The sequence below is a fragment of the Amblyomma maculatum genome, chromosome 7 (genome assembly GCF_055883805.1).
Source record: "Amblyomma maculatum isolate TAMU_Amacu chromosome 7, ASM5588380v1, whole genome shotgun sequence".
Lineage (NCBI taxonomy): Eukaryota > Metazoa > Arthropoda > Arachnida > Ixodida > Ixodidae > Amblyomma > Amblyomma maculatum.
In genome coordinates, this window is record NC_139350.1 from 77082454 (window position 1) to 77148706 (window position 66253).

Sequence of the window (66253 nt, forward strand, 5' to 3'; positions counted from 1 at the left end):
AGGCGAAACACCCGTGGAACAGAGCTCTCTCCGCGCCAGCGAGCGCATCTGTTGGGATACATCTACCCTCATCCTCCTTTCTGCAGGGAGTGCAGAACCAAAACACCTGTGAAACAGTGCTCTCTCCGCGCCAGCGAGCGCATCTGCTTGTATATACATCTACCCTCTTGTTCCTCTCTGCAGCGTGTGCAGAGGCGAAACACCTGTGAAACATTGCTCTCTCCGCGCCAACGAGCACATCTGGTTGGTTACATTTACCCTCCTCTTCCTCTCTGTAGCGAGTGCAGAGGCGAAACACCCGTGGAACAGTGCTCCCTCCGCTACAGCGAGCGCATCTGCAGGGATACATTCACCCTCCTCTTCCTCTCTGGAGCGAGTGCAGAGGCGAAACACCCGTGGAACAGTGCTCTCACCGCGCCAGCGAGCACATCTGCTTGTACACATCTACCCTCCTCTTCCTCTCTGCAGCGTGTGCAAAGGCAACACACCCGAGGAACAGTGCTCTCTCCGCGCCGGTGAGCGCATCTTCTGGGTTACATTTACCCTCCTCTACCTCTGCAGCGCGTGCAGAGGCGAAAAACCCGTGGAACAGTGCTCTCTTCGCGCCAGAAAGCGCAGCTGCTGGGATATGTCTACCCTCCTCTTCCTCTCTGCAGCGAGTGAAGAGGCAACACACCCGTGGAACAGTGCTCTATCCGCGCCGGCGAGCGCATCTTCTGGGTTACATTTACCCAACTCTCCCTCTCTGTAGCAAGTGCAGAGGCTAAACACCTGTGGAACAGGGCTCTCTCCGCACCAGCGAGCGCATCTGCTTGTATATATCTACCCTCCTCTTCCTCTCTGCAGCGTGTGCAGATGCGAAACACCTGTGAAACATTGCTCTCTCCGCGCCAGCGAGCTCATCTGCTTGGTTACATTTACCCTCCTCTTCCTCTCTGCAGCGAGTGGAGAGGCGACACACCCGTGGAACAGTGCTCTCTCCGCGCCAACGAGCAGATCTGCTGGGAAACATCTACCCTCGTCTTCCTCTGCAGCAAGTGCAGAGGCGAAACACCCGTAAAACAGTGCTCTCTGCGTGTCAGCAAGCGCATCTGCTTGGTTACACTTACCCTCCTCGTTCTCCCTGCAGCGAGTGCAGAGGCGAAACACCCGTGGAACAGTGCTTCCTCCGCTCCAGCGAGCGCATCTGCTGGGATACATTTACCCTCCTCTTCCTCCCTGCAGCGCGTGCAGAGGCGAAACACCCGAGGAACAGTGCTCTCTCCGCGCCAGCAAGCGCATCTGCTTGGATACATTTACCCTCCTCTACCTCTCTGCAGCGCGTGCAGAGGCGAAACACCCGTGGAACAATGCTCTCTCCGCGCCAGCGAGCGCGTTCTGCTGGAATACATCTACCCTCATCCTTCTCTCTGCAGGGAGTGCTGAGGCGAAACACCCGTGGAACAGTGCTCTCTCCGCGCCAGCGAGCGCATCTGCTTGGTTAAACTTACCCTCCTCGTTCTCTCTGTAGCGCATGCAGAGGCGAAACACCCGTGGAACAGTGCTCCCTCTGCTCCAGAGAGTGCATCTGCTGGGATACAATTACCCTCTTCTTCCTCTCTGCAGCGAGCGCAGAGGCGAAACACCCGTGGAACAGTGCTCTCTCCGCGCCAGCGAACGCATCTGCTGGGATACATCTACCCTCCTCTTCCTCTCTGTAGTTAGTGCAGAGGCGAAACACCCGTGGAACAGTGCTCTTTCCGTGCCAGCGAGCGCATCTGCTTGGTTACACTTACCCTCCTCGTTCTCTCTGTAGCACGCGCAGAGGCGAAACACCCGTGGAACCCTGCTCTCCCCGCGCCAGCGAGCGCATCTGCTGGGATACATTTACCCTCATCCTCCTCTCTGCAGGGAGTGCAGAGGCGAAACGCCTGTGGAACAGTGCTCTCTCCGCGCCAGCGACCGCATCTGCTTGTATATATCTACCCTCCTCTTCCTCTCTGCAGCGTGTGCAGAGGCAAAACACCTGTGAAACATTGCTCTCTCCGCGCCATACAGATCTATACAGATCTCTACAGTAGCCAAAATAGTCTGGACCGTAATGAGATTCCACCAGTGACAAAGGACGAGGTCAAGAAAGCACTAGAAACTATGAAAAGGGGGAAATCAGCTGGAGAGGATCAGATAACTACAGATTTGCTGAAGGACGGGGGTGATATCGTGCTAGAAAAACTGGCCACCCTGTATACGCAGTGCCTGGTGTCATCGACGGTACCGTAACCATGAAACAATGCAAACATTATTCTCATTCACAAGAAAGGGGACTCTAAGGACCTTAAAAATTACAGACCAATCAGCTTACTGTCTGTTACGTATAAGGTATTTACTCAGGTAATCGCTAATAGAATGAGGAGAACCTTAGACTGCAATCAAGCAAAGGATCAAGCAGGGTTTCGGAAACGGTACTCTACTATCGATCATATCCATACCATCAATCAGGTGATAGAAAAATGCTCGAAATATAACCAGCCCTTATACATAGCATTCATTGATCACGAAAAAGCATTTGACTCAGTTGAAACCTCGGCGGTGATGCAGGCATTGCGAAATCAGGAGGTAGACGAACCGTACGTGAAAGTGCTGGAAGATATATATATATAGTGGCTGCACAGCAACCATAGTTCTGCATAAAGAAAAGTAACAAACTTCCCATAAAGAAAAGTGTTAGGCAAGGAGACACAATCTCCCCAGTACTATTCACAGCTTGTTTAGAGGAAGTATTCAGCGACTTGGAATGGGAGAAGTTAGGGATAAGAGTAGATAGAGAATACCTCAGTAATCTGCGATTTGCTGATGACATTGCCTTGCTAAGCAACTCGGGGATGAACTGCAAATAATGATTGATGACCTAGACAGGAAAAGAAGAAAGGTAGGCTTGAAAATCAATATGCAGAAGACTAAGGCAATGTTCAACAGCCTCGGGAAGGAACAGCAGTTTACATTAGGTAGTGAAATACTGGAAGTAGTAGGCGAATATCTCTACTTAGGACAGGTAGTAACCGCAGATCAGGACCACGAAAAGGAAATAACAAGAAGAATAAGATTGGGATGGAGCGCATTTGTCAAGCACTCGCAGATTATGACTAGCAGCTTACCGGTATCGCTCAAGAGGAAAGTATACAACAATTGCATCTTGCCTGTACTCACCTATGGGGCTGAAACGTGGAGTCTAACCAAGAGATTTCTACTTAAGTTGAGGACAACCCAGAGGGATATGGAACGAAAAATGGTAGGGGTAACATTAAGAGATAAAAAGCGTGCAGAGTGGGTCAGAGAAATAACTCAAGTTACCGACATTCTAGTAGAAATTAAGAAGAAATGGACATGGGCAGGACATGTAGGTCGAAGAGAGGATAACCGATGGTCGCTGAGGGTGACAAACTGGATTCCAATAGAAGGAAAGCGTAGAAGGGGGCGGCAGAAAGTTAGGTGGGCGGATGAGATTAAGAAGTTCGCAGGGGACAAGTGGATACAGCTAGCACAGAACCGGGTTAAGTGGAGAAATATGGGAGAGGCCTTCGCGCTGCAGTGGGTATAATCAGGCTGATGATGATGATGATGAGGCTTGCGCTGGGCGAGGACGGCGCCGAGGCCGGCACCACTGGCATCGGTGTGAAGTTCTGAAGCTGCAGTAGGGTCGTAATGGCGAAGGATTGGTGGTGACGTCAGAACATTGCGCAGTGTTGAGAATGCATCATCACATGCTGGCGACCAAGAGGAGAGGTTAGGAGTGCCTTTCAAGAGCTGTGTAAGGGGGCTATGATGGTTGCGAAATTCCTAAGAAAACGACGAAAGTACGAGCAGAGGCCCGCGAAGCTTCGCAGTTGTTTCAAAGTGGTCGGTTTCGGAAAGTCAGCGACGGCGCGCAACTTCTCAGGATCAGGCAGAACTCCATCTTTACACACAACATGTCCGAGTATTGTGTGCTGGTGGGCACCAAAGCGGCACTTTTTGATGTTCATTTGAAAACCGGCGCGGGTTAGGCAGGTGAAGACCTGGCGAAGTCGAGTCAGGTGGGTCGGGAAGTCGGTTGAAAAGGCGATATCATCGAGGTAGTATAAATAGATGTTCCATTTCAAGCCGCGCAGTACAGTGTCCATCATTCTTTCAAATGTGGCTGGGGCGTTACAGAGTCCGAATGGCATAACATTAAATTCGTATAGTCCGTCTGGAGTAATAAATGCGGTCTTAGGACGATCCGCCTCTGCCATGGGCACCTGCCAATACCCGGAGCGTAAATCGAGTGAGGAAAAGAATTCTGCGCCTTGCAAGCAGTCTAGGGCATCATCGATTCGTGGGAGGGGGTACACATCACAACGAGTGATTTTGTTGAGGCGGCGATAATCAACACAAAATCGTATGGAGCTATCTTTCTTTTTAGCTAGGACCACAGGAGACGACCATGGGCTACAGGATTCTCTAATTACTCCGCGTTGGAGCATGTCATCGACTTGTTGGGCAATAACACGGCGCTCAGTCGGGGACACGATACGGCCGCTGATGGAGAGGTGGATGAGCGCCAGTGTCGATGAGGTGGGAAACGGTCGTCGTTCGGCCCAAGGAAGATTGCGGGATGCCGAAGGAAGAGCGGAATTGGTGTAGAAGATCAAGAAGTTGCTCGCGGTGGTGTGGCTCTAGAGCGCTGTCCACAGAATGGTCAAAACGGTCCCGCCGTAGCGGATCGGAAGCCGCACGAGCTGGGGTCAAGGCGTCAACCTGGCCAACAGAGAATGACACATCATCAAAGGCGAACAGAAGGTCCACGGGCTCGATGCGGCCGAGGCACTCCCCTTCGATCAACGTAGCGGGAGACGCAAGAGGATTGGCTACCAGAAGTGTGCTAGCGCCGTTTTCATGTCAAGGACGGCAAACGGCAGCGGAAAGTAGCAGCGGCGGCAGAGAACGTTAGAGGGCACAAAGAGGACTGTCGCGGCGGTAGTAAAAGAGGCAGTGAGGGGAACCAGAACAGCGCTAACGGGTGGGATGGTTGTGTCATGAGCTACGAGGAGTTTGGTCGCAAAACGAGGACACGGCTCGTGGAGCAGGGCATCAGACGGTGCATCACTCGATTCAATGAGCTCTACTTGATGACTGGCGCAGTCAATGATAGCATGATGCTGGGACAGGAAATCCCAGCCGAGAATGACGTCATGAGAACATGTGGGGAGAACGACGAATTCGATGTTGTACAAGGCTGCAGCAATGACGACGCGAGCAGTGCAGATAGCTGTCGGCTGTATACTGTGAGCGGATGCGGTACGAAGCGTAGTCCCTCGAGAGGCGTAGTCATCTTTCGGATGGAGCGGCAGAGTTTTTGGCTGATAACTGATACAGTGGCACCGGTGTCGACGAGCGCAAGAGTATGAACACCTTCAACGATGACAGGAATAACATTCGCGGGATTAAGACGAGGACTTTGAAATTCTGTCGAATACGCAGTTCGTGCCTCGCGAACTGAGGCGGTTAGTTTTCCAGCTAGTAACGGGTCGTCGGCGCATTGGCGAAATGGAGCGGCGACATGGTGATGGCGAACCACGAGGGAGGAAGTCAGGAGGATCAGGGGGTGCTGTTGGAGGACCCGATGGGACTGGGAACTGGGGGGCCAAATAAGGTGACGCAGGCCGCGCAGCAAAGGCCACATTTATTCGGCGCCGGCAGTAGCGTGCAGTGTGCCCAGGGATGCCACAGTGGTAGCAAAAAGGCCTGTTGTCTGAAGTGCGCCATGGAGATCGTGTCGGAAGCAAGGGGGAGCGAAAGCTGTTGGTGCGGACCGCATAGGGTGCGAAGCATAGGCATATGCTGGCTCAGGCGGAGGACTTGAAGTGACTTTGGCATACATGCGACGCAATACTTGAGGAGGAGCCGGCGCGAATGCTGGAGTGTAGCTCAGTGGCGCAACGCCGGACGATGAAACTGTGGGCGTGGGGAACGGGATTGAGGGTGCGACCGGAGCTGATTGAGGAACAGGATTAGGGAAGACCTCAGATACATGCTGCTGGATTGCACGGCGAAGCTCCGGAACAAGGCCTGTTGTTGACGACTCCTTAACATATGGCAGCAGGGACAGTTGTCGCGCGACTTCCTGGCGTACAAAAGCCTTGATGTCTTCAGAGAGGCTAGATGACTCCCTCTCCGCGGCTAGTCCAGCGAGTGATGTATGAGGCTGGCGAATTAAAACACGCTCCTTCCGGAGCTCGTCCTAGCTTTGACAGAGGTCGTAGATTTCCTTGACCGTAGTGGGGCCTTTCGCGATGAGCGTGTTGAAAGCACCGTCATCAATTCCTGTGAGGACATGACGTATTTTAACGGCCTCGGTCATGGTCGGGTCAGCGCGACGACACATATCAACAATGTCCTCAATATAACTGGTGAACGTTTCACCGGGCAGCTGCAGTCGCGACCGAAGACGCTGTTCCGCACTGAGTTTTCGGACGGCGGGGCGGCCAAAGACATCAGAAAATGTCGTCTTGAAATTCGTCCAGTTGGTAAAGTCCGGCTCGTGGTTTCGAAACCACAGATTAGCGACATAGCTCAAGTAAAAGATGACATTATTCAGCTTACGATTGTCGTCCCAGTTATTGTGATGGCTGACCCGTTCGTAAGTGGTCAGCCAATCGTCGACGTTGTAATCGCTGCTTCCACTGAAGGTAGCGGGGTCCGGTTGACGAAGCGCACCTATGCAGGTGACGGGCGGAGGCAGGTGCAATGAGGTCGGCTCCGTCATTGGGGTAGTCAATGTTCTGCTGCGAAGTTCCAAGGCGAGATGGGTACAGGGAACCTCGGATTGACCTCCACCAAGTGAAATGTGGGTTTAATAGTGGGTTTGAACGTCTAGCGCTGCCAGTAATTCGGGCACAGCAGGGTCGAATTGCCAGCCGCAGGGCACAGCTTCAGCACGAGAGATGGGCGCCGGAGACAAGCGATGGTGATGACGATGCGGCAGCGTTTTCTGTTCTTTGTCTTCTTTACAATAGGATCTTTGGCGGAATCAAACAGTGAAGTTATTGTTTTGTCGTTGCGTTGCTCGGTTCGGAAAACTCGGAGATCGGGGAAGGTTTGTGAAATTGGAGCCAAATATTCATTGAAATTGTCTGAGTCGTTATCAGTCGTTTGAAGCGGCAAACGCGAAAGACAGCCAGCATCTGAGTGTTTACGGCCGCTTTTATGTACCATAGTAAAATTAAACTCTTGTAGGCATAAAGCCCATCGAGCGAGCCGCCCACAGGGGTCACGAAGACTCACGAGCCAGCAAAGGGAATGGTGGTCGGTCACAATCGTGAAAGCATTCCCGTACAGATAGGAACGAAAACGCTGTACAGCGAAAACAACGGCTCGACATTCTTGCTCCGTAGCTGTGTAATTTCTTTCACATTTACTCAACGAGCGGCTGGCATACGCTATCACGTGCTGATCGCGTCCATGGCGTTGTATAAGTACAGCACCGATACCGATACCACTTGCGTCAGTGTGTACTTCAATTGGAGCTGATGGGCAGAAGTGGCGGAGGATTGAGCCCGAGGTCAAAAGGAACTTCAGATGACGGAAAGCCGAGTCACATTCGCTGGTCCAATTGAATGGTGCATTTTTATGCAGTAGACTCGTAAGTGGGTAAGCGATGTCTGCAAACCTTGGTATAAAGCGTCGAAAGTACGAGCATAGCCCCAAAAAGCTCTGCAGCTGTTTTACTGATTTGGGCATGGTAAAACTTTTGACGGCTTCAATTTTCTTGGGATCTGGGCGAACACCTTCTTTGTCAACTAAGTGACCGAGGAAAATTGTTTCACGATCGCCAAAATGACATTTCTTTGCATTCAGTACAAGACCAGCTCGTTCCATGCAATTAAGTACAATATCCAGACGGCTGTTGTGCTTACTAAATGTTTTGCCAAAAATTACGTCATCCAAATAACATAAACAAATTTGCCACTTTAGTCCACGTAGAATTCCATCCATGAACCGCTCGAATGTGGCAGGTGCATTACATAATCCAAAAGGCATAACGTTAAATTCATAAAGTCCATCTGGTGTTACGAATGCCATTTTTTCTTTATCTGCAATGTGCATGGGGATTTGCCAGTAACCGGATCTCAAGTCAATAGAAGAAAACTATGAAGCTGAGTGCAGACAGTCAATTGCGTCATCTATACGTGGAAATGGGTAGACATATTTCTTCGTGACTGAATTTAAACGGCGGTAGTCAACACAAAATCTCCATGTGCCATCTTTCTTTTTAACGAAGATAACTGGAGCTGCCCAAGGACTACAGGACTCTCGAATAATGCCGCGCTTTAGCATGTCTTGAACTTGCTCACCTATTACCTTACGTTCAGTTGCTGAGGCTCGACAGAGCTTCTGACGTATTGGAGGTTCGGACCCAGTGTTAATCGTGTGATGAATACAACTAGTAGGCAGTGGCATGGAGTCATCCTTGGCAAAGTCGAAAACTGTCACGTGTTTCAGTAGTAGTTCCACTAGAATACGACGCTCAGTTGTAGAAAGACACTTACTAATCATAGCCGTAACTTGGGTCTCCATGCCTGGTCGCACCTGCTGCTCAGTGAAAGAGCTGTTTAATGGAACCGGATATGCCTTCCTCGAAACGGGCGAGTTTTAGGCCCCGAGGCAACACAGTTGGCTCTTCGGAGTGGTTCACTGTCCACAGCTCAGTGCGGCCTCTAGTCACGGGAATTACGCAACGAGGCACAAGGATACTCTTCTTAGAGCAGGTGAATCTCGTAGGTTCTACTATAGCCTCAAAAGATTCGCACTGGTTCCGAATAGAGAAAACCCGCACGAATGCTGCAGACAACGCTGGCACAATTGTGTCTTCTTCCACAGCAAATGCTCCAAATTCAGGTGTCGAGTCATCCACAAGAACCGAAAATAGTGAAGGATTGAAAGCAACCTCTCCCGTACCAATAGTCAAAGTTGCACCACACTCTTGAAGAAAATCAATCCCAAGAATCACATCATGCGTTGACCGAGGCAGTACTGCAAATTCTACTCTAAACTTGAGGCCGCCAATAACAACATCCGAAGCACACAAACCAAGAGGAACTAAAGGTTCACCACCGACACCATGGAATATGCACGGTCCCACTGAACATTACTTTTCTACCTAAACGGTTCTTAAAACTCAAACTCATAACAGATACTGTAGCACTAGTGTCCACAAGAGCCATTGTTTTTACACCATCAACAAACATTTCCAATTTGTTCTTTAACATAAACACGAACAGAGGTATGGACGTCATCGACTCGCCGGCGGCCTCACCTCCATCGGCCGCGCCTCCTAGTTTCCCTGAGGTGGAGGGGAAGAACGACGTCGAGGGGAAGGTGACCTGCGCGGGCGCTGGGGTGGCGGCGTCACACTACGATCAGATTCAGGAGATGAATTCCGCAAATATGTCGAATGGTGTGAGTCCCCAGTAGACATAGTCTGGGATCGTTGTTGTTCGGTGTGCAGCCGTCCGTGGACGTTCGCGTGGGGTCGGTAATCTTGGACAGTTGGAAAACGGCGGCGGCAGTATCTAGCGATATGCCCCGCAATGCCACACCTGTAGCAAACAGGTTGAGGGCGCTAGCGATCAGCATAAGAGTCCTCACTAACAAAGTCACGACGTTGCTTGTAGTTGTAGCGAGGTTTTCGCTGCTGACGAACCACATTTTCAGAGTAGGCGGGCCTCGTTTCCATCGGCTGGTGGTCATAATGTTGAATACAGCTGCGCTGATCATCCATATGCGAAGCGCCGCTAGGTTGAACCCACGGAGTGGACAGGGCGGCAACATTTGCCTGCGGTGCACAACTCTGCCGCACATATTCTTCACTACAGATGGCGTCCCTAGATCTTGATAATTCCTTGCGTACAATCTCTCGTATCATATCAGCCATGGAAACTGAAGGACAGGCTTCAACACTGGCTAGAGAGGTGACATTGGCCAGTCTCCCGAATTTAGGTGTAATTCGTCGCAGCTTGAGAGCCTCAAATGTTCTACAATGCTTTATAACATCAGCGGTGGTGCTCAGGTTCTCTTTGCTAATAAGAAAATTATAAACGTCTTCCGCTATTCCTTTCAGGAGGCGACAGACTTTGCCTTCTTCAAGCATAGTGGGGTTGACGAATTTGCATAGCTTTAAGATGGCTTCGATTTATGAGTACAAGTTTCTCTGGGTACTTGCGCCCGGTGAAACAAAGTTTGTTCAGCGCGCTTCTTCTTTGCAGGTTCATCCCCAAACTTTTTCTTGATTTCGCTTATAAAGATAGCCCATGTACTTAATGAATCCTTGTGATTATCGAACCAGTCAAAGGCAGCGGCGGCAAGGAAGAACACCACTTTAGCCAGCTTAGTAGCGGCGTTCCAGTTATTGTATTTACTCACTCTTTCGTAGTGTTTCAGCTACTCATCAACGACCTCCCCAGGTTTTGCAGAAAACGTACGCGGCTCTCGATAATGGGGCAAGTTGTTCGCCGTGGATGATCCTGGCTGCTCGGTACTGCCCTCTTCAGTCATGTCTGATGGCATTGGTGGTAGGCCAGCATGTGTACGGCTTCTTCGGTAGATGAAACGCTCCGTGGTCGCTACCCAAGCACCTCTCACCAAGATGTTACGTGCTTTGTACGCACGGAGGGTTTATTTACAGGGATCGGTCCAAACAGGACTGCGGCGAAGCGTACAAACGTCCCTCTGCCCTTGCTCTTCTTCCTTCTTCACCGATCTACCCGCCCGTTCTTCATCTTCCGTCTACGTTCTACGAACGCGCATGACAATATCATTACACCTCAGCAACATGGATTTGTCGAAAATAGGTCAACTTCCACAGCAGTGTTAACTTTATTACAAGCTATTAATTCTGCCCTGCATCAGAACAAAATAGCTGTTGTTTTTGTAGATATTCAAAAGGCATTTGATACGGTATGTCATCCTATATCGTTGCAGAAATTGGAAAGTTACGGTTTTGTCGATAACTCGTCCAAATTTTTTCACAGCTATCCATCCAACCTTAAGCAAAGAGTACTTATTAATGATTTTATATCAGATGTCAACGATGTAACCTGTGGTGTGCTACAGGGTTGTGTTTTGGGTCCCGTGTTGTTCTCACTTTATCTAAACGATCTCCCGCAAGTGCTATGCTTTTTTAAGTACTATTGTACGCAGACGACACCGCTCTTGTGGTTACTGGGGCATCTCTTCAGGCAATTCAGACGATCATAATGAATGAGCTGACAATGCTGTCTTCCTGGTTCCTCAACAATCGCTTAACGCTGAACATTGCCAAAACTAAGTGTATAATCTTTCACTTTAAACACAAAACTATTAACAATACATTTACACTTACTCTAGGTAACTCGTTAATAGAACCAGTTTCTTCTTTTAAATATTTAGGGGTTATATTTGATTGCCATTTACACTGGAAAGAACAAATTAACAACTTATGCAAAAAATTAGCCTTTGGGTGCCACACGCTCACTAAGGCGAGATACTATTTTCCTTACGTATACTACGTTCCCTCTACTTCTCGTTTTTCCATTCACATATCAGTTACTGCTGTGAATCTTGGGGTCAAACATATAAAACATATTCGTCGCCTTTACATCGTCTTCAAAAGCGTGCATTGAATGCAATAACAATTAGCAATTTTGATCAATCCAGCAGCAATATTTTTGATGCTGACAATATACTATCGTACCTAACCTTGCGTAACTACAAAGTTGCGCTTGTGATCAACAATATAATTAGCACTAACTCCCCTCTTCCATTAAGCCTATTTCTCCAGCCTTCGCGTAATACTAGGCAGGCATCTAACTGTAATTTTAACCTTTCCAAATGTAGAAATGTATATGGTGAACGACTGATGGAGTTCAATGGTGTTAAAATATGGAATGAGTTGCCGATCGAGGTAAAAGCCGCCAGAAATGTTAAATTTACATGTAAACTACATTACCAGTCTAATCAAATTCTGCCTGAATTTCTTTCTTAGTGAAATTCCCATTTGTCCTAGTTTTTGAAACATGCTTTACACTTGTATTTGTTTTGCGCACATGGAATAGCGTGTGCGCAATAATTTTTGTGAGTGTATCGTGTGCTTCGCTTGCACTTTATTGTACTTTGTAACCATATTCTTTCTTATTTTCCTTTTCTTCATTGTAGTACTATTATGCTTATCGATTTTATTTGGTACTCATAATTATGTGGGTATTTTATTTTACTTGCCATTTGCTGTATTCTTGCGTATGTACGCAGTTGTAGCAGTAATGTCGCGTTTAAGTCATTATTGTTCCTTTCAATCCTTGATCCTCTATGGCTGAACCTGAGAGTAATATTTGTATTTGGACCGGCCACTAGCCTACTGAGCTATCGGTCCAAACAGTGTTTCTACATTTTATTTGGTTTTGTCAATAATATTCCTTGAAAAAAAATTGTGTGAAACAGAGCAAATCGGCATCACCTTATTGCTTCCCAATCTCTGTTCGCACAAAGCCTTGTTTGAGCAAACATGAAATACCTCGTACGCCTGCGCTGAAGTTGCTTCATTTCAATTCAGTCTGAGTACCGAAAAATTTTGGAGGACGCTTAAGCTTCGCCTTCAAGAGTGGAACACGACAGCGTTATTGCACCTCGTTCGCACCGCCCACTCATTCGCTCGGTATGCTCTTAAGTCACACAAAGACAGTTTTTATACTCAACACTTCTAAGTGCACTGTACAACTTTTTTCTAATTATTTGTTCAAACAAGTGCTTCTCACAGTCTACATTACCGCACTGTGTTGTGCACACTACAACGTTTCTTGCTCCCGTGCTCCTTTAGCGTTCACACGCACTGAGTATGTCGCTCAGTCAGCACACACATACACACACACCAAACTGGCATTTTCACTCATCGTAGTGTAAGTCATTTTGGACTCCTTCAAATCGCTCTTCTGGCATGACACACCTGGATGAATGTCGTTTGTTGTCTTCAAGAGCACTGTCATCACGCTATAATTGCGGTAGTGTGAACAGCACCCGTATCAGCATCATCCGCATTGGCATCCCCTCTGAATTCGTCAATTGGTGCCTCCTGTGGTCTGCGTTCTATTCCTTGTTCTTGCTCTCCTTCGACTTGTTGCTCTTCTGTTGGCTTCTTCTGCCCGACCGCAAGAAGCATCGCCTTATGGTCTGTGAAATGGCAACTGCAGTACTTGACCTCTTTAACCATGCCCTGGTTATGGAAATCGATATCTATACACGAATTGTGGTTGGTCGAAATTGCGTTTATAGGAGTAGCCACCTGCAAACCAGCCCGCACGTGTAGCATGTCCGGAAATGTTCTAGATATCCGAACGTTCTTATTGAAATCTCCGACAACCAACAATGTCTCCTTCCCAATTCAGGGCAGCAGCTCTCTCACGATAAGGTCTGCCGCTGCCGTCTCACCGATTCCGGCCGCGATGTATATACACGCAATTACCACACTGCCAAGTCGCACAGCACAAACTTCACCATACTCGTAGACCCGTTGGACCAGGAAAACGTTCTCCGCCCGCACCTCTCGTTTGACATAAATGGCCACACCGGCAGAGCGGTTGTCGGAGCGCTTCGCCGCACTGATGAAGCGATACCCATTGATGTCGTAGGGAGGCTTCCGGTCCATCCAGGTCTCGGTGAAACACAGTAAGGTAGTGTTTGCGAGAACAAAATCCTTGGCGACGTCCAGAGAGTGTGCACCCAGGGAGCGCACGTTGACACAGCCTACGGTGGCAAAGTACTCTGCCAGCATCTTGTTGCACTCGGCAGTGATGGCCTGGAGACGATGGTTGCCGAGTCTCCTGAACTTGTCGGCAAGAGCGCGATCCGGGTTTTCCTTGAAATGGTGGAAGCGATGGTCGTTGTCCTTGTTCTTCAGGTACAACCCGTCGATGGTGGTAACCCTGCTGAGAGCAACGTACACGAGCTTCTGATTGTGCGACTTTGAATAATCGACCACAACCTCATCGTAGGTGCCACCCTGAGATTTGTGAACGGTTATTGCGCTCGCCTTGACAACGGGGAATTGCTTGCAACTGACGGTTATGTGGCCCAGATCATGTCCTTTCAAGTGGCACCCGATTGTGATGAGCTCGATGGAAATCCAATTACTGCAAATGTCAGGATCGTCGGCTCGGTAGCATCGTCCCTTCAGCAGGGCCGCTGCACCAACACCAGTGGGAAACTCTATCCATAAGTGCAGTGGGTTGTCGTCTGTATCCCTTTACACAAGCCTGAGGATCTCCACACTACCATTGACAAGGCTGTCCGATACGTCGATGTTCCGTATGACCATGTAGGGCTTCTCAAGGCATAGCAGGATGTTAGGGGCCAAGTCGGCCATCTGAACTTTGGACATGGTGGCGACTCTGACCTTGGCGTGCATGTACTCCTCGTCGGACCTGTGCCCACAAATTGTGTCTGTAGCCGGGCAGTGTATCGCGTATTCGGTACAGGCCTCGGCGGTCACGATGTTAAAGGCGTCAGCATCTTTGTTTGTGTAGAAGAGGCTCACTCCGGATAATACCTATGCACGAGGACGACAAAGAAAAAACCCCTTTCGCAACTCACGATGGACTTTACGAGTTTAATGTTATGCCCTTCGACCTTTGTAACGCACCCACAACATTTGAAAGAATGACCAATACTGTACTTCGTGGCCTCAAATGGAGAACCTGTTTATGTTACTTGGGTGACATTGTTATCTTTTCGTCAACTTTTACCGACCATCTCACGCGCCTGAATGAAGTCCTCGCATGTCTTGCTTCAGCGGGCCTTCAGCTCAACACCAAGAAGTGCCACTTTGCAGAGAAGGAAATTAAAATATTGAGACATCTGGTTAACCATGACGGCATTCGCCCAGACCCTGAAAAAATAATCGCGGTTTTGAACGTTCCTCGTCCGCAACGGACTACTGATTTGCGCAGTTTCCTCGGCCTGGCGTCCTATTTCCGGCGATTTATAAGGAATTTTGCAACTATTGCTGCGCCACTTCATGAACTACTTAAAGAGCGCAGCCCTTTCGTGTGGACTGAACAGTGCAGCACTGATTTTAACGACCTAAAGCACGCCCTCACATCACATCCCGTTCTTGGCAACTTCAGCGACAGCGCTCCTACCATCCTGCACACTGATGCCAGTGGTCACGGTCATGGTGCTGTCCTTCTGCAGTGCGATGCAACTTCGCATGAGAAAGGGATTGCCTTCGCCCGTCGGACCATGACTCCAGCTGAGAAAAACTACACCATTATCGAGCAGGAATGTGTCGCCGTCGTCTGGGTTGTTCAAAAGTTTCGCCCTTACCTATATGATCGGCATTTCACAGTTGTGACCGATCACCATGCTCTTTGCTGGTTACCTTCACTGAAAAATCTGACAGGCAGAGTTGGCCGTTGGATTCTATGCCTGCAAGAATACCATTTCGACGTCGTTTATAAATCGGGTCGCCAACACCAAGACGCCGACGCTCTTTCTCGCTGCCCGGTTTCGGAATCAACCTGCTGTTTTTCTTCACAATGCATTTCCACCTCTGACCGCAGCCGACCATCGCTTCCACCAGCGCATATCACTGCAGTTTCTTTTGACGGCGCTGAGAACAAGAACGCTCTCCGCTCACAGCAATTAGCTGATGCCTACTACCGGCCCATCATTGACCGCCTTATCGGCGATTCGAGCCCACCTTACGCTAGGCTTCGCCGACAGCTTCGCAATTTCAAGCTTGAAGATGGCATACTACGCCGCTACGTGTGTTATCCTGACGGAACTCGCTGGCTCCCTGTCGTACCGCGTGTGCTTCGCCCACGTATACTAGCGGCTTTCCACCATGACGCTACTGCATGTCACCTTGGTTTTGACAAAACATACGACCGCGGGAAAAGACGATTCTTTTGGCCTGGCCTGTCTACCATCATAGCTAAATACGTTGCTTCCTGCCACCTGAGCCAACGTCAAAAGCGGCCGACTTCTTCCCCCGCTGGCCTCCTACAGCCACTTCCCTGTCCCGCCACACCATTTGATGTAGTCGGCATCGACTTATATTGTCCTCTATCTCTCTCCAATAGGGGTAACCATTGGATTATAACAGCTGTCGACCACCTTACACGCTATAATGAGACGGCCCCTGTACCGACTGGTTCAGCTGAAGAAGTAGCTAATTTCTTTTTGCGGTCAATTGTATTGCGTCATGGCGCTCCTTGGGTGCTCCTAAATGACCGCGGGACGGTCTTCTTATCGACAGTCATATCCGAAGTTATTCGTGCGTCATCCACCCTCCATAAGACAACCTCAAGCTACCATCCCCAGACTAACGGTCTGACTGAGCAATTTCATCGCACCCTATCGGATAGGATACCCAGGATCATCGAAATGGGATACTGTTCTACCATTCGTCACATTCGCCTATAATACTACAGTACAGCACACTACCGGTTACTCTCCATTTTTCCTTGTTTTCGGCCGTCCTCCCACTACAATCCTCGACACTTCCTTCTTCTCTACGCCCGACTACTACTCATCATTACCAGTCCAGTTCTTATCCCGTGTCGCTAGATCTTGCCCGCCTTAACAAAGAAGCATGCCAGCAAGACCGCAAGAGTCGCTACGATTCGAAGCATCGTGTGGTCTCTTTTCGTCCTGGTGACGAAGTACTGCTCTATACACCACTGCGCACCCCTGGCCTTAGTGATAAATTTCAGCGCCGCTATCTTGGTCCCTACAAGGTCAGCAAATAAACTTCCACAGTAAACTACCAAGTCACACCTGTTGATCCCCCAGCCGACCGACGCCACCGTGGAACTGAAATTATTCATGTATCTCGCATGAAGCCGTTTGTGCGCCGCGGTACATCGGTTGGTTAGGAGTGGCCAGGCTGGCCGCTTCCGACACCCCGGGCAGACTGTGTGAGCTCTCCACGGATCTGCTTTCATTTGTACATACCCTGATCTTCTTCATCTTGTACTTACCACCATAATCGTCCTGCGGCGCCGGTGCCTGCACGCGCTTCGGTTTTCTCCATCAGATTAAACGCTGACACGGCATACCTTGCCTTGCCTTCACGATCTTGCTGTCTAGACCTGGCCTTCTTTCACAAAAGAGAATTTTAAAACACGCAATAGCTATAGGTGTCCAACCAGTCCTGTCTGCAATGCAAAAAAATGAATTAAGCTAGCTTTATTTGCACCGAACATATGGTCGATAGAAAATTATGCTTCTGAAGGTTGAGTTCAATCACAAAACATGGATTATACGCCGGATATACTCTAAAACCATTGCCGAAATGCTCTCAGTGAGGTACAATGTTTGCTATACGAGGTCGAAATGTAAGAAAGTAGCAATCTGTCTTTCACAAGATTGAAGGAAGCCACATTCTTTGACTAGATTTTGCAGTGAACGTGCAGATGCTATCACATTCGAGGATTTTTTATACAAATTATAGAGAGCAAGGTAGAACGTGGTCAAACTTGAAATTTATAGAGCACCGAGTCCACCACAGCGAAACAAAGAGGTGGCTCTTCAATCCTAAATCCGGCATTTGATAGAAGGGCACTACTTAAAATCGAAACCAATGGTTATGGGATTACAGCAGGGGAGAAGTAGCCCTACTATTCGTATTGAGTCAGCCCGGAAATGGGTGGTTGATTGGTGAGGGGCATGCATTGTAAAAAACTGTGATCTATGTGTTTTACTTTACCCTTTCTCTTCTCTGAGAGCATATATTACGGAGATCTGTAGCAGGCAAAGAACTTCATAATGATGAGTATCTATGTGACGTACTCTTTATTTATTTCTCCTCAGCAAACTTCTGTATTAACTTCTCGAGCAACCGAGTTCTGTTTTGCCTTTTTTTGGGATAAAGTACACGAGAGTAGGTAGCCCTTTGGTCTTATCGCAATTGTTGCTACAGTACATATGAAATGCTGATCAAATGCCTCAATTTATTATAGAAGGAAGATAACGGGTCCTTTGAGTCAGGGTATAATGTAATTTTGTCACTTAAATTTGATTGCTTAAGCGGATCGCGCTAAGCTGCTGCGCTAAGTTCGCGAATGTTAGGAGTTTCTGTAGGACATAGAAAGTAATTAGCTCGCAATGGTGACTCGGTACTAATACTTCTGGATAAAATCGATTAGCCAGTGAAATGAACTTAAGAGCAGCCTCGAGCTAATTTGCCTAAACAGGAGCCCAATTAGTGTTTTTGCAGCTGCCTCCTCTTCATAGAAGAATAATAACATAAGGTGTAATACTCAAACGAATCAAAGAACAGTGCGCTGCTTGAGAAACTTTCTCTAACAGAATGAGGCTTTGCCAGTACATAATGCCTCCCTGCGAAATGGACACCTTATGCTCATTTCACCCATTATCAGGCTCACTTACAAACATGAATAACAATAGAAAGGAGTAATCACCTGTAAAAACAAGACTCGCACACCGCTTCTCTTTTCCCGGTAGTTTTCTTCAGCTTAGGTAAGGACAACAGATTTCAAAAAATGCTTTGTGAAATAGCAACAACATTTGCACGTGGAAACTGACTCGTCGATCCTTATAGAGACGAAGCTTTCTCGATGTTCTCTAGTACCGTCATAAATATACAGCGTAAATACGCTTTTTGATTCCCATCAGTCGTATCTCTAGTGTCTGGTCCGCTTTTTGATGTCTGGAGGATTGTCCATTTGCCTCTCTTGTGGACCTGCCTTAAACCTGTCATTAAGACCGAGAACCTTCACCAGTTTCTCTGTTCCTTTCTACTGGAATGGCTGATCGTAGGTGCTACAGCCGAAAGACAAGCTGGGTCGTATCAGCCAGATACAGAATGCGCATAGTACTCAGTTTGCACTCATTAATAATATCTGTCTTTACTTGAGCACCCTGCCATTTCGGTAGTGAGCGTTCTGCACTCGGAACCAGTCTAGCACGTGCACACTGGACCACATGAACATATTGTGAACAATGCAAACAAATCACATGGCGCCATCTCAGCATCTCAACCATGTTTATGGTACTCGGGTAAGCGATGTTCGGACTCTCTCGGGAGAAATTTATGGCGTAGGAGAATTCTACTTCCCCACATGGGGAAGTAGAATTCCTACTGCCCTACTTCCCCATTGCACCGCTCCAGTACATGGGAAATGTCTACCGGTTAATATAAAATGTACATTTGTTTAAAACTGTTCATGAGTCACCTAACCTCTCTCGTTAACTGCTGCTGAACCTTTCATCTGTGTTTCTGCGGCCGGAATAAAGACCACGAATAGTTGGAGCCTGATTGTCACCCTTGATGTCAAGGTTTAGAGAGCAATGAGCTATTGTATTCAAAGTATACAGCTCGATAATATCATGCGCTGGGTGTAGTAGGAAGGTTTGAGGTGCCCTCTAGCTAATGCGGCGAAGGTGTTTACGGCTTATATTGGGTAGAACACAGCGCAGAGACGATTTACAGTACACCCCGCAGACAAAAAGCACTGACTCGTTCTTACACGTCTGTAGCGTTACAGGCCCCATTCTACTGAAAATCTGGCTTTGTCAGTGGGGAACAGAAGCTGAATAATATGGCTGCATTTGATATCACTTCACGTGTCTTCGCGTTCGTCTTTATCTTGATAGCGTTCATTGCAGAAGTGCATGGTTCTTTAGAAAACTTATGATGCTTTAACCCTCCTAAACCTAGATACAGAGCTGGAGTTCTGTTTGGCTACTCCTCTCATTGTACATCCTTGTGACGTGTATGGTACCATGACCAACTACGTGCATGGTGTGGGAGTTAATTTTGAAATCTAGTACTGTTAGATCGGTGTGTGGTACCTCATCCACACACCGCGGATTCGGGCCAGAACAGGCTGAGGGCGCACTCAGCATGCCCAGCGCGCCTGCGCTTCCGCTCCGGAAGAGTCCAGAGCACAAGTTGTAAGCAGACGTGTTACGCCGCATTAAAAACAATGAACTAGCCCCACACATTGTTGCAACCTCTAACTCAGCCCCTGAACCCGAAAGCGGGGCAGCGGGGCCGCGGCGCCGCGCGTACAAGGGAAAAGCTACACACGCGTATGCGGTCGTGCTAAGGACGCTCGCAGGAGGCACTGCTGACCGAAGGATCAAAGCGCGCGCGACACATAACGAGGGGGGAATAGGCATCTCCAGAGCACATCTGGACGACACAGGTCGCACGTTGAAGGCTGAACGCGTGTCGCCACCAGACCCCCCCCCCCCAAATCAGAAGCGTCAGCGCCGCAGAGGCGGGCTCCGGACTTGTTTCGGGCAATGGTCTACAGAAAGCTTACAAGATGCGTGTGCGTTCACAACACACTGTCCCCCGGCCGCAGCCGGGAAACCTGAAGCGAAAAACGAGCGCGCTTGCTGCTGCCCTAGGCGTTGGCGGTCTCCCCATTCGCTTTCCGTGCGCGGCGTCGCGTCGAAAAAAGAGTCAACACGTCAACACGGTGTGGCCCAATCGGGATTTGAGACCAACACGGGAAGAATGGAATGGACGTTTAGTGGTAGCACTTCTCGGAGAAGCTTTCTTCGAAGGGGTCAGCATGACTGCCGACCCCTACCTCTCGCAGTGACCCAACAGGGAGTCTCTAGCTAGCAAAATAGCAGTAGCAGCCCCGTGTTTCTTGTCGCTTTCGAAACGAACCCCTGCAGTTATTACTTGACCGATGACGGACAAGACATGCAGCCTAGGAGCGTCATGCCAGGTTAAAAAATAAGGTCAAAGTTCAAAGGTGGTTGGGATAATGGATCGACGGAAATTTAAGCCGCCTACTAAGACATGAAACCACACTGAAAGTTCCTGGCTTCAAGATCAAATTGTCACACCCTATGACCTTGAAAGACCTTTCGGAATAGAGTGCTCGCTCCGATATTCCCTAAAGAAAGCTTGTAAAGGCCGGTGATAAGTTCCTAATATCCAGGCCTCCGCATCTGGCGGTCGCCGAGGGTATGCATGGTCCGAATCGGAGCAGGTGTTTCAGCCGAAGGGCATGTGGAGACGCACAAGTCCAGAGAAGATGTGCCGCGTCTGCCATGAAGACAGCTGCAGGACCGAAGCGGCAGGTTTCGTCGATTGAAACGTGGTGTTGTACCGGCCACAGCAAGTTTGTTGTTGCTGTAGGAAGAAGGAAATGAAAATGCACGGGCCTGCTACTGGCTCTGTAGCTGAGCCACCTACGCTGCCTCGTGCGGACAGAAGAGAAAATAGAGAAGAAAGGAAAAAGAAGAGCGAGAAAAAGACTCGCGCCGCAAGAACAGCCGTCGTCCACCACCGAAGCAGTGGCGGGTGCAATGAGGGCCTACAACAGATAAAAGTCGGTGGCTGGCTAGCCCCCGCCGCATGCGGCGTTGACCTACCGTCCCAGCCTCATAGGGCCAGGAACTGCCACCCTTCACCACCTCCTCCCTTCCCCGCCAACAAGTTTACCGCTGCGCCGAGGGTGACACGAAGGCGCAACATTCGAAGCAAAAGCTCCTCCCAGTGCACAAGGTCACCAGGAAGGTCATTGCCACGCAATGGGAGAAGTGCTTGCGTGGAGGGCTGAATGTTTTCTTCGTCCAAGAGGAGTTTCATTTTAAAAATGAAGGGGTCACTACAATGGGAGGAGGAGCTGTTGCGTGGCCACTTGCTTCATCCGTCAAGGCTTGAGCGGAGTGTATATTCGGACGATAAAGAGTACGCAGATTGTTTCGAACAATTTTTCAAGTATGTCAAAAATGTCTAGCCTAAAGCTTTGAAATTTAGAAAATGCCGCATACTATGTTTAGCGGCTGAGGAATCTTCGACGGTATCAATGTGGTTATTAGAGGGCAAGACGAGCATAAAGAGGAGGCATAATACGTCACACGTAGCCAAAAGCTACACCTGTGTAGACGGCCAAGCTGCGAGGCAATATGAGCAGGTTGTTAGTTTAGGCAATATTTCTGTGCAAGGAAGAGCTCGTTTTAAACCATCCTCGCTCACACTAGCGTCACAACACATCCCCTGTCGCCAGAGAGTTTTCAGTCGTCCATAATGCGTCATCCGCCGCTGCACCACTTTTACTGACGTGGCCAAACTACTCACTGCCCGAAAATGTAATTGAAAAATTGGCCCGATACGTATGTGTACGCTGGCAGCAGTTCTATCCTGCCTACAACCAGCTGCATTAGCGAGTAAATTCCGCAGAATAGTTAGCATAATAAGATGAAGCAGACGGCCTCTTTTTGCGAGTGACAGTGACTGCATGGAGCAGTTTTTACTCCGGTGAAAAAATGCGTCATTAAATTTAATTTAGGCCGAGAGAAAGTAGGTGGGATATTCTTTCGAATTGAACTAGTTGTATTCCGCAGATCCTAGTCGAAAGAAAGAAGAGCTGCCTTCCAAAACACTAAATATGTTAGTGTATTGCTTACAAAGAAGTAAAGTTTTGTAATGTGCAAAAATTTGTTTGTGAAGAAATACTGAACATTGAGGGTTTTAGAAGGCTTTCCATATTCCTGATGCTGGCTTTCTATTTATGAAGTGCCAACAATACTGCGCCGGTATCACAGAAAGTGAACGCAAACTGAACGCTTTTGAGTCACCTGATGCGCACTTCCGGTATGAAACAACTTTTCTTTCAGGGGCCCTATTCTCGACAATTCGAAATTTTGTTCAAATTGTGACGTGCGCGTGCCAGATTACGTACGCACACAATCAGTCTACGCATTCTGAAGAAAAAGAGAAATAAAGTGACAGAAAAAAGCGCGCTGTCGTCTGCTACTATATATTGGCGCCAAGTACGAAAAATGACGGTGCTCCTGCAGGAACCGATACTCTGCGGTGCATTTCATGATTCGGAAGCCTCGGGTTGGAGTGAGGCGAGTGAAATGCGTTGTGGCGTTGCGGTATTAGTGTGTCACGACATACTTGCGGTCGAACATTCGGCATCAGCTACGCACGAAATGGCTGCGCGAGTTTCAGCTGAAGAACAAGAACGGCAACAAAATATTCGCAGTGGGTTGGGGCAAAATGGGAGCGGAAAGTAGCATCGCTGTTCATAAGCGCCGATGACCTCTCATGTTCACTTATCAGCCGCTTTGAAAAGCAGGAACCAAAACGTTTAGAGACTTGGTCGTAAACAGAAACAATCGACAGATTTCCAAAGTAGCTGTAGCACTGACGAAGAGGTGCCGGCGCAGCCGGTAATATCCATGTCTGAGGACAACGCTCGCAGTCTCAAAGTATCAATTACGGTTAGGTACTGGCTGTGCTATCCACCTTTTTCGAAAAGCCGCGTTATGACCAGCTACCGTCAGGTCACCATTCGGATTGGAAAACATTTATTGTCAGCATGAGTGATTTGTGAGCGCTACACTTAGATGGCCTCAAATCCGTGGCTCTCGGCGACCTTTTGAGCCCACTCAGTAGCCCGAACTTGCGTTAACGGGTCTCAGCAGGCCAGGATAGCCTCCCACCGCACTAAAGAAGGGACTGGTAGTAGGTCCGCTGACGGGGGCGCTTTTTTCAGCTCCATAATATATGATCGTATCAGGCTATTTCGCCGCAGTCTTTACAATTTGGATTGTATTGTGCTGGGTACATGTGCGCTAATTTAGATGGGCTGAAGAAGGCACGCGTCTGGAGCCGACGCCAGATCACTTCCTGCCTTTTGTCTAGTTTCTTGTCCGGTGGAAGATATATCCGCCTTTCTAGTTTAAAGTGATTAGTGTAGTCATGAAAAGAGATCAGTGCATCTCTCGAGAAATTGGGGGAATCAACCTGGCTCACGGCTCGGCTGACATAACCTCGAGCTATACTGTGAGCCAACTCGTTTCATTTGTTCCCCGAGTGTGCCGGCACCCATATTATTTGCACCTCTTTTTGGTTCCAGTCTTTATATATTAAAATTCGCTCTGTCTCTTCAGAGATCATGCCCCTCGCAAAAGTGTTTATAGCAGATTTGGAGTCGCTAATTATGGTAACCGCTTTGGTGCTGACCATCGCCGTGGCGATAGCCGCCTCCTCCGCTACTCCTTAGTAGTTTGTCTTTATTGAACCTGCCATTAATTTCTTACCCGAGTCGTTCACGCCAATAATAGCAAAAGAGTTGCCTCCTTTGTATTCCGCCGCGTCTACATAAACAGTGTATTCAGAGACGCCTAACTTGGCCTTAAGGGCCTTTGCTCTTGCTTTTATCCTGTCTTCATGAAAAGCAGGGTGCATGTTTTTGCAGCGGTTTATTAGTGAGTGCGTTCCTTACTTCAGTCGGCAGTTTTACTTGTGCATTTCTTCCCGGGATTCTATCTTGTAGGCCTGATTTACCCAGGATTTTCCATCCCGTGGATGTGGTGGCGAGCCTCTTTAGCTGTGTTATTATAAGTGCCTCGCATAGTTCCATTGTGTTATTGTAGACCCCCAGTTTAATAAGTATTTCCGTAGGTGTGCAGTGGGGTAGCCCCAGTGCTGCTTTATATGCCTGCCTCATGATTGTTTCAATTTTGTTCTTTTCTGCGCCCCCCATAGCTTGAAGTAGGGGATGGTGTACACTAATCTGCTTATCACAAAAGCCTCAACAATTCGGCACAAATCTTTCTCTTTGACCCCGCGTCTTTTGTTGGCTATTCGCCTTATCAACCTAGTTGTTCATGTCAATTGTTGACATAGGTCGATTTATTATTTTTGTGTTCTTTCCATTGTCTTGGATTATCAGTCCCAAGACCCTGATTTTGTCCACTCTGGCCATCGATGTCCCATTAATTCCACCAAAGTGTCTTCAGCGTTGATATTGCGTTTTTTTTTGTTCCTCGCATTACCAGAAGTTCCGATTTGCTTGGTAAGCATTTCAGCCCTGCTCATTCCGCATATTCTTCAACAATGTCGATTGCCTATTGAAGATTTTCTTCTATTTCCCCATCGTTACCTGTGCATGTCCATAACGTGACATCATCAGCATATAGCGAATGTTTCACCCCTTTCACAGTTTTCAGTAATGGTGGGAGGTTATCTAACGCTAGGTTGAAGAAGAAAGGGGAAAGAACTAAGCCCTTTGGTGTGCCCTTGTCTCCTAGCTTAATTGTTTCAGACCTGATGTTTCCAAGGCTTAGTTCTGCTGTTATTTCGGTTAGAAATTCCCTAACGTAATCGTAAATCTTCTTGCCAGGGGCAGATTCCTCCAGTATATTTAATATGGCTTCGTGTTTGACATTGTCAAAGGCTTTCTGTAGATCCAGGCCAAGTACAGTTTTTGTGCCCCCTTTATTGGGCGCGTCAATTATGTCTGCTTTGAGTTGAATCATTACATACATCCTGCGTGGACGGCTTGCTCCTAAAACCTAGCATTGTTTCGGAAAAAGCCTCTCTTTCCTCTGCATACTCCTGAAGTCTATTTATTATTGCATGCTCCATCAGCTTCCCTAGGCAAATGTTAGCGATATCAGCCTGAGGTTGCCTACTTCAAGTTTCTTCCCAGGTATCGGAATGAAGACCACTTTAGCATGTTTCCACTCTGAAGGCATTCTACCTTGTTTCCATACCCCATTAAGAAACTCTGGGAGTGCCGTGACTTATAATAAATCTAGGTTTCTGAGCATTTTATTGCTGACCCCATCTGCTCCCGCTGCTGATGTGGTTCTTCGCTGACTCATTGTTCTCCATACCTCCACTATTGATATGTCCCTATCTAGCTCTGTGTTCTCTGGGCCTCGATATGGTGCAGATGAACCCCCTTTGCCCGGGTTAAGGTATCTGCTCTTCAGTTCCTCTATGAGATCTTCAACCGTGCCCTGGTATTTATGAACCAATCTTTTCAGCTGTCCTTGAGCGGCGGTCTTAGTTTGTCCTGGACCTAGCAAGTGGCGAAGAAGTTGCCACGTGTTTTTACACCCAAGTTTCCCATTCAGTTCATCGCAAATCTGTCCCCAGTGTTGACACTGAAGTTCGTTCGCGTAATCTTTTATCTGTCGTTCCAAGTGTAGATATTCTCTTCTTTAGCCTCATATTGTGCCTCTGCTTTTTCTATCTTTTCGTAAAGCTCTCGTTGGCTTCCCACAAATGGGCCAACCTCGAATTTGTAATATCATTTCCGGCGGTTGGGTTCTCTCTATTGTGTGTGTTTACAGCATTTTTGAGTCGTTCAACCCATTGAATTAGATTCGCGATCTCCCTAGGAGCTGTTCGGTCCCTGACTTTTCTAAAAGTATCCCAGTCTGTGACCTTCTTTTTGTGCAGCATCCACTTCAGTGGTCTGGTATCTATTTCAATCTCTATGATATAGTAGTGATCACTACCTAAGGTGTGTCCTGTGTTTGACCACTTCTCGCCCAGCGTCAAGTCTGGGGACGTGTCTACACTGATGCTGTTGCCTATCCTTGTGGGGTCTTGTTGGTTGTTTAATATTGTTAGTCTTAAGTGTTGAATTTCCATCCATAGTTTGTTTCCTTTGGGGGAGGTCATCCTATATCCCCAAGCAGGATTCGGGGCATTGAAGTCCTCAGTGATTATTAGCCCTTTCCTATCAGCTAGTCTTATGGCTTTCCGTAAAAGATCTGCCAGCACTGCCCCTAGGTTCTTGGGCGAGTTGTACTTATTCAGAATAAAGAGATTTTTGTCTCCCTTTGAGTTTAGTATTAGTTCAATCATTACATAGTCTTCAATCGTGTTTTTGAGTTCGTGTTGTATTGCTGTCAAATTTCTCTGCATTAACGTGCCGTGAACGACCTAGATTTATGGCCCCCTTGTAATCCTAGCGGGGTATACGCGGCATCGCCGGTTACTTTTACAATGCCGCTTGCCTCTTGTAGCGTGATTACATTGGGTGCGTTTTCAATTTTTTGAAAGTGTACCTGCAGGTTCTCTCTCTTAGAGTGGAAACCTCTGCAGTTCCACTGCCAGATTCTAATTTGGTGGTGAGGGGCCATGATCGGCGTACGGAAAAACATCAGCAAAAAAGTTATTGAAATTAATAGCTTATTGGAAATTTTATTTGTTGCATGTTACCTGCCAGCCACTACGCTCGTGATTGGTGCCTGTTACAGACCTGATTATTCTCCGAATTTCACTGACGAACTGTGTGACGTATTATCACATGTGCAATACCAGTATGCAAATGAACCCATTTTGTTATTTCAACTTTTCCCATTTGCTGTGGCAAGATACTCCGACATTAGACGAACACATCATGAATTGGAGTAAAGACTTTATTATCTTATTATCACTGTTTCAACTGACACAGACTGTTCTGAATCCAACGCGCGCAGATGCTATCTTAGATTTAGTTCTTACAACACATCCCGAAAGTATTTGTTCGCAAGTGATAGAGTGCATCAGCGATCATCATGCTGTGGGGGTTCTCACGGGGATCCGGTTCCGCTCTAAAAACCGAGGCCACACCACTAGCTCTGACCGCACCCGTGGCCGTGAACAACGTCCCACCGAGGCAAACATAGCCAGCGGGCCAAGCTGTTTATAGGCACCGTGCAGAAACCCAGGGGGCAGCACTCGCGGCGAACAGGCAGCGCCACGAGTGAGCGCCGGAACAGTTTGATAGGGAGACGCGCGGCCGCCTAGGCCGGGCGCGCGCTTGAAAAGGCGGCCTGCGCAACGAAATGGTAGCAGTTTTAGCCAGCTCGAGCGACGTAGCGAAGCACAAACGATGCGAGAGTCACACGACACAAGACGCAGAGACAGAGACGAGCCCTGGCCGCCCGCAGGGCATTTATTTCTAGGCTGGAAACATGCTAAACGGAAGACGACAGGAGAAGTGCGCGCAGTTGGAAAAGGCCGAGCAAAAAACAAGGGGGTGGGAGGGTGGGGGCGTAAAAAAACACGGTAAAAATATAGAAAAGTACAAAAAAATTTGTGGCGAACGCCCCTCCTCCCAAGTGTGGTACATCTTCACAAAGGCCAGCTCAAACGCCTCAAGCTGGGGTGGGTGAGAGAAAAAAAAAGAAAATAAGCTGCGGGGAATCGAGCGGCCGAGAATGGTGGAACGAGTATGAGAGAAGAATAGGAATGAATAAAGCTGTAGTCGAAGAAGAGAAAAAAGCCTAAAAAAGGGACAAGCCGGAGAACTCGAGAACGCGATTACCGGGGCCTGAAGATGCCGCAGGCACTGATATTACGCAGACGGATTTTGAAGAGCTTAAGCTGTTTTCTGGTGAGGCGGTTGCCACTTTTTTCGACGATAAAGGAAAGGATGGTAGATGGCACGTGGTCGCTGATACAGCGACACAGATATGAGAATGGAAACTGCCTTACAGCACCGCACAAACGATCTACAGTTTCTAATACACGTTCATGTCTTCCTCTCTGTCATATGTCAGAGTTGTACCATGCTTAATTTTCTTTTTCGTTGAAAGAACGTCCTGCCTCATCCCGACTTGAATGCTAGTTTTCTTTCGTTTTTTTTAACGATCCTTAATGCCTCTTTAACGGTACTTTCAAGTCCTCTGCCACAAAATTAAGTTTCGACAGGGGAAGGTAACAGGTGGCAGCCAGCCGCTCGACAACTTGTTTGGAGCAGGATGGCATGTAATGAATGCAAGATCTGTTCAGAGTGTCCACGAATAAGTAAAAAAAAAACATTTTTTTACTTATTTTTTATTATAGTCTCGATTGAGCAGTATCGCATGAGAAACAGCTTATCATTCGAGGTTCAACAACTCAGTAGACATCGAAATGTCATTAACACAACTAAATGAATAAAGCGTATGGAATGGCACCTCCTGAATCACATCTACAGAGGAGGGCGAAGTGGACAGCGAAGGATGGCGAGGAAAAAAAAATATCAGGCTTGTGGACGGACAAAGGTAGCCGCCCAAAAGGAGAAGGAAAGTAGCGGCATAAGCGTGGAAGGAAAGGGTGTGAAAACAAGAAAAGGAACGAGCTGAGAGGAGGACAAAAATAATGAAAGCAAGCAAGAAAGCAAAAAAAAAGAGTTGCCAAGGCAAATTCACGAAACTAATGCGCAAGACATAGTAAATGCGCCATTTAAACACTCCATTCCTGTTGATTACTCTCTGCATTGTACTGGTGCTTATGCAAGCTATCGTAGGCAGGGAAATATAGACCACATGACAGCATAAATAAATATTATGCAATGAACAACTGCATCCACGAGCGCTGATGCCTATGAGCTGCCTATTTTCTTTAAATATATATTTTTTTGCGGGTTGAGAAAGGATGCTAATGCAGGTGAAGGTATAGTCGGTCCTCTTTCGGGAAAAATGCTTCGCGGTAAATCTGGACGCGGCAATACCCGGGCATGACTGCCAGCTCACTGCTCGTTGGAAGGCAGCGATTTGCCTTATCGTCGCTTCGCTTCGTAAAGCTTATTCGGTGACGCGAAAAATATTTTATCAAGCCAGTGAAAATGTGTGCAACAGCAGCAATCCAAGCTCTGCAACCTAGCAATTCATTTGTGACCCTAGAATGCTGCGAATCGAAAGAACGAACGGCGAATGCGCCCCACGCAAAGCAGATCTGCCGCGTCTCCGCTGCACGGCCGGGCGCACGTCTCCCTACCAAACTGTTCTTCCCGCCGCGAGGGGCGCGCGCGTCGCACCGCGAGGTACTCCTGAACGGTGCCTATTGGGAACGCCCAATGTACTTCGTCAGTGTCATAAAGGGCCTGTCGCACTAGCCCGACACGGCGCCGATTTGGTCTGCCAACAGAGCGTCTTCCTGATGTCTGCGTCTGTGTCACACTGCGCCGACGGAAACAGTCGGCCGACAGTCGGTGTCGGCGCCGCGTCGTTCGCAAGACGGCTGTCGGCCGACGATCGCCCAACTCCTATGTCACACTAGCGAGACAACGTGCGAAACCTCCCCACCGACTAGGCCCTCCCATTCCCAGCCTCTTCTTACGCCATTATACTATTCCTTTTCTTAATCCTTTCATTTTTTTCTGCCATGCCAGATTCTCCTTTCTACACCTACTCCAGTTTTTATTGTACTTGGTTTGTTCTTATAAAATCAAGGAACGCTTTATTTTTAATCCTATTTCATAAATTTAACCGTACCAAAGCAAGCGCTTAATTCACCAGTCGTGATTATGGGCCGAGACTGAATACTGCCCAGTATTTTACGGTTGTGGTTGCCGGATCAAAACGGCAGTGTTCGAAAAATAAAAGCTGTCCACGGCGAATAAGAGACAGTATATTAAAAGCATATAAAAAACGAAAAAAATCTCTACCCGTGGGATCGAACTTACGACCTCCTGCACGATAGCTAGCTGCGCTAACCACTGCACCACAAAAGCTTGGCCTAACCGGTGCTTTCAGAGGTTGAGGTACCTATGGTTTTAGCTGATATGTTGTCTTGCAGTGTGAAAGTCGCGAAGGCAGTAGTAGCGTTTACCGCTTAACTGACTGTCCAGCTTGCTGGGAGTAAACTGCACATACTTTGAATCATGCCGTGTAGTGCGTAACGCCTTCGGCGGATTACGTAAAAACTCGTATTTCACACGGCCGGCCGCGGGACCACAGCTGCTGTTGGTTCTGTTGTAAAGTTTAAACGCAAGTTCTGCGCTTTTTGCGCACACAATTCTTGAAACACATTGAATTATGGAACAAATATTTATTGCTTGATGTGTAGCGCAGCGTTGAAATTGGCTTGCGAAGTAGCGACTAGACATTATGACTGTAAACACAACGATCGAAGTTCACAGGAGGATCGGCAGCTCTGCTGGGTTCAGAAAAATAATCACTTCTTTTCATCATTTCTTTGTCACGTACTATGCTCATTTTGCACTATTCTGTACAGTTTGGAAACGTGGAAAGATTGCTCATGGTCCCGACGCGCGCCGCAAATCTATGCAACCCCAGTGCACTCGCCCGAAAGAAAACGCTGCCGTTGATATTCCACACGCATTCGGCGGCCCCGAGTATTTTGGCAGCTCACGCTCACGTTTTGGTCAAGGATTATGCATTGATTCTACTTTCTTACGTATATTAGTCCTGAAAGGTATCCGCCGTCGACGTGGTGTACTGAGTCGGCTTTGCGTTTCGAGGAAGTTTTTGCTCGGCGGACGATCTCGGGAAGACTTGGTCACCGACAGTCGGCAGACTGGTTTTGTCGGTGTCCCCGGCCTTAAAGCCTGTCACACTGGGAAGACATTTGGTTTTCGGTCGTGTTGGTGTCGTCGTCGGCCTAGTGTGACAGCTTGGTCGGCCGCAGACACGGTCGGCCGACGAGTTGGCCGAACGTCGGTGTCGGGTCTGCGTCGGCATCGTGTCGCGCTAGTGTGACAGGCCCTTAACAGCATCCGCGCGCTACGGCGTCGCGGCGTCGTCTCTCTGGGTGAAGCTGCTGTCCGCCGAGATGAGAGGGGAGGGGGCAGGATGGGGCCGTTCTTTCACCCCCGCCATCTCCGCCACAGCGCAGGGGAAAGGAGGCCAAGAGGGTGAAGATGAGGGCTCCCTGAGAGAAAGAGAGGGTGTTCGCCGCGTCGTGCGGGCAAGGGAAATATTGAATTCCCACACCCTTCCTGCCTTAATCGTGACCTCCACCTGGGCGCCGTTTTCCCCTTTGAAGCTACAGGGCTGATCCCTCAGCAGGTCCATGCCGCAGGGCAGGCGGCCATAGCAGGGACCGCCGCCCTCGCGTCGGGCTGGCTCCGCGTGCAGGCCACCCATATACCCGCCGCTGCCGTCAGGGGGATGAAGAGGGAGCGAAGTCCGCTGGCCCGCCATCCGGTCAGAGGCCTCCGGCACGCCCGCAGAGCGCTGATCGCCTACGACCGTCACCGCGCCGACTACCCGCAGGTCGTAAATCAGGGCAGCAGGATCCGTCCCTCTGCGTACAGGAACCACTCCGGCCTGCGTACCTACACGGACCGGGTTCTTCAGGGTTCTTCTCCAACCAGGGTTGAACCGGCGTACTCGAGTCCGGGAAACCAAAGACGGCGTCGGGAGAGGTCAGAGTGCACTGGTACCTCTTCGTCCTCCCATTCGTTATTGGGTCGAGCTCGAATTCGAGCTGCTCCAAGAACAATTTTACGCTGGCGCAGCCACAGGGCGCGCCGTCTAAACATCCCCTTACAAAAATGTCTATGATCACTTTATGCGATGTCTTTAGACAATATGATCATAGAAGCTATCGACCATCAAAAGAAAGTCTTTAGAACACGTATGATCTATGTATGATCTCCCTTCCGACAATTGGCCACCGTGATTGAATAGAATGTATTTACATAGAACGTATTTATACCTCCTATGATTAGCCTATTGATAGCGTATATGGACACTGTAACGATTGCGTTCCGATAATTGACCACCGTTATTTTAAAGAATCGTGTTCATACAAAGTATCAATATCTCGTGTTATGCTAACTATATTTCAAGTGTCCAATAATAATGTGTATTTTACCCACTGTTCACATGCGTGTAATATGTCGTCAAAAGTGAGAGTAGTGAAAGAAACAGATGCAAATTCATACCTTCATTTATTGCACAAAGCCTTGACACAGAAACACTTGGTTTCCGATGGCAACGACACTGTGTGTTTGATGTAGCGGCCATATCAAATTTATCATGGTGTCACCTAGAAAAGAAATATACATGCTCAAAATTTCTCTGCCAATTTCACACGCTTTGTGCTAGCATCACACACATCTCTCTTCACTCAGATGCCTCTTTTTCCTCAAAATATGCTAACAGGTTTCCAACCACTTTCTGTACAAACTATACTGCAAAACACCCTCAGGAGATAGAGACTATTGCTGTGTTTAGTTGTATTCCTTTTGATCCTCTATATCATTCGACATTAGTTTATCACAATTGGGGCCCAGGAAACAAAGGAGTGAAATTTACACGCCAGTATGCTTGATCATCAGATAAACTCTCTCCTCTGCCATTTGCTACATCAAGCAAATACACATGTTGAACAAAACTTGAAGTTGGGCTAGATGGTGCATTGTAACTTGACTGAAGATAAAGCGCACGGGAAGACACACACAAGAGAAGAAGACACAGGACACGCGCTAACGCACATCTGGTTTATTTGCAGCAATAACAGCAAATATATGCTGAAAAGGGGTCATGCGCAGTGCATAACAATCACATAAAGACAGAGAAAAAATATAAGGAATATTACAAAACATGATCAAGGAATATCACAAAACCCGATCACGAAAACTGATCTCTGCCTTCCAGAGCCGCACCGACGTATCGCTGACACACCTATCGCCCCTTTTCCCGATATGGAATGCCTCCAAAAGCTCACGCGCTGTCTTATCACGGCCTCTGCCCAGAATCTTAATGTCAGCCAGTCGCGGCTCGCACGCAGTGCAGTTCGCGCAATGAGTTGCCAAATTTGTCCCTCCACTGCTTAAAGCCCGCAAATGATCCCCTGCTCGATAATTAATACAGCGCCCGGTCTGGCCAATGTAGGCCTTCCCACAGGTCAGCGGGATCTCATATACGACCCCCATGCAGCAGTCGACAAATCGCTTAGAATGTTTTTTCTCACAACCGCTCGATTTTCCAACACGCGAAATGCGTGAGCAAAGCTCCGCCATCTTCTTCGGAGCGGAGAACACCCCCGGCACGCCATGCCTGTTCGCCACTTTCTTCACGTGGTGCGCAACCTTATGCATATACGGTACCACAACAGGTTTGACCGTATTTCTCACCGGAGCAGTTTTCTTCCCAAACATGGCTCGCTTGGTTTTGGGAAGAAAACTGCTCCGGTGAGAAATACGGCCAGGCCTGTTGTGGTACCGTATATGCATAAGGTTGCGCACCACGTGAAGAAAGTGGCGAACAGACATGGCATGCCGGTGGTGTTCTCCGCTCCGAAGAAGATGGCGGAGCTTTGCTCACGCATTTCGTGTGTTGGAAAACCGAGCGGTTGTGAGAAAAAAACATTCTAAGCAGTTTGTCGACTGCTGCATGGGGGTCGTATATGAGATCCCGCTGACCTGTGGGAAGGCCTACATTGGCCAGACCGGGCGCTGTATTAATGATCGAGCAGGGGATCATTTGCGGGCTTTAAGGAGTGGAGGGACAAATTTGGCAACTCATTGCGCGAACTGCACTGCGTGCGAGCCGCGACTGGCTGACATTAGGATTCTGGGCAGAGACCGTGATAAGACAGCGCGTGAGCTTTTGGAGGCATTCCATATCGGGAAAAGGGGAGATAGGTGTGTCAGCGATACGTAGGTGCGGCTCTGGAAGGCAGAGATCAGTTTTCGTGATCGGGTTTTGTGATATTCCTTGATCATGTTTTGTAATATTCCTTATATTTTTTCTCTGTCTTAATGTGATTGTTATGTACTGTGCAAATAAACCAGATGTGAGTTAGCGCGTGTCCTGTGTCTTCTTCTCTTGTGTGTGTCTTTCCGTGCGCTTTATCTTCAGTCAAGTTACACATGTTGAGCGGCAACGTATCAGTACGTATACATACATTTTGGTGCATGCTACCAGCAAGTGATGCCACTATGCCTGTTTGCTCCCATTTTTCCTGAGTGATGCCTATGTTAGCCATAGCAGATAACACACACACACCTAAGTAATTACTGAAGGAGACCAGCTACACCAAGCACCTAGGTGAATACAAGAGCAATAATAGGGAATGATGAAGTATATTATAGTTACCCTACAATATGCAGTCACACATACTTTTTGCTACATATGCAGGTAACAAGTCTCAATAGTGTATTCCCAGACAGTAAGAAAATAAGAAAGTGCCACTCATGCCCATCTTTTCCTTTCAAGAGCTTGGGACCAAGGTAAAATCTTTATCACATATGAAAGCAAAATTTAGAATACCTTTCTTTTATAAGAAGTCCACATGGATGCTGAAGAAACTACGCTGCTATGTCCCACTGCTACTTGTCCTGAAAATCAGGTTGCCTTGTTACTTGTCGGCACAGACCACGGCAACAGGGTGTCTCCAGATATGGTCGAATGAAGCAACAAGAGGACTGCATATACATATGAGAACACTAGTCAGAACAGCACGAAGGAAGATTTTTTGAATAATAAAGGAAAAGTCAAATGCACAAGTAAAAGAAACATAGGAGGAGTATTTCATATGGTTGCTGAGTGACAGTATGAAAAGCCCAGAATTGGAAATGCAATGCTCCACTGAGGAAAATTACATAATCATAAAATACATAAATACATAATAATCTAGGTAATCACGGGAATAGTGGCAAGTCTTATGTAGGCACTATCTTTTGGAGATACGTGGAAAGACAAGTCAGATGGGGTGGTAAAAAATGACTGGTTTGGTTTATGCGGTTTAACATCTCAAAGCAACCCAGGCTATGAGAGATGCTGTAGGGGAGGACTTCAGAGCGTTCGACGAGCTGGGGCTCTTTAGCGTGCACTGACATCGCACAGGACATGAATGCCTTTTTGCTTCAATTTTGGGCTTACTGCTGAACTGGTCGTACTCAAAATAGGTTGGCGCTACTTTTATTTAAATTTAGACAAGGTCCTTTTGAGGATACAAGACTTGCATGTGTCTCAGACACATTCAGGGAGACATGCTAGCCCTGTACAAAGGCTTAAAACGTGGACAGCTTGTCTCATTAAAACCCACCCGGCCCCGCATTATCACCTTTTAGTACCTAGTATTGCCTGCTTTGGCTCGTCAATAGTAGGCTACCGACAATAGGAGCTAAATTATTTCATCCTTAAAAAATCATGCAGCTTACTGCTGGAATATGCAGTCACTCATAATTTTTGCTACATATGCAGTTAACAAGTCGTAATAGTGTATTCCCGAGAGTAAGAAATCAAGAAAGTGCCATTCATGTCCATCCTTTCCTTCAAGAGCTTGTCACCAAGGTAAAATCTTGATCACATATGAAAGTCAAATATAGAAGAAATACCTGTCTTTTATAAGAAATCCACATGGATGCTGCAGAAACCATGCAGCTACGTCCCACTGCTACTTGTCCCGGAAGTCAGGTTGCCTAGTTTTTACTTGTAGGCACAGACCACGGCAACAGGGAGTCTCCAGATATGGCTCAATGAAGCATCAGGAGGACTGCATATGCATACGAGAACACTAGTCAGAACAGCAGGAAGAAAGTTATTTTGAATAATAAAAAAAGGAAAAGTCAAATGCACAAGTAACAGAAACAAGGAATACTTCATATGTTGCTAAGTAACAGCATAAAAACAGCACAGAATTAGAAATACAATGCTCCACGGAGGCAAACTACAGTAAAATGCTTGTGCACAAAATTCTCTTCTAGATTGGAAGATTCAGTGATATATGCAAGGGGTTACGTGTATCTATTGTGCATGCATACGGTACTATAGGAATACATTACTGTCTGGGAAGTCAACCTCCACACCACCAGGTATCAAACTATTTCAGAACCTTCCGAAAGATTTCTATGCAATAACAGGAAGATCTTTCACTATCAAACACAGTTGCAAACAACACTAAAATCTAATGAGCCCATGTATGTTTCTCTTAAAAATGTGCGGACGAAGGAAATGTAGTTGCTGCTCCTTTTATTTATTTACTTGTAACTAATACTGCATCATTTCCAGCTATAGCATGGGTGAACACAATGCAAACAAACAATAGAGGTGAGCAAGCTTATCTAAAGATTTAGAATGACTTTTTGTAATAAAATGAACACAAATCATTTAACTAGCCATGTACAGGAGACAATGCATGTACTAAAGCAGAGCTGCACAGATTTAAGAGCCTTAAAAGCTCTAGCAAAACACCCTTCTTGTCACTGTTGCCTTTTCACAAACACTACAGGCTGGCCGAGAGCTAGTTTTGATACAATACCTCTAATTATCGCATTCAAACTGATCACTTTTTCAAATACATTGATAAACACAGGTACACATGGCTGAGCTTTCAAAACATCATCTGTTGGACAAAACCCTCATTATACTCTTGGATAGGTCTGATAATAAAGATCAGCATGGCGAACAGCCACTCAGCGCTTCCATGCGCTATGCAAGCTTAATAGCCTTATCATATCTTGCAGAACACTGTTGTAATTTTCAACACCTGAGAACCAAATTCCATGGGGGTTTAAAAGGACATCTTTGAGCAAAGTGCACTGTAGGATATTGCCCCCAAAAAACCCAATCACAACAATCTATAAACACAAGTTCGACAGCCTCCGACTTTCTGCACAAAATACAGTTCACATCCCATGGCAGAAAGATCTCTCTCTGCCATCTATGTTTATCCAGGCAGAACCCAAACATGCAATTTAAAAAAGAAGATTTTTAGCAGGCTGTAAAGGCATTCGTTTTACATGTTAGGATGCATTATTATTTGATAAACACAAAAGGGCCGCCACACTGATACTTTCCTTCGTCTTGCAGCCCACCCCTTCTGTAACAAGCCCCCTCATGTTTGCAGAACTCAAAAACTCACAAAACAATTAAACAAAAATTGTTCTCCAACAGATAAATATCAACATATTACTTTTGTTATTGCTAGTAACTATTTGGCTCTAGGGTTAACGATGCATTTATTTAGGTTGTGAATAAAATGAGTTCGGAAGTTAATTGCAAATCTTGGTGACGAGCAAGAAAGTAAATATTTGTGTATATGTTGCTTTGAGCAAAGTAAATGTTCTCATTTAGTCACAGAAAAACAGAATACCACTTGAACGAACGTCACTTCGACGATGTATTCAGTTGTACGAACTTTATTAAATCCCCCCACTGAAGCTCTATTGAACACTATGCAAACACACTTCATTTTAACAAACTTCAGTTATTGCTCATTTCAGTTCAACGAACATTTTCTGCGGTGCTATCCTGTGTCTTCAAAGTCATACTGAGCTCTTAAAAAAGCACAGTCCGCGCTCTTTGTAGCATATTTTTATGTTAGGAACTACTCTTCATTATCGCGTGAAGAAAAGTGGCCGTTATTTAGCTTTAAAGTGAATTGGCTGTCTAAACTAGCTTGTGACCAGATGAATCCATAGCTGTCTTTGCACGCTTAATTAGCTGTACAGACATAGCCAGTCAAAGCCAGATCTTCAGCCCTACTAGGCCCTTTAGCTCCAAGAATTGCGAATGTGTGCATTTTGGTTAACCATGATCTGCTTGGAGAAAATGAGCCTTTTCTCCTCAGCAGGCCGTTGTGATAGGCAAGATTCTCAGGAGCTTGCACAGTAATCGAGTTCAAAACCACTGTAGTCCTTTCAAAAGTGCTGCAAAAGGTTACGCATTCTTCACTTGCAAATCAGCTCAATGACAAATAAATGGACCCAGATAAGATTTGAACAACCTAAAAATTTGTGACAGATTTTCTCTTCTTGGGCTCCAAAATTACCTCGGAAGGAGACTGCAGCCATGAAATTAGGAGACGCCTGCTTCTGGGAAAGAGAGCAATGGTTAGCCTTGACCGCCTAGTAAACAGCAGAGACATTAGTCTGCCAACCAAGATCCGTATAACTCGTGCTATGGTCTTTCCAGTTGTGATGTATGGATGCGAGAGTTGGACTGTGAAAAAGGCTGACCGCCGAAGAATTGACGCGTTTGAATTGTGGTGCTGGCGAAGGCTCTTGAGAGTTCCTTGGACTGCCAGAAGATCAGATCAGTCGATATTATCGACCATAAACCCTGACTGCTCATTGGAGGGTCAAATTCTAAAGTTAAAGCTCAGCTACTTTGGTCGTCTGATGAGAAGAGAGGAGTCGCTGGAGAAAGATCTGATGTTGGGAAAGGTTGAGGGTCGCCAGAGAAGGGGTAGGCAGCGAACGCAATGGTTAGATGGCATCCTCGAGGCACTGCAGATGAAGTTATGTGATGTTAGGAAGATAGTGAGAGACCGGAAAGTGTGGCGTGACATTGTCCATAGGGTAATGAAGAGTCGGACACGACTGAACGACTGAATTGAATATTTCTTGAAGCTAATGGAAACAATCTTCCACGCATTTATTTCAGTCCAATAAACTTTCATTTCAGCAAACTTTTTCCTAAGGTCCCTTGAACTTTGTTCAAGTGAAGCATCACTGTATGTGTACATATGCTGAGGCAGTCTAAATAAACAGTAACTGAATGTCAGCATGAACATGCACACATATGCACAGTGCAGTCAGCTATATTATGAAACTATGTCAATGAGCTATTAAAACACAGGTTTACTCAATTTTGCCTCAACTAGAAATAGTAGGTACTACTGCAATAAAACAGCTAAGTATATCTCCTGTTTTAAAGCTCTGAAGAGGCCACAAAAAATTTTCTTTAGTGCAGACTATGAGCAAGATTCACCAACACGTCAGTCTTGCGCTAAATACACAGCAAGAATCATATAACAATACCGAGCTGGTTTCAAGCTTTGCTTTAATGAAGCCTGTTACACATCCGCCCTTTATACTCTCAAAAGAAAACAATAAATGCAAGAAAGCATGAACCAGTAAAAATTTTACAGTTATAAAGCAAACACATGAATGCAAAAAACATCAGCATGTGATACCTACCATTTTAATGTCTCCTTTACAGGAAGGATGCTTTAGGGCAGGGCATCCATGGCTGATAGAATAAACTGCCTCAACAGATTCATGACGCTGTCTGCTTCATATTCAGGCAGCACTCCCTCGATGGCAGATGAAATCTGCTGCAAAAGCAGTTTGACAATACAATTGCATCAGCTGGACTGCAAGCATTATTGCCAAACAAGCCGTAAACGCAGTAAAAGAAAGACTTCATTAAATCCATGCTTCGCAAATCCATACCATACCATTACTTTCCCTATACTACTAAAGAAAAGCTGTCTCAGAAAATGAATTCCTAGCAGCTCTAGGTCACATGCCATAAGTTACCAAAAAACTCGATCCTATCATCTGTTTCAATTCTGACCCTTGTCAGCAATGTCAAACATTAATAAACGAAGAACTTCCATAGTTGAAATAAACTTTTCAAGATATGCTGTTTCTCTGTGAAGCTTAAAGGTTCTTAGAAATTAAACAAAACAGAAGACTAAGTTTGAAAGCTCTAACCACTTACTTCACAGCCAATTGTCAGTTTGACCCACATAACTTGCCACGCCTCCGTAAAAAAAAAAAGAAAACCGTTGGGACTTAAATGAACAATACGTACTGACCTACTGAGGATACAAATATAACTATTACTGCGTTGGAGTCTGCGAATTGTTATGAACAAGACGATATATCAACCTTCCCCCCCCCCCCCCAATATGTGCCTACTCGAAAGGAAAGCTTAAAATACAGTATAATTTTACGCGCAAAAGTCGTTGCTTATGGACTATTCCTATCAACCTCGAATTACCGGCTCTATGTGCAAATAGCTCAGCAAAGAAACCCTATAAATAAAAAAGATAGGTAGCGAGCGATCGCACACGTCTGATGGAAGATAAAAATAGCGTCTACATCGCTTTCACGCAGTACAAGGCCTCTCTCAATATTTGGTTGGTTTGTGGGGTTTAACGTCCCAAAGCGACTCATGCTATGAATATTTGAAGCTGACAGTTATGGCTGCGAGGCAAAGCGGTTGTTTACGTTTGAATAATTGGTAATAACTCCGCAAAAACAAACGCCTTAACTATCTGAACTTTGTTGCAGAATGATCGGAAAGAGGCCGCGGACCATCGAGGATCACTTTTTAGAACTTAACTAGGTGCTAAAAAAGCTAAACGATGAAAAATCTTCCTAGCAAATTGGTCGTGCTGTGTGCAGAAAATTAAAAAATGGGTAAACGCGTGTAAGTTAAAAACTGCTCAGTTCAGAAACATAAAATTTTCCGTGAGTATGCGCAAAGGGTTTATAAAAAAGGAATGAAAACGTTTGGCAACATACATTGAAGATTTCTGGCAGAAAGAAGTATTTTTTTCCGTGCTCGACGTCGCCAAACGCCGCCTCCCCGAGAAGTTTTTTTGCAGGTCGTCTGGGTCTTCGGTGCACGATCACGTGACACAATCACGTGACGCATGCCTCTATTTTTGCAGGAATTCTGAGAGCAATCACGTGACACATGGGTGCCGTAGCCAAGCCGTAGTCTCGGCGTCCGCTCACGCGTGTATCGTGGAGTTCGCTTTTTTTTTTTGTTTTTTTTTAGTCGCGCTGCCGCGCCAAGGTCGCCGCGCTGCTCAGACGAAAGGCGGGAAGCGTGGAATGCCGAGCGAGCGCCGGTTCTGTGCGTTCGCAATCTTTTGCTTTCGTTCTTTTTCTTCCGGTGGTTTTGTGGGGTGGCTGGTATTCGAGGCGACGCCGAGACTCGGAGTGGCGAGCCCGCTTCTTCACAGCGCGCTGCATGGATCGTGTGTTTGCTTTCCTCATTGTAATGAAAACTTGAGTTCTGACCGTATGCGGGGCCACACACATTGAGTACCTGCGCATAACTTATTTGCACACACGCCCGCTCACACACATGCAGATTTACAATGGCGGAAAAGATATAGCTCTCAAGACTGACAGCATTATCCATTTATGCTAATTAAACACGAAAAACTGATTGCTGATTTGGTTACTTTTACTCGGAGACAGCTTCGTGAATATTTTGTGAAACTTTGCAGCCATCCTTTTCGCTGTATTGATGACATCACTGCGGTATTACCATGAAATTGCGCTGTTATTCGGTAAACACATATCTATTTTCCTTTTTTTTTTACTTTTGATGCTGTTCATCTCTGTAATGCCTGCAATGTTTATGCCTGTAATGTGTTCCATGTAAACTCTCAAGCAGTGTGCAACTGCTTTCTCGCTGAGGAGCCCCCTCCCCCCTCCCCCGTCCTCGGATTTGAAAATAAGGTTGATTGATTGAGTGATAATTTGATTGATTGATTGATTGATTGATTGATTGATTGATTGATTGATTGAAGGGTGCGTAAATGTTAACGTAGCAGTCAAATCGCCAGCGCTACCTAGCTGCCGATCCTTGGTTCGATCGGCAGCTACCAAACTTTAAAAAAATAAACTAAAGGAAGAAAGCGTGCAACGTCTACTCTGTGATTTGCCGAGGGCAGCTCCAAGCCGTCACAGGTTTGATACCATGCTGTCTACGTTGGCAAGCCTGCCCGCTTCTCCTTTCACACCTTCCGCACTTCAAGGGGGAGGGGGGGGGGTGAAGAATGCGTGCTTGCGTGCGTGCGTGCTGCTGTGTGCTTTGCTCGCAGGACGGCTAGACGCTCCCCCTCCTCCAGTTCGAAGGCGCGCGCTCCGATGGTCAAGCGCCTCCTTGCATCCTCCCCGCGCATTGGATTTGAGACCACCCTCTCGAGAGGGTGGCTGCAGCTAGAACTAGCATAACGTTTTTAATGGATCACAACACACGGAAGGATGAATATGTTCAGCTACAACTGGTTCATATTCCGTGGTTCTGCATGTTAATTGCGCCGTAAGGGCGCTTAATTTATGCACAGAGCAAGGTCAGTGCTGCGGACCGAAAGTTGCGCGGTGATATAGTTCACCAGGCTGAATGAGCGCGATGCGAAGGCAGAGAGCGAATATGCGTGTTTCTGCGAGCGCATTCTATGCTGTTATGTGTGCTAGTTCGCCCGCACCGCCCCCTTCTCTGCGCCTTCCCTCTTCCGCTCTCTTTTCCTACCATTATCGCGCCTCCCTTCTCTACCCTTGCCCTTTGCACGCACCTCACCCAGACACCACCTCCAGCAAAAACATAGCAAACAAAAGTAGAACCTGTAGAGCACTCGCTCGGTTGACGATGCCCAAAGGCTGCTGTGTGGTCTCGGATAATCTCCGCGAGCGAAACATACGATGCGCGCGGTCAGGAACAGTATGGCCGCTGCCTTGCAGGGAGCTGTGGCGCAGAAGTGAATAAGACAATTGCTAACATATTGAGCGCGGCGCTAGAAAATGTCGGCGACGCGGACGCTGATTTGTTTCCATAAGTGGTGGGCAACGGCGTAGCGTGAACAGTGGGGTGGCTCGACGGCGTCTGGGAGCACAGTTCTAATCCCGATCGTGTCGTTATAAAAGAAAAAAAGGAGAAGTTCATTTTTTTTTCTCGTGAAAGTTTTGTCCTCGTCAGGGAAAAGCACTCTCCATTTTCCAGTAATTTCGGCGCGTGAAAAGGGAAGGGGGCGGAGGGGGGGGGGGGGCTCGTTCGGTATTTTACTGAACATGTGCATATACTCAATAGTTGTGCGTACACCATCAAATAATGCTAAAGTCCCGCCCATACAGCTTCTGGGCTACGTGGATCCGAGCGTCCAGGGCGTGCACCTCTTGGAGAGCATCGCGCGATGTAACCCAACACCACACAGCGCACATTCGCCATCGTAAAGTTGGCGGCGCGGTGGCTGACGCCGTGCTGTCCTCGTTTACCTTCCATTTGTGATGTTTTAGTCTTTAATGGTGCGATCGAGCTCGATAACAGGACTCAGTGCGTCCTCAACAAGAGCGGACGCTTGACGAAGAAATGCGCGATGAAGAAAGAGTGAAATTGTAACCAGTTAAATTTTTCAAAATATAAACTTATACTTTTTTATCAATAATTCTTGCAAATTGGTCGTATCAATTGTCTTTTTCCATTTCTTTTTTTTTAACAGATGTTACTCATAATAAAAATAAAAAAGTAATTCAAATATGATTTGCAATGAACAGCATGCATGCACTCGGTCAGTTAATTGGGACTATATACTTTCGATCTGAACATTTTTTCTGACATGCCAAATTGCTTCAATATATTGCATAGCTGTGTATGAGTGATATAACCAGACATAATTGTCGAGGGCGTTATACGGCATCGATAAAAAAAAATTGCAAAAAAGGCCAAAAAAAGGAGTTCAAAAACTTTAGGAAGGTGTTTTGACCTCGAAACATAGCCCTGGTTACGCCCCTGCTGTATATTGGCAGGCGTATATACAGAGAAGTATATTCGCCTAACAACTTGCTATGTACTAACTTTATATGAACTGATCTAAATACACAAAAAGAACAGTGTATGAACTTCGTATTTACACATCTCCATAGAGATTAAAAGTACATACAATATTGATAGAGTCAATAAGGTGTTAATACAAATTCTAAAGACTGTTGATGACCATTTTTGTAAGGGTCACTTTCGCCGCTCTCGCCGCCTGAGCGCAAACGGCGTGGCCCGTACGTGCGCCCGGAGTGCCGGCGTCGTAAATAAGGCCAGTCGGCGAGCTCGGTCCATTTGAAAATGCTCAGCACAGGCTTCGCACTAACGGAGCGTCGCCGGCTTGTGTATTGACACGTGCCCGATAACTTCACAGGAGACCTCTCCTGGGCTTGCGGTTGACATTAGGCAATTTCACCTACCTTCCGCACTGTAACATCGCGGAAAGGACTTCCTTCCCTTATATCCACTCCCACTTCTGGCGTTGGTCCGTCGTCAGCTCAAGCTGCACAGGCAGCCGACGCCGGCGGCGCTGCTCTGCGGGCGTGACCTCACGCTAGGAGCACTCCTCCTCCTTCAGCGATCGCGCTGACTGAGGGTGTTGTAGCGATGCCCAAGGAGTAGCTGTGCGCATGATCTCACATGCGCAGCATTTGACAATTCTTCAGCGATTTCGCTGGTTATGGGTGCTACAGAGCCGCTGCTTGAGTGACTGCACTTGCGCGGCATTTCTCCTGTGGTCCCAGCGACTGCGCTGTATCCGGGTTTTTCAGCGGTGCCTACGCGCTGTTATGCGCATGCAGGGTCCGCTTCTACAGTTATTTTAAAGCAAGTACTGTTGGCATGGGTCCGCCGATTCCGCCCGACCTCAGGCCGCTCAGCTTGCAGCCGCGAAACAATATCAGCAACCTCTAACGGTCCCACACATCAGGGCGCACGACTCGTCGTGATCTCGCGGTCACGTCACTGAGTGCGTAAGCAAAGCTAGCCATCGGACTTGAAATGTTCTTATCGCGGCTGCGGTTCGCCTTCTTATTGGCATTGGCCATAATCTCGCGCAATCGCTTTGCGTGGTCGTCGACATTGGTCTTAACCTTTGCGTTCATGCGCAGAGCTAACGAAATGACGTGCCAGTGCTCATTCCGGTAATTATGCCGTTTCGCATATTCAGCCTAGAGCGGCTTATATTCCGATCTCGGCACTCGTTCCTTTGCGAATAACGGCTTTTCTGCACTCACCTTAGGCGTAATTGTCTAGCACGTGTTGTAGCAAAGCTTAATCATAGACCAGCAGGAAGTCTCCAACTCACTCGTAGTAATATCAGCTACACTTGTGTTAACTAACGCCAACCACAGTACATTTGGCCTGAATCGTCGCGGGGTTCTCTCTCTTCAATAAGACTTGCGATCCTCTTACGACAAAAAAAATAAATACGCCTTGCTTCTAATCCCTGACAGCTCTTAACTGCTGAACGCAAGCTCAAGTGGGCGTCCCCACTCTTACGAGATGCACGTGCACGGGAGGTTTCCGCAACAGGGCGCTCCCCGATGCGACCTCCTTCCGCAAACAAATTTGGTGCACTGCGACTCCTAGTGACATCGCACAGGCGACTATAATTCACGCTTCCTTTCCAAACGGCATTTGGCTGCTCGTGAACTGACCTGCCGTATGCAAGTGACCTCACCGCATATCCATGCAACGCCGCTTGAGTCAACTTGGCTCTCGACTCGCCTGAGCCGGTGAACTTTGAACCTGTGCTCGGCGCGCTTCAGCAGCGCTCTCACCCGCATTCTCCGCCGTACAGATAGCGCGGTTTTGAGCCAACGGGCAAAACGGACTTACCAGCAAAACGGGCAAAACGGGCTTTCCCGAGCGGGTGTAAGGGGGTAGCGTAGGCAACTGGCAGTAGCTTGACGAGTAGCTCACGATCTCTTGAGAATAACTCGTTCGGTAGACCACACCTGTGATTTTACTCGAGGCGCATCGCAATAGCGGTTGGAAACCCCTGCCTTCGGGCTAGGCTTCGCATACCGGCCAGGATCGCCCAGCCGACTACGGACGACTTACAGCGTAGAATTCCACCATTCTTCATGAGCTAGCCTCCCCAATTGGACTGCCAGTGGAGCCCCACGTTGGGCGCCATTTGTGGCGGTTCTCACGGGGCTCCGGCTGCGCTTTGAGAACCGAGGCCACGCCGCTAGCTCTGACCGCACCCGTGGCCGTGAAGAACGTCACACCGAGGCAAACATAGCCAGCGAGCCAAGCTGTTTATTGGGAACGCCCAATGTTCTTCCTCGGTGTCATAGCAGCATCCGCGCGCTACGCGTCGCGGCGTCGTCTCTCTGGGTGAAGCTGCTGTCCGCCGAGATGAAAGGGGAGGGGGCAGGAGGAGCCGTTCTCTCACCCCAGCCATCTCCGCCACAGCGCCGGGGAAAGGAGGCCAGGAGGGGGAAGATGTCTTGGGACTTCAGAGTGAGCCGGTTGTGTGACTGCCCGGCCGCTTCGAAGGAGGAGTGGGTCGGGCCCGAAGGTGGTCGACTGCGCCTTTGTGACGGAGAATAAGCAGAGACGCGGCCGTTCTCTCGAACCCCCAGGTTTTTTCTCTCTTTATCATCGTCTTCCCCTTCGCTCCTGCACTCTTCACTTCGTCGGCGGCGGAGTACATCACAATACATACATACATGCACGCATACATACATACATACATACATACATACATACATACATACATACATACATACATACATACATACATACATACATACATACATACATACATACATACATACATACATACATACATACATACATACATACATACATACATACATACATACATACATACATACATACATACATACATACATACATACATACATACATACATACATACATAACATATCACTGCTTGTATAACAAACTAATACTCACGGTACAATAGCAGGAATACTTACTCGTGAGTGACGTCAGTGATCACCTATCAACTTTCTGCTTCATTTAAAGGTCATATAAACAAATCGTCGAATGTACCGATCCACCACAGGATTTCCGGATCATAAGCAAGAGCAAAATTGAACATTTTCGTCGACTCGTTTCCTCTATAGAGTGGAGCGAATTACTATGCGAGCAAGATCCTAATATTTTGTATGACAGATTGTTGGACAAAATAATAAAGTTGTATGAATGTGCTTTCCCAGTTGTAGCAACAGCCAAATGCAGAAAAAGAAGGAAGCCTTGGATCACGCGAGACCTGCTTAGGCGAATCAATGCACGAAATAGACTTTTTAGCCAGTTTATAAAATCGAAAGATTTGTCAGTCCTGAAATAGTATAGAAAAATTATAAATAAGTTAGGTGCTGATATAAAGAAGTCTAGAATTGACTATTATGCTCAGAAGTTCTCGGATGCTTATTTTGACCCTCAAAGAACCTGACATAAAGTAAAAGACCTTCTACAGAAACCGGAGAAAAACATACCAACTCAAATTTCAATTGGAGGAACTGATCTTAGTGGTAAAGTTCTTGCTAATGAGTTTAACAGACGCTTTTTGGCACTTGGAGCGTTTCGTGCAACAACGTCCAGAAATATTGGACAATACGTAGAAACTAATGTACAACATAGCCTTTTCCTATGTCCCGCAACTCCTCAGAGGTTAATTACGTAATATTTGGCCTCAAAAACAGCTGTTCTTGTGCTTTTGATGGCCTTAAGGTAGCACCAATTAAAGTAACTGCTGACTTAATAGTTAATCTACTATGCCATCTGAGAAACCTAATCTTGACAACAGTTGTTTTCCCCGACAAAATGAAGGTAGCAAGAGTGGCTGTTTTGTTTAAGAGCGGTGCTGCAAATATCATCAGTAATTATCAACCTATATCAGTTCTCCCGTTGTTTTCCAAAGTAGTAGAGATAGTGGATAATACTAGAATCACTACCTTAATAAACATGAGTTAAACTCTTCCAGCTAATACGGATTTCAAAAAAAAAATAAATCGACTGAATCTGTTTTGCTTAGTATCGAGGGAAAGTTTATCAAAACATAGACAATCTTGTGTACACATTAGGTGTTTTTGTAGATTTCAGTAAAGCATTCGATTCAATTACACATGATACACTTCTTAACAAATTGCCATATTATTGAATACCAGAGGTTCCACTTAAATTATTGCAGAATTACTTTTCATGCCGCTCTCAATATGTTGTTGTTAATGATTTCACCTCCGAGTCTGAGTTGATTAAATTTGGGGCTCCCCAAGGGTCAATTTTAGGACCTACCTAGATTCTTCTGTACATTACCGACATTGTATTTCTACCAGAAACTCCTCCTATTATCCTTTACGCCGACGATACAAGTGTATTTTTTTCAGCAGAAAACTAATTAGACTCCTTAACTGCACATGTAAATTTATGGCTTGAGAATTTAGCTGATTGGCTTGTTGCAAATGAGCTAGCATTAAATGTTGACAAAACATAGTACATTGTGTTTACTCCAGTTACCAGGGCTCTTCATATTAGTAATGAAGTGATATTTCAGTCGCAACCACTACAATGGGTTTCAGAAATCAAACTTTTAGACGTTCAGTTTCAGGAAAACTTGAGTTGGTCTTCTGATGTTCGTTTCATTAAACGCAGTGTTGCGCAATGCATTGGTATGCTTAATCGGTTCCGTTGACTGTTGCCTCGTTATCTGCGGCATCAGCTCTATTTCAGCACTGTTCACTCGCGGCTACATTACTGCCTGCTTGTATGGGGTAGCACTTCGAGTACAAATATGGAAAGCCTCTATTTATTACAGAAAAAAAGGCGTCCGCTTTATTGAAACTCTATCACGACGTGACTCGACATCACTACATTTTAGGCCATCTCGAATTCTGGACATTGAATTATTACGTAAGCTGTGATTGTCAGAGGTTGCTTTTTCAGATTTTAGAAGCAATCCAGCACTATTCATCTTCAAATATACAAAACATGAGCCACATTACGAATTTAGGAAGACCATCTTTATCAAGAACAACTGCCGGATGAATTATGGTAGACAATTATTCAGTTGGCTAATTCCTAATTTCCTAAACCTCTATCTTGACCTGATTGATCTCATGGAAAGCTGTTCCCCTCTGCCTGCTTTTCGTAAACAGGCAAACTTTTTTTCCTTAGTCATTTTCTTGAGTGAATGCCTCGTGAATGAGTTTGAACCAGCTGGGTGTGTGTAAGCAATGCAATGTTCGCATATTATACGTTATTTGGAAGATCAAGTTCTTCTGGAATGTCTTTCTTTTCGGTCTGTCAAGTTAAAGTATCCGTTTTTATCATTTTATTTGTAACAAAGGTGTTTTTTTTTTCTCTATGTATACATTGCGATATGAAATCTCTCGCTGTGTTCTTGCTGTGTTCCAAACTCTGTCTGAATGAATGCAGGGTGTCTAGGGCCCAGTCAGATGACCGCGCGTGTCAGCTTTAGCCCTCTTCACCCAGACAATTCTGTCTAAATCAAACTAAACTCAAACTCAAACATACTTGTGTGTGTGTGTGTGTTTGGGCGCGCGCGCATGCGTGTGTGTTCTTAAAGGGCCCCTGTCCAGGGTATGTCGTTTTAAGCAAAGGAGCTCAGTGCTTCTATCGTGTACCGGATATATTCTGTGCAAAATGCTACAGTGACACGTGCGCCGCAAAGCAACAAAAATACAAATCAAAGCTCTCTCATGCTCTCCTGCGGGAAGCCAGCTTCCCCGTTCCCTGCGGTGGCCCGTCGAGCCGCAGCTATGACGTATTTGTCGAAAACAACGTCCATTAGTCCATCTCGCTGACTAACGGGAGAAGGATGGGCGTACACCACTAATTGTGTCCACCGCTCGCTGCTGCACGCTTTTCTCTGGACCGTTTCGTTTTCGCGCACGCGGAAAGTACCACTATCCCCACCCCCCTGCTCCGGGACCGTTTTTTGTGCTGCTCCGTTTCTACAGCCTTCCCTTCTTTCGCGCAACCTACCGCACACGCACTGCTTCCTGCTCGTCTCCAGTTCACGTTCATGACGTACGCGAATGACGTTCTCCACAAGACGCCCCACCTCCCGCCAAACTCTGAGGAGGAAGGGGAATTTGGCTGACGGAGGCTAGACGACCGGGCAGGAGAGTGAAAAACCTCTGAGAGGGAACGGAAGGAGAGGGAAGCGCAAAATTGGTTGATTGCGGTGGCTGTAACCCTACTATTTTCAAAACTTTTTTGTGGCCTTGCGTTGTGGGGACGAAGCCTCACAGCCAACGCGGAAAAAAAATCGACTGGAGGGTGGACAGTGGGCCTTTAAAGGAACAGTCCCTTTCTTTACTGTGAAGTATGAAAACGCGCTGAAAACCTGACTTCGGCGCGACGGTGACTGAAGCCCTTGTGTCTATTTGCATTCTTACGAGATATCATTTCATCTCAACAGTGACATACTATGCAGATTTACTTGCACCCGTGAGCCTGTGTCCGTGTCTCTTGGTCCTGTTTTGCGCTGTTGAAATTGTGCCTCAATATGCACCAAGTGGACCGGCTAATTCCACTCTTGGTGTATACTTCTTGATCTTCGCCTGACTCGTCTCCTGGGGTTACGATCGCATTCAATTCCTTTGTTTTGCGCGTATGAGGCCTGCACATTGTTCTCAAATGCCATTTCTCGCTTCAGTTTTGGCACTTGTATTTGTTATGCAGGTAAAAACTCGACCGTGAAGCTTTTTCGCGTCCTACGCGCTCCGTCTTGCTTCGATAGCTTGCTCCAGAACATCAAATTCTGGTCTTGGCTACCGGTGTAACAGTACCTTGGCGCTGATCTACCTTCACTGGTAGTGTATAGGTAGCGTTCATGATTTAGAGATCTTATAGGCCTCTTTGATTGTGAGCGTTTCAGCTGCAAACAATTCACGCTGAGCGTCGACGCAGCGTCGCTCGGCGAATTGACTGTCTCTAAGCGCTTCGTCGAGAAATTTGCCTTACTAGCCAGTTCAGGCCAGATAGTTGAGCTGAACAATATATTCATCTGGAGTCTCCTGGCCAACTTTTCTTGAGTTAAATCTGAGCCCCTCAAGATACTGTAGGTCATACGTGATTCTAAATTTCAACCCGGCGATACTACGCTTATGGGGAGGGTAGAAGCAGATTCTTCAATACTTACTACACTCGATGTCCTCCAAACGTCAAAAATACAGCTAGTCTCTTGCCTTGATCCACATCATTTGCCTGAATGTAGAGCTGAAGTCATTCGAAGTGGGATTCGGAGCCATCACTCTTTTCTTCAAAGAAATCAATTTTTTCGCCTTCGCCAATGCAGCACCGGCCAGACAGTCGTCGTCATCAGCAGAAATCGTAGAAGAAAATGGCAAGCCGCGCTGATCCCATTCTCGTCGCTAGTAAATGTAGTAACATTCAGCAGCTCTGCCGTCAGCAACACAGCTTCCGTGCTCGAAGAAACAGCAGTGGTCGATGGAGGACAATGAAGAGCGTTTATTCGTTTTACACGTTTTTATAGGCAGCCGCAGGCAGCAAATACCTATTTCATCACACCACATCACTTTATTACCTTAAAGACCCCCAGTTCGGGGTATTACATAAGGGGTGGGTACATGCATGAAGAATATATACAAAATAAACATAAGGGGTGGGTACCCGTATGAAGATTATATACAAATAAACATTTTATTGGTCAAATATGGCAGTTATACAATTACAAATTGTGTATAGGCCGGTGATTCCAGCAATGTCGTGTGGAAGGCCATTCCAGTCTACGGCTGAGCGTGGAAAGAATGATGCCGCAAACGTTTTAGTATGGGATTGTGGACGCACAACTTGCAGGGGATGACCAATGCGGGGTGAAATGCGGGCCGGAGGGTTGACGTAGGGCGGAATTCGAAGTGAGTTGGAAAGAACCTTATGGAACAAACACATACTGGGAATTCGACGACGACATGCAAGATTTGCCAGACCAGACTTAGGTTTTAAAGGTGAAATACTTTCATTGTATGAATAGCAGGAATAAATTATTATAGCGGCTCGATTTTGTAGGGATTGATGTGAAATTATCAGATAGATTTCATTTGCACTCCAGTAGGGGATGTATATTATAGTTTTGTTCGCATTAGTGACTTGAATGCGAGAAGTTTTACTTCTTGTGGTGCGTGGCACAAGTGCCGTCTTAAGAAACCAAGAGATTGGTTAGCTGACAATAGCATGTTGGTGATATGCGCCATCAGTTTATGTGATGCACAAGTGCCGGGTCACGCAATTGACTCTACCGCATCTGGGAGTGCACTACGTGCCGAATTTGTCGACTTTCATGGGGCCCCTAATGAGTACAGGGAGGACGAGGGTACATCAAGAAAGCATTTAATGCACCGGTAACTGGAAAAGGCGTGAGCTGAGGGCCAAACTTTTTCAAATAGAGATGATTCTCACTATTCTCACCTTGACGACCCATTCCATTCTCTTTTACGAAGCAATTATCATTTTTCTTGATCATGCTTCAAACGAATGTTTAAGTGGACCAAAGAAAAAAGCAGTTGGCTATCGTTTAGCTCTTGTTAACCCCAGCTGATTTGCAAAAGCAACGACGGAAGCTTCTTTTGCCTGCTACATTATTTTCCTATCACGTCCTATCAGTTTGAGGTGCTGCTACATTACTGAAGACACTTAATCTCATTCTTTAAGGGTATGAGGCGAGAGCATAAGCTACCAGCCCACATATGAAGTCACGCTTCAACCAAGCCTGTGTGTCGTAGGGTAACGAGAATGCAAACGGTTCTGGCAGGCCAATTCTGATATCATTCTCCTATATGGAAGAAGCGACCCGAGTTGGCAGCTGCTGCCGTGGCATAATGGTAACGTGAATCGGAATGTCATACGTCAGGGTGATTCTAATGTCACCCTCTCACATGAAAGGACAGGCCCAAGTGAGCACTCCCGCTCAGTACACACTCGTCCGAAATACGCCGCTGACTAGTATATCATCATCACTACTAACATTCTCATGCTTAGAGAAGGAGAATTACGATGTGCTATTCACAGTCCCAGGCGTGACTGTGAAGAGCGCATCCACGCCTGGGACTATGAATAGCGCATCCCAGGTGTGGCTGGAGAACGACGAAGACGCCATACCGTGTGGTAGCGTTTCACAATGCTCTCCACTACAAAGGTTCAATCGGCCTCTGGCTGAGGTACTGCTCAGGTTAATGCAAGCAGTAATGATTACCGTGTTCTCCTCCGTTTCCCAACTGGTAAGCGTATCTTCGACTCAGTGTTTTGCATGCTGACCTCGCCAGCCGCCCCTACCGTGCCCAAGACTTCAGAGACGCCCTTCGGAACATGGCGGATTTGGAAGAAATAAGCTCTATTGGTCAATTTCAAACGTCGCATGTCTGGATGGTCACATAGAAATTGGTGCAGTCTAAAGGAAAACTAGTCTCATATGGAGATGTATTAGCTAAGAACCGTCGCTGTGTGGTTGTGGATCCGGAGCCGAAAGAGGTAAAGGTGATGGTTCTCTGGCTCCCTGAACGCTTGGATGACTCTTTTATACGTGAGGCTCTACAAGCTTATAGCAAAGTCACCTCGATTTCGAGGGAAAACTTGAACGTTGCCGACATGGAACAGATGAAGACGCTCAGCCGGGATGTGAATTTGACTCTTGCCGAAAGGGTTAGCGTTGATGACGTTCCACATTAGCTAACTGTGTGTGGAGAGCAGAGCCTTGTTCTGATACCTGGCCGACCACCTCTCTGCCTCCGCTGCATTCGTGTAGGACACATTCGACGGCACTACCGTGCGCCACGTTAAGAAGACTGCCGGCGTTTCGGCCACAACGCGGAGAAGTGTGTGGGTACATACGTGGACAAGCTCCGGCATCGAGTCCGGCCTCCTGACGATGCATTACGGGAGCACATCATGGATGCCTCTGAGATAACTGATGCGTCTGGCGACCTTCCTGCCACCGCTGCGGCTGAGTCTTCAAGTACCACTCCACAGGCTTATAAGAAAGAAAATACGGCTCTCGCGTCCGATAATAATGTGAACAGGCCTTGGACATGTCGTGTCAAGCTTCTGACAAGGCGCCAACCGGCGACGAGGCACCACTCGTTCCTGAACACCCAGCGAGTGGCCCCAAAGATATTTTGACCCCTGCGGCCAAAATTGCTGTATTACTGTGCAGCAACGTCCAGACCAGTGCCTGGTTCTAGTTGCTGACGGCCTTACTGCTGGAACTAGCCAGTTTTGAAATCCCGTGCATCATGCGCCTCTGAATCCAGGGAAGAGGACGATCGGCAACAAGCGTCCCCGTCGCGGTCGAGCGTCGAAGCGCAAAGGGAAGTGCCGGCGTTCGCTGTCGAGGATGCCTGGCAGTGGTTCGGAGCGGCTTCGCCGTCTTCCCACAGGCGAATGGAATTGCAGGCAAAACCTTGTGCTGTCATCATGGCGTTCTTCGAAGAGATAGTGCTTGCAGCTCTCAATGTACGGGGTTCTAGGTCTCGCCAGATACAGATGCAACTTCGCCAAACTTTGCACAGAAGGCATCTAGATATTGTGGCAGGCCAATAGACGAAGACAGAGAGCGAGGAGGAGATCGAGAGGGCGCTACAGCCCTTTTTTACAGACTTTAATGTCATTGTCGCGCATGCTGTGGGCTTGTCGGTAGTTTGTTTTCTGTTTCTGCGAAAGGCACGGTCTTGTTCGGGCCTAACTTATAATATCGACGCCGAATGCCGGTTGATATCTTGCGACCTTCTGCTATTTAGGAAGCCATGGCAGATAATTAACGTTTACGCTTTTAATACTTTTAATACTGTGACTCAGCGGATAAGTTTCTTTGAACACATAGACAGCTTACTGGACTGTGACCGATATCTTCTGCTAACCGGTGACTTCAACTGCGTTTCCAACCCCATAGATCGCTCTAGTCTAGACGCACGCAGTGACAAAAGCGGTGAACGTTTGTTACGTGTTACAGAAGACACAGGACTAGTTGATACAGGAGTGTCCTGCCATGCTTCTAGATCATTCACCCACATTCAGGGGCATTCTCACGCTCGTTTAGAACGGATTTATGATCCTGTACATAAGTTTCCCGCTGGCTTGTATGCGAAACTATACCGGTTTCGTTTTCTGATCACTCTATGGTGGTGGCCCGGCTCGGTGGCAATTGCCATTCAACGTTTAGGTCGCAGTGGGAAGTTTGGAAATTAAGCTCATCGCTGATAAATAACCAAGAATTTATCATTCGTGTGCGCTCACAGCTCCAATCATGTTTTTCGGGAAGTCTACCCTTATTTGCCGCTTGCGAAATGTTCAAGCAGGAAGTACGTGCGATTGCAATTGAACTGGCTCAATTAAATCTTTCTATAAGAAACATCAGGGGCAGGCACTTAACAAAAGCTTGTGCAACCTGTACGAACTAGAATGTTAGCACCCTGGCTCACATACGAACGAAAATGCTAGTTTCAGAAGGGAATTACAATGGCATGATGCGGAACGATACAAGGGTGTCTTAATTCGATCTCGTGTCAAGCCTGTTTTCCACTGCGAACGCCCCACGCGGCAAACTTTCCTTGATGAGCGTCATCATGAGACTGCAAAGCTGATTCCGGGATTAATGCGTAATGGCACATTGGTTACGAGTACGAATGAGGTTACATCCGCATTCGTGGATTATTACTCGATGTTGTTTAGTGCCAATCCTCCTGGGAGAAATTTTGACAACTCGCATTTCACATCCCTGGTGACTCCTTTATCAGAAGATGATTGTTCTGTAATTAATAGCTCTTTCACGCAGCAGGTGACAGAAGTGGCAATTGATCAATTACCGCTCCCAAAAACGCCTGGTCTTGATGGTGTTTCCTCTGAATTTTACAAAGTTTTTAAAACTGTCCTAGCTGCTATCCTTCTAGATGTCTTCGTGATGAGTTTTGATGTAAAGCCCCTTCCCGAGTTTTTTACAAAATGTCACACAGTCTTAATTCCAAAGAGCACTAATGAAAGAAAATTACGCTCAGTGGAAGGCTATAGACCAATCGCACTTGCAAATATAGATTACAAGATTTTCGTCAAAATTTTATCAAATCGCCAGTTCGTAATGTCGGTTCTCATTAGCCCTCACCAGACGAGCGGCTTGAGGCGCCGTGTCATTCAAAGTAATGTACACATTGCTCGCACAATCCTCGAATCGTGCTCCTGCTCTCATGATCAGGTTGTTTTACTTCAGGTCGACCTCGTAAAAGCATTTGATCGAGTTCGTCATTCATTCCTGTTTTCTCTTCTGGAGCGAGCGAATGTTGGTTGTGTAGCACTGAAGGGGGTGAAACTTTGTTATATCAATTGTTCGACTCGCCTGATTGTAAATGGCCAACCAGTCCCAGTACCAATCAACTCTTTAGTGAAGCAAGGCTGTCCGATGTCTGCGCTGTTTTTTGCTCTTCACTTGAAGCCACTTTGTCTGAGTATTTTACGCAATAGTACTATCCATGGCTTCTCTCTCTCCTTGGAAATGAGGTTAACATGCTTGCATATGCGGATGATCTTGCGTTTTTCTGCGCTGACAAACCAAGCATAGAAAACGTTATATGCATCATAGAACACTTTGGCATTGTTTCTGATGCTCAGATGAATCATTCCAGTAGTTCCGGCCTTTGGTTTGGCTCCTGGGGTTCAACACCGCCCCTATATGCAGAAGTGCAATGGTCATATGTGCCCCCTAAATATCTCGGCGTTCCACTGCATGCAATTAAGTTAAGTGCAAATTACTGGAAAGAGCGAGTTCCAGTCGTCCAGCGCTATGCTAATACATATATCCTCCAGCGACCTTCAATGTTCGATCGGACTCAGGCCTGCAACTTGTTTCTGACGACAGAAATTTAATACCTACATGATACAAGTCCTCCACTGGGCTAGACGTCACATCCAGCGTTTTCACCGAATATTCGCGACGTTTATTTGGTCCTCAAATTTTGAACCGATTCGACGTAATAACCTATCCAGACCTGTTTGTGCCGGGGGGCTCGGCTTGGTGCACTTTGTGGGGACCGCGCAAGCCATCTTTAAAGGCAGCCCTTTTCCCGCGTCTACCGATGCGCCGCCGCTTATCCCTTCCTCTCCCCGCTCATTTCGGGTTAACCGGTCCCGCGCGGTGGCTATAAAGGAAGGCGCACGCCTCCGCCTCGCTCTCTTCGCTCCTAGACGACTCGCTGGCTGCTCGCTGCCTTTCACAAGCAAAGTCTTTGTTGATTCCTGTCAGGTGCTTCAAATCCGCCACAGGAAAATGAGTCCCTACCACGCTCAGAGCAACATAACAGAGAGAGTGAATCGGAATGTTAAGAGCATGCTGGTCGCGAGACCCGAGCAGCACAGAGATTAGGACGCATGGCTGTCCAAACTGGCGTTCGCCTCTAGAACAACCGTGAACAGGTCGGTGGGTATGACACCTGCTTACTTGAATTTTGGGAAAGAGGTCGATGTTTCGCTAGAGAACGCCCTACTTGACGAGGCGGGGCCCGCGCCCCCTCCGCTTACGCAGTACGCGGCAAAGCTCTGCGAGCGCCTTGAGGCAGCGCAGCGCGCGGCTCGTGAAAACCTCGATGTCGCGAGCATGGAGCAAGCGGATGAGTACAAAAAAGGTCGTCGTCACGTCGTTTTCAACACGGGCGACTCGACTTGGTACTGAAAAGAACGAACCCGCTTAGTAACGCACCGCATGGTTTCGCCGCGTCTCTAGCGCACAAGTGGGTTGGACCGTTCGAAGTTACGGCACGGACTACGCCACTCACCTACCAGCTGCTGTTGTTGGCGAGCGGTGAAACCGGTAATCCGGTGCACGTCGCAGACTTGAAAGCTTACCACCTTCGCAAGGACGATAACTGCGAAGCGGGTAAAGCTCAAGGCGATGCAGCGATCTCCCCAAAAGTAAGGCGTGCAGGTAGCAATCCGGTTCGCAACCGACGCTATAACCTAAGACCAAGGTAGTGCAATACTTTGTCTAGCGTCTTTGCTTCTTTCAGAATGCATTCTGATATGATTTTGCAGCATCCAGAGGAACACCGTTGCTGGGGCGGGAAACCGCACCCAGCGCATGGTTCAAGGTGGGGCGACTTAAACATGGGGCACCCCCTTAGTTTGTACTGGTTTGTGGCCCATCATCGAGACCAGCGCGGCCATGCTGGCCGCCTTCAAAGAGGCTGGCTTTAGCGCCCGCTGCCCAGGCCTGGAGTACGGGCCTCAGGAAGCCAGGTGTGCCTGGGGCGGGAACGCCTGCTACAGGGGTCCCGGTGCATCCAGCATGGCGCCAGGTGGAGAGGGGTCGACAGCGATGTGGAGTGGCAGCTCAGGGCTGCTGCCAGGCATATCCGCGGCTGAGCCCAGCTGCGTTCCGAAGATGGGGTCGCTGTAGGAGAGGGACCAGCCGGAACAGTCCCGCCATGCCTGCTGCTTCTTTCCCGTCATACGAACCAGATGAGATGGCATCTCGCTAGAGCCTGGCGAAAAGCCTCCATATTGCACGCCGACCCGGGCTCAGACATGGCATGACACGGCTGTTGCCGGACCCCGGCTCGGACGCTGCGGGGGGGGGGGGGGGGGGGGTAGATGTGGGGACCGCGCCAGCCACCTTTAAAGGAAGACCTTTTCCAGCAGCTACCGATGCGCCGCCGCTTTATCCCTTCCCTCTCCCCGCTTATTTTGGGATAACCGGTCCCGCGCGGGGGCTATAAAGGAAAGCGCCATCGCCTCGCTCTCTTCGCTCCTAGACGACCCGCTGGCTACTCGCTGCCTGCCCTACCAGACGACGACCCCGCTGATCTTCCGCACCGCCATGGACTTTCTGGAGTGAGATAAAGATGTTTCTTAAACGGCCCGCTGTGTGTTTGTCTTGCGTATCCCTCGGGCAGAGGAATCGCCCACAACTTGTATGTGAGAGAGTTGCCTGTTTCTTTTTTCGTGTTTGTTCACATTCGATTATTAGAGCATTTCTGCAAGTTAATTTTATGAATTTACTTCCAAACTTAGTGGTTTCTTCACATTTTACTGACCGCCCACAGTTAATAGGATTTATGCAGGAAGTTTATGCTGCGGTGCGGTTTTGACAGCACGGTTCTCGAATGAGTAAATATGCTCTGTATACAAGGAATTGAAGGCAATGCTTTTTCCGCCACCACTGTATCGTTCTTCATACCTTGGTCTTAAGGGTCAAGTTGTGCTAAAGAGGGTGCGCAAAATGCAGATTTCTCCTTGCACGAAAACATTTTTCATTAAATTACATGTCGGAGCTCTACCTGTTAACACATGGCTCCACAGAAAAAATATTTTTTTATCGTCTGTAAACTGCCGTGTGTGTGGTGTGCCTTAAACAATTGAGCACTGTTTCATTGATTTCAAGGGCGCAATTCACTTTTGGGACGTACTGCAAAGAATTGTAAAAAAAGACTTTGTTCTGAATTCATACAGTGTGCGGTATCTTGCTGTTACGCAATCTAATTACGAACCATATGACATGCACATGTGTTTCCTGATTGGACTTCATAGCTTGTGCAAGGCACGCATGTTGGATCGAAGCGCTGAACCTCTTGTTCGACCTAGACTCCATTTTAGCAGAACAATGCTGCAATTGAAGGACATTTATGAAGAAAATGACTTTCAACCTGACTAGTTTTCGCTAGTGACCCGGTGTTTATCTTCGCCTGACTTTTAGTTTAGTTGTGTTTTCTGTTGTTCAGCTCAGCAACGGCTGAGTGCTTCGTAAATAGTCTGTGTACATAACCCTTTCTCTATATAACCACCTGTAATAAATACGAAGCCAGAAAGAAAACAGTCCCAGGCGTGGCTCAGGTGGTATACGCGATCGAACGCTTTTTTAAAATCCAGCTGAATCATGGAAACCTGACTTCCAAGCGTGTGTACACATTCCAGTACGGTTCGTGCCACATGTATATTTGTGGCAATGCGGCGACTTCGTATGCCGCACTTTTGGAGCAGTTCGACTAATTTGGCTATTACACTGCTATTTTTTCGCTAAAGCCTTCATAAAGATTTTGTAATCAACATTTGTCAGGCTTATTGGCCTATAGGACTTCACCAGCAGGCGTTTCTCTGGATCATCACTTTTTGGAATAAGTACGATGTGTGACGTAGTAAATGATAATGGCACTTGTTTGCGTTCGTAGGCTTCTGTTGTCACTTTCAGCATAAGGCTAGAAAGAGTTTTTAAATGCTTTGTAAAAGGAGGCGCTCAGCCCATCTGGTCCAGGGGCTTTCCCACATTGGAGGTCATCTATGGCTTTTTCGATCTCTTGCATTGTAATAGGCATTTCAAGGGTCTTTCACACGATCTTCGAGCGTTGGCATTAGCCGTAAAAATTCTTTTGGAAACCCTTCACTATGTTCGCGCGTATTACTTAGAAGCTCAGCAACATGTTTCATAATCGCACACTTTATATCTTTAGCATCATTCGTAATCTGCTCTTCATGTCTTATTTGCCTGATTTCCTTCTGGCAAGCGTACCTTTTTTCATCTGGTAGCACTCGCTTTGACGGCGCCTCGCCAGCAACAGTTTATCGCTTCTTGCGCGTATAACCGCGGCTCTGTACTTCTCAGCGTCGATTCTTTCTAAATGAGATTTCACATCTCTTATTTGCTAAGTGAACATTCCTGGCGCACAGCTTTCCACGCACAACAGACACTCAAGCTGTCCATGAAGTTAGTTTTCTGTTTCTTTCTGTTTGTACCGAATAACACTGCTCCTTTCTATTGCTTTTAACTTCACCTGCTCTTTAAACCTTTCCCACTTATCTGCATGGCTTTCTTCATGCCCGTTAAGCAAACATTCCAAATTGTTCGTAATTATCTTAACAAACTCTTCATCCTCCAAACTTTTCTCGTTTAGTTTCCATAGATGCCAGTTGAAAACAGATTTCTTAACCTTCATTCCAAAAGTCGCACTAACGAGGCAATGATCACTAAAGGAAATAGGTTTTACATTATAGTCGGTACAAATTGAAACGCGATCAATAGATACATACAGCCTATCTAGTCTCGCATGACTATCGCTTTGAAAGTGCGTGTATTCCGGACGGGTTCCAGAAGAAAACACATTTCCAATGCCTTCCGAGCAATAGTCATGCACAAATACATTCAACAGTTCAGCGCTTTTGTCTTTCACTGATCTAATCTTCACTCGATCAGTAGCAGCACACACACAGGTAAAATCACCCAATACAAGTGAAATTTTGTCACGTTTCAAGTACGGCTCGACTGAATAAAAGAAATTTTGACGATCACTTTCGACATTGGGGGCGTACATACAAACAGAACGCCAAAATAAATTTGAGAACGAAGAGTCAACAACCAAGAGTCGGCCACTTTCGCATGCAAATACGCAGTGTAAGCTTATACCCAAAGTATTGCGAATGAAAAGAAGGCATCCGCCTGATGCCCCCACAGAGTGACAAGCACACACATAAAGTTTGCATGGAAAACTGACACCATGCGGTCTGCATGGTCCTGAGATTCTATCTTCGACTCTTGCACGGCTAGTAAGTCTATTTCATTATCTAGCAGCAGGCGATTCAACTGGCATTGCCGCCTTCGGGCCCCAATCCCTCTAACATGAGACATCTAGCTCAATTGCCATGCGTCTAGGGAAAAAGGCGACCGATCCATGTGATGCCTACCTCAATCGTTCATATGGCTCTGCTTGTCCGAGGTTCCGAAGCAGCCTACGCGCTCGTATCCTGCCTCCCAACGGGATGTCTGAAGGCGTACTGAGGCGTGCCTGGAAACCGCCCTTGCCACCTTCCATGAACACAGCCCAAGAGCGACCGCCGAAAACAGGCTATGACGGCTGACGCACAGCCTGCACTCACATGCATCAGGTCACGTCCAAACTACGGAGGCGGGTTCCCCGCCTGCCGCGTCTCGGACGAAAAGTATGGCCGAGGCTTCAACGTCGAACGTCGAACCCCCGGAGCTTTCGATGGCGGCTCGTCACTGCCACCACCAGGCTGCAGATGCTCACCGACGCTCTCATAATGGGGCCGCTTCCCAACGGGTAGGCCGCTTACTCCTTCGTTGAAGTCCATAACGTCGGAGTTGAGAGACTCCGTGCTGCCTTGGCTTTCGAGCCACGTTTCTCTGGCGTCCTCCGCGCTGTTACTTGCGTCCAGTTGAGAACCATTCTCTACTGGTGCAGAATCCGCTGCCGCAGCGGCCATGGACGTCCTCTGCTTTGTCAAAGGTTTAAACACAGGACCATCATTTCTTGTCGGTTGCCCGGTTGTTTTGACTCCCTCTTCCGCGTCCGCCTCATCCATCAGATGCTCGGAAGAATCTTCGCTATTCCCAGGACCAGCGATGCTCGCGTAGCTGCGAGAACACTGTCCTTCTTTGTGGCCAAAAAACCACGGCATGCACCACAACGCGGAGCCCTACTTTCTCGGCGAATGTGGCCGGTATTTCGACACCGGATACATAACGGAGGCCTTCCAGCTACTACGACGAGCGCCAAGTCACCGCCGACGTGCAGCTGGTGCGGCAAGTCGTCCAGTTTGACCCCAGCTTTCAGCTTCAGGGTGACAATCCTGGTAGTCGAACCCTTATCAGATATGCCATGCACGCGCCAGCGCTCCCTGCCACTTCGGAAACATTTCCGTACGGCGCGAAGGCTGCACGCACATCTTCATCGGAAAAGTTGTGAAGCAACCAGTGGAGCTTCAGCCTCATGATCCTGATTCGCCGGATCAATATCCGGATCAATACGCTAATTGCTCGACGCGTATTATAGTGAATGGGGATCTCATTGACAGTCTGGCAGTGCGTTCTTCGGTGAGGCAAGGATGCCCACTCTCTCCTCTGCTTTTTGCAGCCTATCTGGAGCCATTATGCTTGGCCATTCTCAATAATGAATGCATCTGGGGTTTCAAGCTGCAGTCTGCACAAGTGAAGTTACTTGCATACGTGGACGACATTGCAGTGCATCTGGGGTTTCAAGCTGCAGTCTGCACAAGTGAAGTTACTTGCATACGTGGACGACATTGCAGTATTTTGTGCAAACAGAGAGAACATTTGTAAAGTGCTTAATGTTGTAGAAAAGTTTTGTGACCATACCGGATGTCGGGGTGACTGGGAAAATGCTCCGGATTTCTGCACGGCTTATGGCATGCAGAACCGGCTTCTTTCTCCCGATTGCAATGGTCTTCCTTGCCAACGCAGTATCTGGGTGTTCCCCTACAATGTTATCGCGGTCCTAACTTACACTGGAAGGAAGAAACAAATAGAGTGCGAGAGAAAGCGGAAGCATGGCAGGGAAGGCAACTGTCAATCTTTTCACGCGCTTTCATCTGCAACGAGTTTTTGATTTCAAAGATATGGTACGTAATGAATGTTCTATGTGCGTCACGAACTGCTATTCAAAAAATTCATCGTGTGTTTGCGGTTATTCTTTGGACGTCTACCTAAGAAAAGACGAGGCGAACGATTTTATTTCTTTCTTTAAAAAGCGGAGGAGTCGGATTGATTCATTTGTTTCTGCGCCAAGTGGTATCGCGCTTTTTTTTTCTTCGCGACCGAAATGACACCTTCTTAAGAACAGTTATAAAAGCGCGGCTGCAAAGGCTGCAACCCGGATTTGTTGTCTCCTCATGTGAAAACGTGTGTGGTGCTGTCACAGGATATTTGCGCGAAGTAGTTCTCTCTTACAAGTTGTTATAAATGCGTTTTTTCCCTGAATATTTGTACACTGTTGGCAAGAAAAAGCTGTATAAGGACCTAGTTGAAATCATGCTGCCAGCACCTTTGTATCGGGAGCCTTACCGTGGAGGCCCAGGGCAGGATACCTTAAAACGAGTGAAGAGGATGCCAGTTAGACCGGCCGCCAAGACGTTCTTTTTAAGTTGCACTCTAACACTCTAACCGTCAAAACCTGGCTTCATGAAAAAGGACTCTATGTCCCTTGGACGACAAACTGCCAGCTTTGCAAGAAGCCAGAGACAATCGAACACATATTCTTAGACTGCTGGGATGCAGTATTTTATTGCGACGTTCTACATAGAACAATTAAAGTACTGCCACTAAACCCTTATGGTATCCGGTTTTTACCAGCGGCCACCTTGTATACGCAGTGCCTGGTGCCATCGACGGTACCGGAACTATGAAAGAATGCAAACATTATCCTCATTCATAAGAAAGGGGACTCTAACACCTTAAAAATTACAGACCAATCAGCTTACTGTCTGTTACGTATAAGTATTTACTAAGGTAATTGTAATAGAATCAGGACACCCTTAGACTTCAATCAAGCAAAGGATCAAGCAGGGTTTCGGAAACGGTACTCTACTATCGATCATATCCATACCATCAATCAGGTGATAGAAAAATGCTTGCAATATAACCAGCCCTTATACATAGCATTCATTGATTACGAAAAAGCATTTGACTCAGTTGAAACGTCGGCGGTGATGCAGGCATTGCGAAATCAGTGGGTAGACGAGCCGTACGTGAAAATGCTGGAAGATATATATAGTGGCTACACAGCAACGATAGTTCTGCATAAAGAAAGTAACAAAATTCCCATAAAGAAAGGTGTTAGGCAAGGAGACACGATCTCCCCAGTACTATTCATAGCTTGCTTAGAGGAAGTATTCAGAGACTTGGAATGGGAGCAGTTAGGGATAAGGGTTGATGGAGAAAACCTCAGTAATCTGCGATTTGCTGATGACATTGCCTTGCTAAGCAACTCGGGAGATGAACTAGAAATAATGATTGATGACCTAGACAGGAAAAGTAGAAAAGTAGGCTTGAAAATCAATATGCAGAAGACTAAGGTAATGTTCAACAGCCTCGGGAAGGAACAGTAGTTTACGTTAGGTAGTGAAGCACTGGAAGTAGTAGGCAAATATGTCTACTTAGGACAGGTAGTAACCGCAGATCCGGACCATGAAAAGGAAATAACAAAAGAATAAGCTTGGGATGAAGCGCATTTGGTAAGCACTCGCAGATTATGACTAGCAGCTTACCGGTATCGCTCAAGAGGACAGTATACAACAGTTGCATCTTACCTGTACTCACCTATGGGGCGGAAACGTATAGGCAAACCAAAAGGATTCTGCTTAAGTTGAGGACAATCCAGAGGGCTATGGAATGAAAAATGGTAGGGGTAACATTAAGAGATAGGAAGCGGGCAGAGTGAGTCAGAGAAATAACTAAAGTTACCGAAATTCTATTGGAAATTAAGAAAAAGAAATGGGCATGGCCAGGACATGTAGTGCAAAAGAGAGGATAAGTGATGGTCGCTTAGGGTAACAAAGTGGATTCCAAGGGAAGGAAAGCGTAGCAGGGGGCGGCAGAACGTTAGGTGGGCGGATGAGGTTAAGACATTCGCAGAGGTCAAGTGGGTGCAGCTAGCACAGAACAGGGTTAAGTGGAGAAATATGGGAGATGCCTTCGCCCTGCAGTGGGTATAGTCAGGCTGATGATGATGAATGAAATCTTTCATCTCCTTAGACAGCTTACCTAATCATATCTCTGAAAGTATTGTTCATTGCTTCTAGGATAATATCGCCATCCTCGGTTAGAGCTGAATATCTATTTTGTAGCGAGATCGTGAACTCTTCTGGCATTCTCCTCACCGCTAATTCGTTGATGGGTTTCTTTCTTACTAATCAGCTGCGTTCCTTCTTCAGATTTAGGCTAATCCAGAATCTCACCATCATGTGGCCACTACATCGCACTTTCCCGATTACCTCTACATCTTCATAATGGCGGGGGTTGAACACAGTATGAAGTCAATTTCATTTTTAGTTTTTAAGGAATAACAGCGCGGAGACAAAGGACAAGGAAGAAGACAACACCTGCGCTGACTATCAACTGCAGTTTATTAGAAAGAAACACGCAAAAATATACTCTTTTCACAACCAATAACGCATGTGCAACACCAATCGCCAAACAGATACCTCAGTCTTTTGAATCAAGATAGATTAGTTCACAGTCATGAACAGATACAGAAGGGGTGCTTACACAGGAGTCATGATTTTTATGAATGTGAAAGGCTTCACTGATTTCTCTTGTTAGTTCATCTTTGTGTTTGTACAAAATTTTTGTTTCATTAAAAAGGGGAACACATGAATTTTTAGAACAATTTAGTTGGTTGTTAAGCGGACAGTTCCTGTAATGCAGAGCAAGATTTGAGGATGGGGCGCCCTTCAATGAAGTGTTGTGGTCACGTAAGCGGGTATTTAGGCACCTTCCCGTTTGACCTATGTAGGTCTTCCCGCATGTAAAAGGCACTTCATACACAACTCCTTCTGCGCAACCGACAAACCTCAAGTCATGCTTTATCTGGCACCCTCTTTTCATTTTTCTTTGTTACATATTTGGTACATATTTTTACATATTTGGTACATAGTTGGTACATATTTTTATTCCTTAAAAATATGTACCAACTAGCTCAACTTTCCGTGTTATTCATTTTTAGTCTCCCCG

At 47.0% G+C, this 66253-nt stretch overlaps 1 long non-coding RNA gene across 1 annotated transcript; it reads right to left on the reverse strand.

Moving 5' to 3' along the window:
• Positions 1–32410: 32410 nt before the first annotated feature.
• Positions 32411–41083, reverse strand: LOC146183681 (uncharacterized). The gene is made up of 5 exons (XR_014708500.1): positions 40752–41083; positions 39417–39553; positions 35832–35989; positions 34762–34916; positions 32411–32533 (listed from the first exon to the last, which is right to left on the reverse strand). It is a non-coding gene; the product is annotated as an uncharacterized LOC146183681 (long non-coding RNA).
• Positions 41084–66253: the final 25170 nt, after the last annotated feature.